Below are 67,195 nucleotides of genomic sequence, written 5' to 3'. Positions count from 1 at the left end.
TTGTGCTGCGACGCTTAGATTCTGTGCAATAATGGCTTTACCAAAAACCTGTTGGACAGCTTGCTCAAACTTCTTGTCGTAATTGATGAGTGACATAAGTGGTCTCGCATCTTGCGCGTTGGGGAAGTTTGCTGTTTTAGGCTTGAGTCGGTTCAACGGCATGAAGGTAAGTCGCCCAGCGCGCTCCCTGCTCAGGATCTCCATGACCTTGCTCGCTGTGTCGTCGTTGTCCACCACATAGTGGAATAGGGAACCTCCTGCAGTGACTTCAACGGCTGTGTGATGTTGAGGGACATCAATCAGCTCTGCAAGCGGACCATAGCAACCTTCCAGGCGGTACTGCTCCTTTATGCGCCTAACAGCATCTAAACCCCGGCTGGTGTTGCCATCCATCATGTGTGACAGGTTGCGTTCAGCTTTTCTCAGGTCATCCAAAGCCCCTGCGTATTCCGAGTCAAGCTGCGCCTCCTTGCGCCACAACGCTCTCCGCTCATCTATCAGCGCGTCCTTCTTCTCTTTGGCCGCTTGAATGTCTTGGTCAATGGAATGGTCCGGTGCACTCAGTCGCTGCTGAAGGCTTTCGATCTCCTTCTCGAGACTGGCAATTTGCTTTTCATCGTCTGCGATGCCCTCGGCGGTTTGCATGCGAGTCGCTTTGAAGCGGGAGAGAGACTGGAATGTTTCGTCAATCTGTGTTTGTAGCCAGCTATCCCGATCTGCCTTTGACTTGAATCGAGCAGTTCTCCCTTGCTTCGCATAGAGCCGCTGTTGCGTGGCGGTTGCTTCCTCTAACCGAGTTTTGACGGCCTGTTCCTTTGCCTTCTCCGCCTGGAATTGCGGGATAATGGTGCTCAGTTCTTGTTCGATCTCCTGGATTTGCGCGCGAACTTGTTTCAGCTCTTTGTCACGCTCCTGCTTGGTGCGTTGAGCTGCCGCTTGTCCGTGGACCAGATTCCTCTCTTCCAACTCGACTTGGGCTCGCGCCCTCGCTTTTTCTCGCTTTTCCTCTTCGTACTGTCTTTTTTCAAGCCGCGCGGCCTGGATTTGATGGTTGAGCTGTTGAATTTGTTGGGAGATCCGGGCTAGTTCGTCCTCGTTTTGTGCGTAGCGTTCCTGATCCCCGTCGACCCCGTCAATCCCGTCCGCCCTTCGATCTTCCAATTCTGCCAAAGCTCTGTTGATTTCATCTTGCTCTCGATGGAAGAGGGTGTATTCAAGTGCGCGTTTTTCGCGGTCCTTCTCCTGGAAATCTCGGAGTTCTGCTTGTTCCTCCTCGAGTTCTTTGAGACGGTCTTCGATCTGCTCGAACGTCTGATCAATGGCGGCCAGTTTATTGCTAGTGTCACTCATGATCTTCTGCGACTCCTCCTTCTTGGCGACAAACTGCTGTGTACCTGCGACGCTTTTCAGGACGTCCAGTCGCTCGGAGTCCTTCATATTGGTCAACCTGGTGATGCGACCTTGGGGAACGATGTAGTATGGGTTCGCGCGCGAGAATCCTGCGTTTTCAAGGAGCTGCATGACATCTTGTTTTGTCGCATTCTTGCGATCGAGTGAGTATTCATCTTTCTTGAGGCCGATCGTACGGCGCAGTATGAGCTCATCGTTTCCGGTTGGGAACCGCCCATCTGTGTTATCGAACACTATCTCCACATACGCGGACATGACAGCGGAGCCGGACCCTTCGTGAATGAGGGCCTGTCGCTCTTCGCGTCCCATCTGTGAATACGCATCACTGAGAACGAATCGAATCGCGGCGAAAAAGTTGCTCTTGCCCGAGCCATTGCGACCGACAACGACGTTGAGTTTCGGGGAGAAGGGATTGACAACGGTCTGGTTCTTGTAGCTGCAAGAATTGATTAGAACCGGGTTCTGCATCAACACCTGGTTAGTCTTTACCTCTTGAAGCCTTGGATGGTGATCTGCTTAATGTGCATGATGCGCAGATGAGATTCTCGGAGGCGTTGGTGTCTTTTTAGAGGCGTGCGCACAACAGCGCCGTGGAGCTGAGAGTCGTGAAGGATTGTTGGATCATCAAAGCGACGCGAGGCTCCAGGTGGAACAAGCACGCGCTTCGCGAACTCCTCAATGGTGTAGTAGGGCTAATCCTAAAGAGGCTAGTCTGTCGCAGACTGTTAAACTGGCACTACACAAGCACGTGATCGGCTCACCTGCCTCACTACTTTGTACGAGATCTCTCATCCATATCCTGGTTCAGGTCGTATTTCTCCTCCGTGCACCTCGTACCCTTGTACGTTCTGCCGTCCAAACAAGTAGGAGAACAACTTCCCCCCCCTTGGGTTTTCTACCGTATGCGGTGCGACAGGGAGCACATCACTCAACACAGCTGCTCCGCCCAATCTGTGACGCTTCACGCTAACCTTGAGTGAATTGTTACCTCCGACGCCATTCTTGGATAGGATTGTTGGTGACTCAGACCGAAAAAGCTCGGAGACTCATTGACCCGGCGGATTGGCTCGGACTCGGGCATCCACCCGCGACGACGTCGAAGGGTGCCAGCAACCGATAAATCCCCAAATTGTTCGTCAGGCCTCCAATTCAGGCCCAAAGCTGCTGCGCTACACGACTCGATCATGTAGTATCCAACGAGTAGCTTATGCATAGAGGGGATCAATCTCAGACCTGGGACTGTGAGGTAGCCCAAGGCCAGTATAAATGGAACGAGACAGACTCGTCAGAAGGTGAGGTGATCTTTTTTGCTCAAGTCAATCTCCATTTCACCTTTCAATCCCCAGATGATGGCCTCTACGACGAAGTTTAAGATCCATGCGGAATTTGAAGCCCAGCTGCGCTATGTCGACCATATTGATCAGCGCTCTGACGAAGAAATCCTGGCTTCGTTAGAGGAATACAAGGCTGTCACGTCTGAAAAGAATATCTGGGCCTTCTGGGACAAGGGCCTTCGGGCGATGCCTGGATGGTGCCAGCGTAATGTTGTCGATTGGGTTCGGATCTGTTCGCCCTCGTGGACCGTCCGGATCCTCGATTCCATACCTGGCTCTCCCAATAACGCCCTCAAATACATTTCAGCTGATCTCCTTCCGCAAGCATTCGTCACTAGCACCATGACTGGGGCGTATGCTGGGCCTCATAGCTCTGACTTCTTGCGAGGGGCATGCTTGTATTCTCATGGAGGAGTCTACATGGACACTGGGAACATCTTGATACGTGATCTTGACAGGATATGCTGGAATCAGTTGGCCGATCCCATCTCACCTTTTGAAGTCTGTGTCCCAATCATGTATGGAACAACCATTGCCAACCATTTCGTCGCGAGTCGGAAGGGCGACCCTTTCATCAAATGCTGGTATGTGACATGCAAGACTTGCCGGGCGCGAGCTAACAACAACGCTTGTAGGCACGACCTCTTCATTTATTTGTGGAAGGACCGCCAAAATCACGAAGGCTTGATTCAACATCCTCTCGTCGCTTTCGCATTGACTCACACTTTTGAGGCGGCGGAACAGGCGAATTTCGGATGGGACTTCGCGGTGGAGCCTCAGACGGTAATGGAATACATCAGCCAGGTTCTGTCCTGGCAAAGACTCTGCATGCTGGAGAATGCGCGAGATGGCTTCAACGCGACCGACTACTGGCTGAATAAGGTCCTCATCTTCGACGTTCTGCAAGAAGACTGGGGCGCTGAAGCCACGATCGGCTTTGGCGGACCGATCCTGTTTAACGCCCTAGCCACCCCACTCGACGCGCCAACGGACTCTGAGCAATACAAGACGGCGTACAAGCTGGTCTGGCGGCTACTGACAGAGTCAAGCTTGCAAAAAATCACCCATGGAAAGAACCTAACCCAGACGCCGGCAGCTGGTGTCCTTTGGGAGGAGCCAGGCAACGAGGACAAGGATCACCAGGCAGGTACTTTTGCCGAGCTGCTCCGGTACGGCACTGTCCACTTCCAGCAGGCAAGGGAGAGCATCCGCTATCTGAAGGCTGCGAAGCCGCCAGTGACGTCTCACAAGGGACTTTTCGAGCCATAGTCTCGGCAGCCTTGGGAAATGCCAATTTGCGGAGCACATCCCCTGGACCGATCTCCATAGGACTTGGCCAAGGATATACAAGTACTCGTACATATACCCTTGTCGACAGCCGAGAAACACTATATTCAAGCGAGTTTCAGCCGACATCGGCGTCTCTTCCCCACCTCCACGGAAACACCGCGCATTCCGAGGAGCCAAAGCTGGGATGAATCTCGTTTGTTTTTCAATCTGATTTTTATCTGATAAGATCATCAATGCCTCGCCCGTCCCCTTACCCTCTCCGCCTCGTCCTCTGTCTCAAGATCTTTCTCTTCCTCCAAGATGTTTGCCAAAGCCTTTCTCTATATCAAACTGCTTGGCTTCGGTCTGTCTGCCTCTTTTGAGAGATTATGTATCTATATATCCACATATATCCACCGATTGAGGTACAAATCCGTACCTGACCCGCGCAACATCGTGATCATAGGCGGCTCCTTCGCTGGGTATTTTCTCGCCAAGCGACTCGCCGAGTCCGTTCCCACGGGGTACAGAGTGGTCTTGATCGATAAACATTCCCATTTCCACTTTACGTGGAATTTCCCTCGCGCCACGGTCCTCGCGGGCCAGGAGCACAATGCCATCATCCCGTATCCGGACCAGGGCCCACGCAGCGTTCCAGTCGGAGCCTACGTGTTCAAGCAGGGCTCTGTCGTCGCGATCGAGCCCGGCAAGGTCATTCTGCAGGATGGAACAGAGATTGCGTACGAGTATCTCGCCGTAGCGACCGGATCGCGATCGCGGTATCCAGCGAGGCTCGACAAGGACGGCGACGGCGACGACAAGGCGAACTGTGTGAGATTCTTCCAGGAGGAGCAGCAGCGCATCGTGGCCGCCAAGGACATTGTCATCGTGGGCGGTGGTGCCGCGGGCGTCGAAGTCGCCTCGGACATCAAGAGCAAGTATCCGCAGAAAAGCGTCACGCTGGTGCATTCCCGCGAAAATCTGCTCAACAACTTCGGCGCCGAACTCCACGACATTGCGAAGAAGGCGCTCGAAGAGCTCGGCATCAAGCTGTACCTGGGCGACCGGGTGATCGCGGGCTTGGAGGGGGATGATTCCAAGCAGATCAAGCTTCGCAGCGGCAATACCATCCAGTGTGATCTAGTGGTAAGTATTCTCTCGCAAGGAGGAGGTGCTCTCTCGTCGTCCTGGCCATCAAGCTGCATTCGACAGATCCCTTGCTGACCGAAATCCACCAGATCCAATGCACGGGGCAAGCGCCCAACTCGGCGCTCCTGAAGAGCTTCTCTCCAAAGTCTGTGTCCCCGTCCGGCTCGATCCTGGTAGAGAAGACGCTGCAGATCCGAGACGCGCCCCGCAACATGTTCGCCCTGGGCGACGTGATCGACCTGCCCGGTCCGAAGATGGGCCGCCCAGCCTCGATGCAAGGGTTCCTGGTCGCGGAGAACATTGTGCGGACAATTCGAGCGGATCAGAAGAACAGGAAGAGGAGGAATGCGACAGATGCAGACACCAATAAGACGACGAACGGAGACGCTTCGTCGCCGGCGGTCAAGTTGAAGGAGTATACGCCGACAATGGTCGATTCATCCATCGAATTGACATTGGGTCTGGTGAGTTTTATAGTCATGTCACCTTCCCTCCATCCCTTTTGCTTACTACTTCCTTCTCCCTTTTCCTTTCCCCTTACACGTACCATATGCATACACCCTACATGAGATACATGATCCACCACGCACCAAGACCCAGCACGACTAACGTCGCCGTCCACCTCCCTCCCCCCTTTCGTTGGGAAGGGGGTTCGGGCCCGGACCTGGCAATAATACAGGGCAAGAGCGTCATGTTCATCAGCGACGGCCACAAGAACACGTCGATCTCGCGCAAGATGCCCGACGACGCTCTGCACGCGGCCCAGATGTGGAAGATCATGGATGCCACGCCGTACGACGACCCGAGCGACAAAAACGTGAATCAGAAGGGTGCGGCGACAAGTACAACTACACCGACAACTGCTACTGCTGCTGCTCCTGCCGCATCGTCGTCGCTGTCGTTGTCGTCACAAACAGCCGAACTTTCCCCCGCTGCTGCTGCCACTGCCGCCGCCGCCGCTGCGGCCGGTGTCGCTGGTGTTGGCGTCCCTGTTGCCGCAAAGATGTAGCCACATGCATGCACGGCTTTGATGGGTCCAAGGGCGCAAGGATTAAGGATTGTCATTGATTTTAATCATGGAGGAGTTCCTAAGTCCCAGTCAGGGGTAGCTAGCTGGCTGGTGGCTGGCTGGCTGGCTGGCTGGCTGGCTGACAGGCTGACAGGCTATCGGATCGGATTGGGCAAAAAACGAAAATGAAATGTGTACCTAACAACTAATATTGAGAGCCGTGCTTTTGGCTGGCCGTTGGGAATTATCTTCATGTGTTCTGTAAGAAATGGGATCTCATCCAACTCTCTTCGGTCAGGCCAAGAAAAGACCGCCTCGTCCGGTCATCGCTCCCTTGGTCTCCCATCAGTCTATATACACGGCCTGGATAAATTCTGCGCAAAGCATACGGTCTGTCTAGCTCTCCTTCACGTCGCAGCCTCGGGCGTCGAAAGCACCGCAGGCCTCAGCGATACTCTATACTTGACCAGCTCCGGGTCCTCGTACTGCGCCATCCACATGGGATCCATGGTGATCTCCCACTGCTTCATCCGACTGACCAGCTGCGCCTGTGGATCCTCGAGAGCCTTGTACATCCTCGCGTCGGCTTCCTTTTTCTCCGGCGTAGCCATGGCTAACCACTGCTCCATCTTGTGCTCCTTGGCCACGTCGTCAATCTCCCATATCCCCAGTGGATCGTCGCTGTATCCCCCCAATTGGCACATGCGTTTGTTCTCGATGGAAAATTCGTTGGTGAAGTTCAGCCATTTATCCCGGCGCGCTTTGGCCCACGTATCGAGGAGCGACTCGGGCGCTTTGCCGTTGATGACAGCGCCGAGCGCACGGCCTAGAGGCCCAGCATCCAGAAGACCTGTAGTCAAGCCTAGACCACCAATGGGGTTATTGCTCTGGAATGTACGTCAGTGGACTTTGAGTTACTGGACAGTTGAACTCGAATCACATACATGCGCAGCATCACCGGCCAGCAATATCCGACCCAGTCTGAAAGTCTGTGCACATCTCTGATGCGGCTTGTACTTGTTCAACTGTACCAGCTCATACTCGACGGGCCACACTGGGAAGATGTGCTTATAGTGCTCGTCAAGCTCGGCGCGTATCTCCTCGTTGGTCAAGCCCGCTCTGACCCCAAATGCCACGCGCCATAGTCCTGTGTCGTCGAGGATTGTGACCACAGCCCAATGTACCGGATCCAGGATCAGGTTCGCCGTATCAAATCCATGTTTAAAGAAGTCAAATCGCACATTCGTAGCCACGAAATCTTCTTTCGGCCAGGAGAACCCTTCAAAGGGGATATGCGACAGTTTGCGCACGCTCGACCCCGCCCCATCCGCCCCTATCAGCCAGTCGCAGGTATAAAGAGTTTCTTGGTTGGTGGTTGGGTCCATGGCGGTCAAAGAGACCAGACTTTGTTTCTCGTCTTGAGAGACCTCGATGACTTTCTGATTAAAGCGCACTTCCGAGTTATATTTGGTGGTGAGATGGCGCAGGAGTATGGCGGCCAGTCTCGGCTGAGGACAATTAATGCCAGAAGGGAAGAGGCTGCCTCCTTCTCGCTTCTCCACATGCGCTACCTTTTTCCCTTTGATCCAGAATGATACCACATCATTGATGACAGACTCCTTTCTGACGTCGTCTAGGGTTCCTGTCTCGAGCAGCTCGGCCTGCGCACATGGTTGATACGATGCCGCCCGGGGAGATTGATCGACCTGGTGATTCCTCTCGAGGACCAAGACAGGGACCCCAAGCCTTGCTAAATTGGTTGCGGTCGTGAGCCCGACCGGGCCAGCACCAACGATAATGACCCGATGATGCTCGGCCTTGGAGGGCCCAATTGAACCCATTTTGGGATCACAAAGTATTCGAACCGAGGGCAAAGAAACTCCAAATAGAGCTGGGATGATTGTCTGGACAATGTGTTGTATGGTCCTTACCCGTGAACCCACCTTGCTTCTTATGTCTCCAAGAACCCCACAAACATCTTCCCCACAGTCGCTCCCATTCCCTGACCCATCTTGACCCATCTTTGACCTACGATTGACGAGGGCGTGCAAGGTTTTTTTGCCGATCAGATGGGAAACGGCAAATGTACCTACTCCACTTAGTTTAGCAGCAGTCCTGGCAACATGTGGGGGACATCTGGTGTGGCCAGATGATAATGTCTTCTCCCCAGCACTTGTTGTCTTCTGATTGTAGCTAGTAGTAGACAGACGTCGTAGCCATACACCTTCAGTCACCATGGGCGAACCAAGTGAACCTATGGTCGAAAGATTTCTTGGAGACCAACATGATTGCCAACCTGCGACCGACCCGAGACAGAATCGTGAACTGGCAGCTGCATTCAAAGACAAGCATGTTGTGATTGCCGGTGCTGGCCGCGGCATCGGAAGAGCCACTGCTGAGTTCTTTGCTCATACTGCAGCCAAGTCGCTAAGCTTGATGGCACTGGAGCTGCGCGAGGTCGATGAGACTGCCAGCATATGTAAAAAGATCAACCCACAGCTTTTAACCAAGACCGCAGCTTTCGACGTCAAAGACTATGCCAAAGTGCAGCAATTCATCAACGATATCGACCGCGAATTTGGGCACATTGACGTGGTGTTCGCGAATGCAGGCCGTCCACCACAATGGCTGGCGACCTGGGAGTCAGATCCCACCGTCTGGTGGGATACCCTGGCAGTGTCCCTGCAAGGAGGCTTCAACTTTGCTCGAGCAGCACTTCCGATCATGCGGCGAGAGAAGAGGGGACGAATCATCTTCACATCAAGCGCTGGCGCTCATGTGAGCAACGGTATGGGCAGCTACGCCCTCGGTAAACTGGGCCTGGTACGTTTGGCGGAAATTCTCCATCACGAGAACAAAGACCACGGCATCAGGACGTTCGCCATCCACCCGGGTGCCATTCCGACTCGATTCTTTACCGACTTCAAGGAGGCATCTGAGGGAAACATCAAGGAGGGCAGCTATGTGTCCAAAAGCCTACCTGGAGAGGACAAGTCAGCCAATATCGCAGTCAATTTCTTCAAGGATGTTACCTGGGACACGCCGCAGATGCCAGCGGGCTATGTGGTCCTGCTGTCAAGTGGACAACTGGATTTCATGTCTGGCAGGTATATTGACTGCTCCAGAAAGGTCGAGGCGTACCTGGCAGACAAAGACAAAATCATGGCCAAGGATCTACACCGGGTCAAGCTGGTGGTTGACTCGGACTGGTACATTCCTCCGGCCAAAGAAGAGCAGGAATTTGGTGGTGCCTAAAGAGCCTCTTTTTCCCAGGCTTAAGCATGTCGCAGGCAAAGAATATAGTGTCCAAGTAACACAGATGGAGTGGCAGTGGACAATGAATGAGTAAAGACTCAAAAGGGAAATGATGTTGCCGCAGTTGCAGTAATGATCCGCCGTATTGAGATCAATCACTACGGTCAAGTATTCTTGGCATCAAAATGCAGTTCAAATGACGCATTTCAAGTGCCACTTTCATTTTCTGTGTGGCAACAAGTGACTTGCATATTTTACTCTTTTCCTGACAAACACTGTGTCTTGTCTCCCGCCACTGTCTGATGAATACCCTGGCGCAATGTCAACCGAAACTTCCAAAGGAATTGCGGATGGAATCGCTCCTTCGCACACATACGTACCAAATCATGGCTATGTAAATGCTGATACTGCACCTCCCCGGAGAAGAATAGCCCTAGGCCAATTTATTCAGGAAGATGACGACGACGAAGTGGAAGATTTAGACGGCGAGGAGGATGAGGATGAGCTGGAGGACCTCTACGACGAAGAAGTGGACCGCGACCAGGTCCTCGACCCTGAGGACCTCGCAACGTCTAATCCGGCCGACCTGACAAAGTCATATAACAGACGACGGCGCCTCGATGAAGCCACTTCAGACCCCAGGATCCCCGCTTGGCAGTATCCCAAAGCAAACCCCCAGCAAAAGGTGTCTCAAGGATCGGTCAGCAATCTATACCGCGACATGAAGGATCTCGTGTTTTCTGACGTGGCCCCGGACGAGGATGGCCGTCGCAACAAGGACAAGGACAAAAGCGAGCGTGCAACGGCCGAACAAGTCCTCGATCCCAAAACGCGGATGATTCTCTTCTCTATGATCCAAAAGGGCATCGTCTCCGTGATCCACGGCACCATTTCCACCGGAAAGGAAGCAAACGTCTACCACGCCGTGGCCGAGTCCGAAGACGGCTCGCAGGAAGACACCCACGTCGCCATCAAGGTGTACAAAACGGCCATTCTAGTTTTCAAAGACCGCGAAAAGTACGTCACTGGCGAGTTCCGTTTCCGCAAGGGCTACAGGACTCGGGACAACCGGGCCATGGTGAAGATGTGGGCGGAGAAGGAAATGCGAAATCTCAAGAGAATTCATGCGGCCGGCATCCCTTGCCCCGAACCGCTTTATCTTCGTCGGCACGTCTTGGGAATGAATTTCATCGGAAATGGGAAAAAGGGCAAAGCGGCCCCTCGACTGAAGGATGTGGAGTTTGAGGACGACGACGACGGCGCCAGGTGGCGTGCTATTTACATCGACGTGGTGGCATACATGCGCATCATGCTACAGATCTGCAAACTCGTCCACGCCGACTTGAGCGAGTACAACATCCTGTACTACGAGAACAAGCCGTACATCATCGACGTGAGCCAGAGCGTCGAGGGCGACCACCCACGCAGTCTCGACTTTTTGCGCATGGACATCAAGAACGTCACCGACTTCTTCCGTCGCAAGGGCGTCAACGTCCTAGCGGAGCGGAAGGCGTACGAGTACATCACAAAAGCCCCCGCTGCCAGCGGCCAGGGGCTCGAGATCGAGGAGGAACGGAAAGACCTTGACAGATTGATGGCGGAGCGGTCTGAAGACGACAAGGAAGAAGACGAGGTGGAAAACGAGGTCTTCCGTCAGCAGTACATACCGCAAACACTGGACGAGGTGTACGACGCGGAGAAGGATGCAGAGACGCTGCAGACGCAGGGACGAGATGCACTAGTGTACAAGAATCTGCTGGCGCCACTGCGAAGCGAAGACGCACCAGCGGTAAAGTCGACCTTGATCCCCTCCCAGAGCGTCGACAAGAACCACCTTTCTTCTTCGACCGAAGGTCAAGACCAAGATAATCTCGAGAGAAATGAGGGAAAACAACATGCACAAGAAGAAGATCTCGACGAAGAAGGCGGCGCCGCTCTCCGCTCTGACGCTTCGGACACCTCCGCCGCATCCAACAGCGAGGGCTCCGAAGACGCGTCAGATTCGGCCTCATCGAGATCCTCGCCAGGTCGCCCGCGCGGCAAGCGGTTCCAGGACAAGGAGGCCAAACGGCAACACAAACAAAAGGTCAAGGAGGAGAAGCGCGAGAAGCGGAGCCAGAAGATCCCCAAGGCCACCAAGAAGAAGCTGGTCAAGGACTCGGCGCGGCGGGGTAAGCATTGACAACGTTTTTGTTGTCCTCATGGTCGACATACATACTTCTTCGTATGTCCATAGTACTCAATCCAAGACACTTTGGTCCAGATGGCATAAACCTAAGCTTGCTCCTTTCCTCCTCTCCGATCATATAACCCCGTTAGCATTCCTGTTTTGATACACAGCCAAAGCTTCTCGAAGAAATTTAATCCAGGCCCCTTTCTTCTCCCTTAGATCAGGTCCAGGTAGGTAGAAACAAGTCTAACAGTGAACCATCCCACCATCAGGAGACCATGACGAGGCATGCTTCTCGCATTTGTGGGGACGGCTAGCGTCCTATACTTCTTGGCAATATCATTGTGCCGGCAAGGGCGAGATGAAGCAGGAAAGGAGGGAATGTGGAATGGCAGAGCAGGGCGAGTCCTGGTGTTATAATACTGCCCAGGTACAGAATGTCCTGAACGAGCATCTTGATAACATCAGATGAGCAAGGCACAATGTCTTCTCCAAAGAGGGAGCATCTGTGCTGACGTGCTTACAGCTCGGCCTGTTGGGGCGCACTCTTCTCGATGCCACACATGATAGCGGGTGCTTGCGAAAGGGTACGCCAGCTCCTGGAGAGCGTGATCGAGAATGTCGACCAAGTGGTGCCGATGCTACCTAGGTCTTTACACACAAATCAGCTCTCCAATTCCTTCGGTATTGAGGGTGATAGAAGACAGCGAATCAGACAAGCGTTCAGTGCTCTCTTTGAATATCATAATCCGGGCTGAGCGAGGAAGTGAGAGGTTGAGGAGGTGAACCAAGTGCAACCATCGTGCCACGCTCGTCCCAGTACTCGCGATTCATATCAAGTGTTGTGTTTTCCAGTGTCGTCATGTTGTATTGTGCTGTGGGATCTGGGGTTGAGGAGATACAAGTTCTTCCTTACCGTGGTGTCCAAAAAGCATAACGACGATCCAGACTGGCTGTCTGGTCATCGTGCGATCCCTCCACTTCTGCCAGACTTGAGCCTTCTCAAAGCCTCTTCCACCGTCCGTCTCGGAAGCTCAGGTACACTGCCAGCCTCTTCCTCGTCGATCCTTGAAATGGAATATCTAGGCGGCAGCGTGTTGACGCCACTCCAGATGTCACTCGGCAAATATTCGCCCAGGTCGTTCTTGAACTCGAGCCTCAACTGCTGATCCGAGTCGTACATTTGCTCCAATTGAGCATGCGCCTCCGCCACCACTCTCTCCATCTGTTTCTTGACGGTCCTACGCCGGGCGACCTCGACTATAAGACCGTCATAAGCGTGGAGGAAGTTGGCGTAGTACTCGCACAACTCCTCCATCCCGCCGATGCCGTCTTCAATCTTGGCCTTTTCTTCGTTCCATTTCAGAGCTTGCCGGGCTATCTCGGCCACATAGCCAGATAATCGTCCCGAGATCTTTTCGAGGAGCTTGAACGCTGTAGCCACATCTGCGTAGGCATTTTCCTGCCGTTCGCACCATTGATGGATCCTGTCGAGGTGGGCTTCCATCTCGGCACTGCGATCTTGGAGTTCCATGACTACCTCGTCAACCTCCTGAGCATCGTTCTCGAGCACCTGTAGCATCTCTAGGCGTTCTTCTTCGTTCATGGGTTGTGTTGGTGCACGAAGGTCGTCCATGCCTAGACCAACCGTGTCCGGAAGGTCAACTCCTTCGCCGGTATTCATGGTCTGGAATAACGCTTCGCCGCCTCCTTCGGTGTGTTTGATGGCCGTAACGCAGAGGTCAAAATGTTTGACCAGACTTTCTAGCTCCTCTGCCATTATTCGGGCGTGGTTCTCTAATATTGTGAGAGTGCCAGCAATTGTGGTAGGCTGCTGTAAGTCACTGTCTGTGCCAGAAAGGTCTCCTCTGCCATTGAGGACTTCGTTAATGGATTGGAGGTCATCCTCCAAAGTTTGGATAGACTGCCCCATCTCATTTTGGGCGTGTTGTACATTGTCTATGGCAATCTCCATGGCTTGTTTGATTGTTTCGACACCGTTGTCATCCACAAAATCGTGCAAGGTCTCCTTACCTGGGCCATCGTCCAGCTCACCCTCGGTCGAGGGTTTAAAGGCATTTTCAATTCTGGTCTGTTTCAAGAGATCTATGGATTGTAGCAGCCTTGCACCAGTCTCGTCCAACTCTTTGATTACAGCCTGAAATTCATGCTGAATGCCTTGGGCAGCGGTCTCTAGTTCCAGCTGGACACCACGGAGAATCTTTAATTGAGATGCCAAGGAACGACGAAGGTATGTGGCTTTCGCGAGGAGGGCAGTGGTAGCTTCGATCGAGGCGCGTGCTTCAGTGAGGATGGTGGTGGCTCGATGGACGAGATGGATACTGCCGAGGGACCGCTTAGCGGCCACTAGGTATGACACGAGAGTCTCAACAGATGCCGGCGGAGGACTGGAGGCATGCGCAGACTGAGAAGGAGAGGATCGAACTGAGGCTGTACGGTGAGGCGATTGCGCCATAACAGGGTCAAGTGAGGACATTGCTTATTTCATCTTCTGGCTTCACAAAAACATGAGCAGTTTGGTCGCCCTCTCTGTCCGTCTGTTCGCCAGTCTGTGTGTGAGGAGCGGTGAGGACAAGGTCGACAATTACAACTGGTCAGAGTTGTTGGATACATTAAACGACGAAACTGTTGTGCTGCGCCATCTGTGCCGTATACCCTGGAAAAGAGACTAACTTACACCCCAGGCAAAATGAACCCCTGGTTACTGTGGGGTAATGAATACGGAACCTGGAGTCCGTGCTTGTCTGTATCTTGTAAGCCATGCACGGCCATGCCTTGGCCTCGAGTATTACTCGGAGTGGCTTCTTCTTCTGCCCCGGATGAAGGCTTGCCGTTGTGCACAAGGAGAGTTCCGAGATGTGAGACGGACCAGCTTGGAAATTGAAACTCTCAGCTGAACCCGATGGGCGCTGCAGGAACAAGGGCTCATGGATGAAATCGGTGACTCAAGCGATGATGATTTCGATGGTGGGAATGGCGTGCGATAACGCCATCGCAGGCAAATATTGTGAGTGCAGCCGGGACTGGGACTTGGCCTGCAAAAGAAAGCGCCCTCAGTGGCTCAATTGGCTCTAGGCGACCAAAGGGCGAGCCTGGGCTCCAACCCTCCGGTCACTACCGCCTCCCCCGGGACTTTAGGTCATTAGGCCCTTGCGCACGCCAATCTGGGCGCCCAAATGCCTCCGAATGAGCACCAAACTCGACGCACTTGACCATCTCAGGCTCCGCTAACAGCCTTCCCGCCGCTCGTTTCGATCCATCACCACCACCGCCTGCGGCCGCTTGTCGGTTCTCGAAAAAACCCGGGTGTCGGTGATGATATTCGCCTGTCTCCAGATTCTCTCGTCCTCTTCAGGTTCGGAAGCTTTGCGAAGCCCAAGCACCGCATTTCGCCATCTTGCACCATTCTGACCCTTCTGACGAGCAGTCCTTCTGCTTACGACTCCTCTCGCTGTGCGCCTCCCCCCTACCTTGTCATTTCTCCCATGAGCGCAGCCTACTTTACTCGCTGGCATCCCCCACACCGGTCGGATCTCGGAGTAGTCACCTGCAAATTCCTTTCCTCGTGTCGCACGAGCAGAGAGATCCAAGACTCTCTGCTAGACGAAATGTGAAATTCCTTTGGCTACTTCTCTGAAGAAACCTCGTCATGCCGTTTGATCTACTCGACCAGCATCGGAGGCAGGGTCTGGCGGACTCAGAATGGGAGGAACCAGTCCGCAAGAGACTTCGAATGAACCCCTCTGAAGACGACGAAAGACATGCCGCCACAAAAGACAAGAGCATCACGATTGCCTCGACCGCCAAACATGCTGACCAGAATGTCGCCCAATTTCTGGCAAAGCACATCCCTTCGCAATATGCGCCCTTGGGCAAGGTTGGCAGACCTGCGACTCAGCACTACGACCCTATGAAAGACCCCAATTCCAAGTTTTGCTATCGACACCGACCTGACATGTTGTGCCGGCGGCAAGCGGACGAGCCATCGATGGACAAACTGCAGAAAGAATTGGACACACTGTCACAGGAAGATCGACAGGGTATCGTGCAGATGTGGTCCTTGTTCTCTGCGGCGCCCTCCAAACATCGAAACCTCATGCTCCAGGGTATTCTTGCCCAGTGCTGCTTCCCACAGCTCTCTTTCCTCTCAGCCAATGTGCGAGAACTCATTCGGATCGACTTTCTCTCCGCTCTACCATCCGAGGTCGCCTTCCGCATTCTCTCTTTCCTCGACACGACATCTCTTTGCAAGGCTGCACAGGTATCGAGGAAGTGGAGACAACTGGCGGATGACGACGTAGTCTGGCACCGTATGTGTGAGCAACACATTGATCGAAAGTGTACCAAGTGTGGATGGGGTTTACCCTTGTTGGAGAGGAAGATGTTGCGTGCCACCAAGAGGCAGATTGAGTTGCGTGCCGCAAGTAACCTTGCCTTTGACGCCAACGTACCTACTTCATCGCAGAGTGTCGAGATATCAGACACCGACAGCCACCACGACTCCTCGTCAGACGGACGACTCTCACCTGTGGCTGCCCGCCGTCCGCCACTTGGGACGAGTGATAGCGAATACTTTCGGAAAACAAGACCTTGGAAAGATGTGTACAAGGACAGATTCAAGGTGGGCACCAATTGGAAGTACGGCCGATGCAGTATCAAGATTCTCAAGGGCCACACGAATGGGGTGATGGCCCTCCAATTTTACGACAACATCCTCGCAACGGGGTCATATGATGCTACGATCAAAATCTGGGATCTGGACACCGGCAAAGAGCTCAGGACGCTGACTGGTCATACCATGGGCATCCGTTGTTTGCAGTTCGATGACAACAAGCTCATCAGTGGCAGCCTGGACAAGACGCTGAAGGTCTGGAACTGGCGGACAGGCGAATGTATCTCGACATACAATGGCCACACCGAAGGAGTGATTGCGCTTCACTTTGACTCAAACATCTTGGTTTCGGGCTCTGTCGACCACACGGCCCGGGTGTGGAATTTCCAGGACCGGTCGGTCTTTACCCTTCGGGGCCACACAGATTGGGTCAACTCGGTGCAAATCGATTCGGCATCTCGCACCATTTTCACCGCATCCGATGACTGCACGGTCAAGCTATGGGACCTGGACACGAAGAAATGTATCCACACGTTTGAGGGGCACGTGGGTCAGGTTCAGCAGGTTCTCCCCCTTCCGGCCGAATTTGAACCTGGTACCGACGTGCAAGAGGACGACGAAGAGCAGGTGTCGGATCCTGGGTCGCCCGACAGTTCGACGACAGTCATGGACGAGAACGGCGGGTTTCCCATTGTCTCATTCAAAGACATTGGTATTAACAACCTCTTCGCCTCTCAGCCTGATCGTCCCCACCCACCCCATTACATGCTGACTTCGGCGTTGGATTCCACCATCCGTCTATGGGATGTCCACTCGGGTCGCTGTATCCGCAAATTCTTCGGACACGTCGAGGGTGTCTGGGCTGTGGCGGCAGATACCCTGAGGATTGTGTCCGGGGCGGAAGACAGGATGGTGAAGGTGTGGGATCCTCGAACGGGGAAGTGTGAGCGGACGTTCACAGGACACGCAGGACCAGTGACATGCATTGGCCTGAGTGATTCGAGAATGTGTAGTGGTGGCGAGGACGGAGAGGTGAGGGTGTACAATTTCACATGATGATTGAGTTTTTTGTTGGAAGGGATCTGGAATTGCCATATGACAGGGATCATCGGAAACCTGTTACTATTTTCTTAATGGGACATGGGGTGTCACTGGATATTGCGACTGGAAACCTTTTGGAGTGCAACAGCAAAAGCATGGCGTCGGTGTCTTTGTCCATCAACAACGCCGGATTATATGGCATTGATCAGGTGCGGCGTACTGACGGGGACTCTGCTGGGCTGGACACGTATGCTTTCTGCTTGCTACGCATCAAAAAAGGGTCAAGAGATGTTATTCCGCGAAAAGGATATCAGGATTGGGGGGGATTATTTGGCCGGCATGATACCAATTTGCTTTCTTGCATGGCTGCGATGCCTGACGCACGGCGCTCACATAAGTAGATAAAAATCAACTACAACTACGCACAATCTACCAAGTAATATGATACTGCATGCCTCGTACGAATCACTCTCGCAATGCATCTGGTACCTCGTAGATATCTGGTAGTATGTGCGTGAATGCTGCCTGCCAAGACGAATATTCTTGGCATACGTATATTGACCAATGATAGATAGGTAGGTAGATAGCAGCTAACTAGCTCGCTAGGCAGCTAGGTGAGTAGGATGGATGGATATACCCCATGTCTCCCAAATACAAACACAAACACAAACACTGCGGCCAATGAGAGTTTTACTAGCGAGGAATATCTGAAAAGACAAGTGAGAAGGAGGAGGAGGAGGAGGAGGAGGAGGAAGGGCAAAGCAATTCACACGTTTGTAGTCATAAACATCTATTGTTGCCAAATTCGTCCTAACGTCCTTGCGTCCCTTCGTCCTTCGTTCCAATCCATCGAATAATCCCTGAGCAAGTAAGTACCAGGCCTCGCATCAGGGCTGCCCTTGACTCCTGACTTGCGTGATGTGTATATATCAAATCAGACACCTGTGATCCGCCGCACGGATCTCCGAGCTCCCTCGCCCGTCACTGTGATTTTCCCTTCGACTTCCACCGCTCTAATGACCTCGCTGAATTCGGTTCCTTCGACCTCAACGCTACTTCCCTCAGCGACCTTGCGATACAGGTCCGTGTACCTCATGGCGCCGCCACTGCGGATAGTGCTGTCCATGTCCAACACTTCCAGCACTGCCCGCTTGAGATCCTCTCTCCTCCGTCGTTCGCTGACACCGCCGCCCTCACTCAACAGCCCCATATCAATCAGGCCCGTCCTAGCGTCCGTGGCGCTGGCCTTGATCGCTGACTTGATCAATCTCACGGCCTCTTCCACGTCTGTCTCCTCCACTATAGGCGAGAGTCTCATCTTAGCATGCGCTTCAGACAGACGGATCATCGACTCCAGTTGACGAGTTGTGGCCGTGATGCGTTTCTCCGACGATTGGATGTTTGACCCGAGATTGCGCATGGCAACATAAGCGTTTGTCAATGCATTGGCAGCAGGGGGAGTAATGCTTGGGTGGACGTTGTTGCGGGCGTACGAGATGTACGAGGTAAGAAATTCGATGGGCTAAAATGGCTGTTAGCTTGTCTGCTCCAGACGGAACCCCTGTGCAGACGAGTTGGACTTACCAAGATTTCCTCCCTCGACGCATTATCAGGTGTGTCTTCTAGGTACATGCCGACCAAGTGCTTTGCAAGTCTCCGATCATTCACCTCATCAATCCGATCCAGCACCAGATACACGAGGTCAAACCTCGACAGCAGCGTCGGCGGAAGATCAATATTCTGAGGTACGGGTAGATTGGGGTTGTACTTGCTCCCAATGGGGTTGGCCGAGGCGAGGATGCTGGTCCTTGCATTCAAGGTGGTGATGATGCCCGCTTTCGCGATGGACACGGTCTGCTGTTCCATGACTTCATGCAACACCGAGCGAGTTGACTCGTTCATCTTATCGAATTCGTCAATGCAGCAGACACCGCCGTCGGAAAGAACCAAAGCTCCGGATTCGAGCACAAGCTGTTTGGACTCTGGGTCTCGGGTCACGTATGCTGTCAACCCGACTGCGGAGGAACCCTTACCGGAGGTATAGACTCCTCGCGGCGCAATCTTGTGGACATATTGCAGAAGCTGGGACTTGGCGGTGGACGGATCACCACACAGCAAGACGTTAATGTCGCCTCTGTATCTGGGGCTGCCACCTTTTGCAAATGTCTTGTTCGTGCCACCAAATAGTTGCAGCAAAATACCTTTCTTGACGTCGTCTAGCTCGTGGATACTTGGGGCTAGACTCCTCGACAGGAGCTCATAGATGTCTTCGCGAGCAGCGGTTTCTTTAATCTTGGCTTCCTCCTCGGCGGTGACTTTCCGAGTCTGCTCAACATCGCCAGAAACTTGCTCTGACAACTCTTGCTCGATCGTCGACACGTCAATCCCCAATTTACGTTTGTCGACCTTCTGCACGTGTAGGACATCCACATAAGTCTTGAAGAGTGCCTTGACTGTGCGCTGGCGGGGATTGACACGGACTGGGTTGCTCCGGAAAATGCCAGTAACCTCAATTCGGTCACCGGCCTTGCAAACATCAACCAGATCATCGTACACGCAAAGAGACACGCTGTGAGGCGTTTGTCCGTCTGGAACCGAGTCCGGCGTTTCTTGTAATTTGATCACTTGCTTGTCCGCAAATATACACCGATTGTGGATGATCTCCATACTGTCCTTGGATTTGCAAGCTGGCCGAGGGCATTCGGTAGGTTCTGCGATCTTTCCACGATCAATCGATACGTACAACGTATGCTGGCAGACAGTGCACTTGAAGAATGCCTCTTTCATGTCGGGAATGACCGGGGTTGTTCGGATGACGAGTCCTTTGACCGCAATCAGCTTGTCGATATCGGCTGGGTCAAGCTCCCGCATGTTGATCGTCTTGTCCAGGCCAAATGGCATAACCTTCCAAGGTTGCATCTCTGCTTCTTCAACCAGGTCGGGAATTTCGTCCGCGTTCAGTCCAGTGCCCGGTGTCCCCCGTCCCGGATCAGAAGACGGCATGGGAGGCATTGAGCTCCCATTCGCTGCCCGCAAAGCCGGACCATTGGTGTGAGCCCGGCGCAACTCTTGCATCTCCTTCTGGGCCAATTCCACCATGACATCTTTGACAGCTTGATCCATCAACGGAATGATTTCCTGCGGATAGGCCTGAAGCTGGTGCCACAATTTCAAGGTCGCAGGATACGCTTTGAGATTGCGGGCGTCTAGATTAAGCGGGTGGATACCCATTCTTCTCATATTCTGAAGCATTGTCAGGTATTCCTTTTCGTCAGCAGCCGCCCCGAGAGCACGTGTTTCCTCCTCCGTGGCGCCGTCGGCCCACATGCGATATTTCTTAGCATAGTTGTAGAGGAAATTCTTGAATGAGGCCATGGAATCTACGACAGATATGTTGGTGCCCCAGATAACTCTGGTCGAGTCACCCCCCATTGCATCGGCTTCGGACGTGTCAGGATTGAGGTTTGAAAACGTAGCCTCTGATGTCGGATCATTGCCGTCCTGGACAGGCATGCCATCCTCGCCTATATAGATTCGACGACGAGGGGCTGATGAGGGCGCGAATGCATCGGAGTGGATGTCACCTCTCCGGGAGGATATTCTCGGCTGATGGTCCTGACGCACAAAGAGCGCACTGCTGCTACTGCCAATGTCGGATCGAGGGTGCTGAGAACTTCGCCCTGGGCTTGAGCTGGGGTCGTATCTGACTGGGGACGAATCTATAGGATATTAGCACTGCAAATGACTAGAGAGTGCAGGATTGACGAACCCCCTAACAACCGGTTTGATGCGCGTGGTGTTGTCTCGCGGTCACCCACCTCGGACGAGTGTCGGGGAGGAGAGCTGATGAGCATGCCATCACTTTCCAGTTGCGCCGGAGGCGGGGGAGTTGCTTGAGCAGGGGACGAATGGAACGAAAAGGGCGACGAGGACGCAACTGCGGATGCGCCATTGGGCGCTCGTCTCGAACTTCTAGGGGTGGATTGGGATTGTTGAGCTGGAATGGAGGATTGAGAATTGCGAGAGGAATGCCCCCGGCGGCGTGAAGATGGTGTCGACGACATGGCGACAATGGGCAATTATGGCGGTGTAAGTGTAAGTTGTTCACATCAAAGTGGTCAGAAAGGGGGGGGGGCTAGAGGCACCTCCAGCGGATTGTGAAATCCAGACGCGTCGCGCAGAAACACGCAGACGCGGGTCTTTCGCGTAAAGTGGTTCTTGGCAACTACGGAGGAGCAAAAGTGGCGTCTTGCCGCTTTCAACTGATCAACACCAGCTGCTGCCTTTGAGTAGAACATCGCTGGATGGCCTCTCTCAGATTCCTACAACGCCTGTGCTCTCATGCTCGAGCAATGACGACAAACTTGTTAATGCTTTCGGGACAGAGGTAATTAATTTCGTGACGAGAGTTTCTGGAGATACGATGATACCGTTATGGATTGTCCCATGATCCCACCAAGGACGAGGACGGTTGGCCATTCATGCTCGAGCATCCACATCATTGATGGAACTTTGGGGGACCCTCTTTTGATGTGAGGAGCAGACGTTGTCTCCGTCTCATCATCACTCAAGCGCGTGGAGCCAAACGACCCCGAGTCAGAGAGAGGCCTTCAATCTTTGGTTGCACAGGATAAAGCCTTTCATTGCGCTGAGTTTGAGTTACCTCCTTAACCCGGTGGCCGGTCGAAGGATTTCAAGATACACCCTCTCGGAAATGCAGCGTCAAAGGACGGACCGGCAGATGTGTCGAAGGCGAGACGGATGGTCAAAGAATATGTATGTGGAAGTTGAGCTAGGTATTGGGCATCTGTAATCTGTTTTGACCCTTTGTACCATTGGCTTCAAAGATCATCATCAATAAAGAAAATTACACCCGATTGGTACAGTAGATGTCCTGTGTGTCTCTGGAGTCCGGAAACACTGGAGAGGTGAGAGGGGAGGTGGTGGAGGGATTTGATGCTGTGGGCGTATAATGTGGCAGTGGGCATTTCTCCATGCTAGCACCTGTCTTGCTGTGTACCGCAGACACGTTGCTACCCTCTAGAATAGTCATACCCTGAGACAGTGAATAGATTCTAGGAGACCTACATTGCTGTAGGGACATGTGGCAACGAAGACGCTGTCTCCTACAATCGAGCACCTCTATGACCTCCAGCACCGGCCTGTTGCCATCCGTGCCCCTATGAATGTCCTTCCCGCTCAAACTCGTCGGCTTTCTAAGGTTGGAGACATGACACAAGGCATTTTTGTAACCACGGAATCATCTCTCATGAAACATGTCCCTATTTCTGTACCACAGGAGATGAGTTAAACCTGTATCATCTCATCCGACGCCGACATCTTCAACAGCTGCCATCCTCCTCATGTCTAGTATTGAGCTGTTGGCCGTGCGACTCTCCAAGTCTGGAACTTCCCCAACTGCAGGATTCGATGGTGGTTAGGCCAACAAATGCACCTCGGCTATTCGAGCGAAAAGATCTCGGAAATGATTTGCGGAGTTCAATGCAGAAGAACTATGGCGCACAAACAACAGGGTCCAATCTGTGGTCCCCAAACTCTTACCAGCTGACTCGGCCGGAGAGATTCCTGGTGAAGACGGGACCTGTTGTGTAGCCCGCCATCCCCCAAGTCGTTTGAAGCGATCTACCCGTGCTCGGACAGAAGCTGGAGGAAATATGCCCCCACATAACCACGAGGATCGGGACTGGGAGATGGACTAATCACGAGATTTCGAGGCAACCCGATCTCGATGCGATGCCTGGGGAAGCTGGGAAATTCCGGTCATCGTCCCGGATAAACGGCAGAGACATGGCGGTATACAACAGGAAGTGCTGGTGCAGAGAATAAAGAGGAAGGACCAACAACCCACCACGACCTATGTAGAGTCTTTACACAACGAGGAAAGAAAATCAAATCAAACCACTAGCGGAGACTCGGACGAGTAGCAAGCCAAACCGTGGTTATCGTCGGGTGATGAAGGACAAGTCAAAGGGTCGGTGAGGGAGGCGGGGATGTCAGAAACAGAAATGGAGCCGTGGAAATAGTGTGGAGGAGGCAGAGCAAATTTCCAACCAAAGTTCGTGAAGCTCGAAGCAGAAAGAACTGGCTATGACTGGTTGTTGGTCTGTAGTGGCCGTAAGGCAATCTGCGGTGCTTGGTCACGCGTGCGACAAGGGGGAATTGCAGACTGACGGAGTATCGGGCTAGGACGGAGCGCAATGCGAGATGTCCAAGAACCACGCACCCAACTTGTTCCCAAGTACCTCGTACCTTGTGTACCAACACAGAACCTCGCACACCTAGGTACTTCAGGGCTCACCAAATATGAGGTACATACTCGGTACCTCGTCACCAATGACACCGCCAAAGGATACATGGGTGCATGCAGAGACACGGCGAGGCTTTAGGCTCGGCAGTTGAAATGCAGGGCCTGTGGATCGACAGGTACAAGGCGGATCTGAAGTCTTTTGCTTGACTCTGGTTCCAGAACACAAACTTGGAGGCCCAAGAGCAGCTGACTGGTCTACAGATTGACTTATCCACTTCAGCCTACGAGTGCTTCCCAGTACTCCAATCAGCCCAGTCCACGATTCAAATACCCGTACACAAATCCATCAGCAGGCAGGGGGGTAAGAAGAGGAGAGTGAAGCAGAAGGGGAAGAGAAGAAGACATACGCACACAAACACACAGAAAGAGAAGGAAACACAAACACAAAAGAGAAGGGGAACACAGATCCATCACCCACCGTCGTTCTCGGCCTTGTCCCTCCTCCACTACTAGGGCTGCCAGCCACTCACCCCCTCTGTCTCTGCGAGAAATTCTGGTCACGCGCAATTCACGGCCGCGGAGCCTGTGGCTTTCCATCTTGGATGGGGTCCCATGCTGACCAGTAAAGCACACACAATTTAGCCTCACTGGTTAAAACATCTGCAAAATGATCCAGCCCATTTGCCAGCCCCAACCCCGGGCGTGGACATGGTCCTGCTGACATGAAAAAAGAAGCCGGTGCACGACGGGGAGGATGGAGAGAGAGGACTCTATCCGTTCGGCTGCAGCCAACTTACCTCGATATGGCACCAGCTGGCCAAGGGATCCATTCGATCTACCCTCTCTACTCGGTACATATCTTTCTTCCACTACGAGGAGCGCTGTTTGCCCCAGTTCTGACCTGCGCTCTTCTTCTCCTCATACTACTCTACCGAGTATATACCTCAGCCAGGCCCCCCCAAAGTTCTCTCGGAAAGATTGGCCTCTCCCTTTTCCCCTCCTTCTCTTTCGCCCTCCCTTCTACTTCTACTCGGTACGTACCTAGAGACTCTGGAGCCCTTCACCCACAACATGGAAGAGAGAGGACTTCTCTGTTATTTCTGTTGGCCCTCAGCCCACCGGTTGACTCACTGATTCGGACGAACTGGCTCAGCCTGGGGATCTGGCCCTCCCAGCTGCCCTGACAGCCACAAAAAGAAAGGGGCCGAGTCACGACACGCCAAATGGCAAAAGACGGCTGGATCTTTCTTTTCCAGTCTCGCCCTCCCTTCCAGGATTTGACCCAAAGTTAGCGAACGGTGCCAACAAAGGAGAGATCCGGACCGTCGCCGCCGGGTGAGCAGGCAATGCAGGTGCCACGTCGGGCACCCTTGGATGATCCGGTCGGTTCAGGCATAGTGGCTTGAAGCCTGGGCGATACCCCTGCCTATCACCCACTCTTTTGGGCTCTCATCGGGCCCTAGCAGCCTCAGCTCGCATTCCCCGACCACTCAAGACGATCGACGTGGGCAAAGGCCGCAGCTCCCTTTGGGACCTGACTTGTCTGTCCACCAGGGATTGGACCCTGAAGTCCCAAAACAAAGCCATCAAGGGAGGAGGGTCCAGCCCCAGGCACGGACACGAACAAGCAAGCCAAACAAATCCAACGCTATCGTGGATTCTGACATCCGACATTCTTCCATCCTCCAGCCCAGGGCCCAAGGTCTCATCACTTTCGGTACGGCAAGTCGAGGGAGGGTGTAGTGGACTACGAGTACTTTATATCATGGCCACCATGTGTTGTTGCCCTGTTTTACTCACCACCCCCTTGGGAAGGGTTGTATTTCTCCCTCCTCCCTCCCTCTCTCTGTGCCACTCTCATCCTCTTCCTCTCAAATATGCCCACATCATCGTGGTACACGGCAGGAGAGCCATGTCAAGTCAACCTTATCAAGTCCATTCTATTCAGGACAGTCTTAAGAAGAGAGTCTTGTCGGCTTTCTTCCTTTCACACATACCTTGATCTGCTCCAGTTTCGCCTATGTAACCGGCTGGGTAAAGCGCTACTGGTCGCGAGCCTATCATCACATGGCGCAGCACTGTGCTGAGACCCGGGCGCACATAAACAAGTTCGCTCGTTATTCGCGTTGGATGGCTTCCCTCTTTCGCAGTCCATAAGGCGAGGCTGACCTCCTGCTACCACTGCCACAGCCACCACCTACCGATGAGGCTGAGGCTGGACCCGCGCCGCTCCGTACCGCAGCCATGCTCAATTTGGTCTTTGAGCCACCGGCTACGATACCATGTATTGTCGGAAAAGAGTCTTTGATGCTTTTGGCCATCACGGCTTGGGACACCATCTCACAGTCGTGATGCATGTCGTCCTCAAGGTTTTCTGCAGCAGCAGCAATTGGCATGTCGTCGCCAATACCATTGTCACCGCTATCAGAGACTCTACTGCATGTCGCCCTATCTGGCGCAGTGCTTCCAGCAACGGACAGGTCAGCCAGTGTGGACATGAAAATCAAGCCTCTCAGCGAAGCAAAGCCGCAAACCAAATGCTCGTCAGATATGGACACAAGCGAGCAAGCTTTTTCCCTGTCGACGGCAACTACTGAAACCAACATGAAGCCTGTCGACGAGGTCAAGGCAATACAAGTTCCGTCGCGGCACCAGGCAAATCGACATGCAACCCCTGCTGATGCAATGGTCAAGTGACTCTTCACTCTCGCGGACTGCCCATCACCATTACCACAACCACGAGTGAAGCTACCATCCTCGCTATGGATATCTTTGCCCTGCCCGTTCTTAACACCCTCTCCACCGCATCCTCCCTTGCCTCATAGCCATGTCCTTTGACGGCATTACTCAGCTCGGTGCCGTGCCATGCCGTATCGCCTACAATGGCACGCGCATCGGAGCCGTGTACAAGCGACATGATGTCTGCCATCTGTTCATCGCCATCGCCATCTCCTGCCCGACGACCCACTTTCACGCTTGCAGTTCATGCATACAACTGTGGTACCAACCATACAAGAGGCACGTTGCTCTGGTGCATGACAAGCACCCTTGCTTGACACATGGTCCCACTACACATACGAGTGCTCAGTACAATGGTAGCATGATCTCATCTCATGGCACTGCATTGAGAGTCGAGTACATGTCCTTCATGCACGGATCTACATACACGCACACATCCTGGAACTGCACATACTCGCTCACAAAGTCGGAACCTCAACACCCTCCTCTCCCCCCATCCCCACCCACCCAAGTCCTATTATTCAGTCCCTCATCGGAATGTGAGAGTGAGTGGGAACAAGTCCCCTGGTGTTTACTCCTACCGCAGCAGAGTCAAGAGAAGGAGAGGCCAAAAAAGAAAGGATCGGGTCGTACACGGGGGAAAGAGTGAAATGCAAGCCCGTCCTCCTTCGACATACCGCAAAACGGCAAACGAGCTCCGAGCAGTCATGTCATCAAAACCTGCATTTGCTATCATATGGACCTCATGATAGCATGAACGACAGACGCAATCAAGAGAACTACTGATTTATTTGGTTCAAAAGAAAGGATGCGATGTCGCTCTCTACCTTGGTGCCTTCTCCCAAAAATGACAACCGCCCTTGGTCTTATCACGTCCAAATCATCATTTCCTCGAATCGTTCATCGGTGACGTCGAAATTGCCAGGCCGTAGCACAGGAAGGGCACTTCCAGTACAGGCCACAATGCAACTCGAGTAACCCAACGCACCAAGACGTGACCTTCATTCAGAGACACTTGCAAGCGACTTTCCACCTTTCACGTCCCGTTGACCTGGACCCAAAATCCCACAATTGTTCCGCCACACCAAAACACATCCCAAAAAAGTGTTTACAAGAAAGCAAGTTCAACGCCTTCAACCCCACCGAACTTTTTTTAACTGCCGGTGCCCAATGGCACCTCGGCAGATTGGCTTTTTCAGCCATTTCCTCACAGTCTCCAGTCTAAAGAACTCGATTGGCGGTTGTCGTCAATTTGCCGATCCAGTCTGGAGTTGAGGTGCGTCTATTAACAAAATAGTGGGGAGGTTTCCTCGCGAACGCCGCCGGAGAAACGAAGGTGCTGTAATGCGGGTGATGCTGAAAAAAAGGTGAAGACATTTGTCTGGGTCGCTAAAAGAACAGCAGACAGGAAGAAACGATTTTGATCCGCCCCGGACGAAAAAATGCTGTCGTGGTGTCTCGACCGGGATATCCCGTATCAACCATCTGCCGGAGTGGTATACTAGGATTTGTCGAGGTCGTCGGACATGGAAACTGTCCGACTGCGTCGATTAGTTCAGTGTCTATGTGCTGCCGAGGCCAACGTGGGACAACGTTGGCCAGGTTGATGCAAGCATTCTTTCATGCATGTGATGAAGAGGATGTTATCCTTGAATTGCGGTCGGGGTAGGCGACTCGGACATCAAGGTATGTTGGGCCGCTGAGTGGTATGGGTATCCAAACGAGGCTGGCGACCCAGAGCGAGAACCGAAGAACCCGCCTGTCGACAAGGGCGACGAAGAACGCGCCGCAAATTGCGCGAACGATTTTGACGATTGAGGTTGTTGAACGGGCGACATGCTTCGAGGTGGTGTCGGAGTAGTCGAGCCAGAAGAATCAGACGAACTGCCTCCGTTGCTCTCCGACGCGGACGCAGAGTCCGCTGAACCATCAACCTTGACCGTCCCAAACTGCAACAAAAAATTAGCACATCAATGTGTCTTGACTTCCTCGCTCTTTCCCCGGGTACCTACAAAGCAGTACTTGTCCACCTGCACAATCTTGTTAGCCTGGGCCCGAAGCGAACATCAATACAGCAGGGTGTCCTGGGGAAAGAGACTTACGAGCTCCTTGTAGCTCTGTGAGCTGAGAGAGGGTTTCTCAGAGAGCAAAGCAGCCGGCTTGGATGTCAAAGGAAGAGCAGCGGAAGCCGGTTTACCGGCTTCGACTTTGACACCGTTGATGCCAGTTTCATGCTTGGGAGCAGCGTCCGCAACACTCTGTTCAGGAGCTGTTGCAGGAACCTCGTGGGAAGACTGCTTTGTGTACGTCCTTGGACCCAAGCCAGACCACTCGCCCATGGCGGCATATGCATTGTTCTTTGCAGCCGTCAAGGATGTCTTGAAGTCATATCGGTTTCCGAATGCTTGAGGCCCAGCCTGCTTACGGCGCTGGGGAGCATCGGGAAGAAGCTCAGCTTTGGATTTGGGACTCCTCAACTTGAGCTTGGGTTCACCCATGAGCAGACTCGGAGACTGCAGGAAGCTCCCAAAACTGTCAAAACCAGTTGAGAAATCGTCGAATGAGGTAGGCATTGACACCGGTCTTGTAGAAGAGGTAGGTGGTGATGGTCGACTACGTGGCAAGGCATTGAGGGGCCTCTCACCAAGGCCAGGGCTGGACTTGCTTGGTGGCGACCTGGACTTCTTGCTGAAATCAACTTGGTAATTGGCACCACCATTATTGTCCCAGAATTCCTGACCGTTGACATTATAGCGGATGCAGAAGAACAATGTCTTGCTTTCCAGATTCGCTTGGTCTTCGAGCTTGATGCTGAAATTGAAGCGATCGAGGCCGTCGTGGTTACCCTTCCGCCGAACATCATTGTTGTAGTCAGCAACGATTTCCGAAGTGGTCTTCCAGTAGTCGAACGTGAAACGAGCAACAACTTGTTTGTGGAATGCCAGGTTCTGCACTGCGACAGTGCCGATAAGATTCTTGTTGTCAGAGGAGAGGAAAACCCTTTCCACGAGAACGGGCTGTGCCCTTCGAGCATCCAAGTCGACGGGGAAATTGTTCAAGCGGATCTCCCATTCATATGAGGGCGTGCGAGAACGAGTACTGGTCTCATCCGAACCGAAGGGGAAATCGGTCTCGCTTTCGTAGTTCTCTACGGGAGATGAGCCGGCACTCACAGCAAGCGGTCTGTCCACCTGCAGGAAATGTCTGACGTGTTCAAGGTGAGAGTCAAAGTGGACAGCTTTGGAGTAGGTAGGTGTGCCAGGCATGCTCGATGGCCGCCGCCGTGAAGACGGTCGCAGAGCAGGACGAACAAGTTCACCTGACTTTTTGCGCACCATGGCCGGTCGCTCAGCGGGAGCATTGTCGCTGTCGCTGTCATCAGTGTCTGGCCGAATGGCCACAGAGGGTGTTTGCTTTGAAGGAGACTCGAAGATTATGTTCGAGTCGGTCGACGACCTCGAATGAGAGATTTTCCGAGCTTCCTGCGATAAGGGCAGTCGCAAGACAGCAGGGCCCGCCGATTGTGTGCCATCGAGACGGGAAACAACGTCCGACCTTGTGATGGAAGAGCTGTGCTCCCCACGAGTTGGGGAACCTGTATCTTTTCGTTGCTCAATCGACCGGATGGCCTCCTGCAGCGCTTGGAGATCCTCGTCAAAATCCCTCGAACGCCCTCGCTGCTGAGGTTCATCCTCATCGCTCGAGTTTTGAGAGGAATCTGGAGGTGATATTGTCATCCCTGCAGGTATCAAAGCATTCGTCAAAGGGGGAGGTGACTGTCGAATGCTACCATGTGGGTCGAAGTCCCCGTTCACCTCGTACGCCTCGCCATTGTGAAGGACCTCAATCTTTGCTGCATCAGTCAACGAGGGACTCCGTCGGTGCTTGGTGAGATAGGAAGAAGAGCCACTAGAACGAGGGAGATTCGGTCGATCGGCAGCGTCCGGAGAAAGTGAAGGTCCTTTGATATACGAGTGGGAACGGCTTGGGGTGGGACTGGATTGTTTGGAGCTCGAGGGCGTATGATGGGTAGGTGGCGTGTAAGGCATTCGGTCGGCTTGTGAGGGGAATGAATGGGCCAAACCAAAAATTGCAGGTGTTCAACGTGCAACGAGGCTCATTAAAGTACAACCTGCAGCAGGTCGAAGGTGATTATTCGGAGGATTAAAGACGATCTGAAACGAGACGAGGCAGGTCAGTATATTGAATCAAAATCATTGTGAATAAGAATAAGGTCAATCGTAGGAGCATTGTATGTAATGGTAGGACAAGTGAAGGACAAGCGTAACAAGAGCCATGAGCGCAGCCACGGTCGAGTTGACCACGCGATGCCAACTTTCCTGACGACTATCGCCCAGCCACGCGCGCACACGAGTGCCGTGCGTCAATCCGGGGTAGGGAAGTGGGAAGGTACTTACGGAGCGTGTCGAATACCCGGGTTTTTAGAATCCAGGCAGGAACAAAGCAAGCAGAAAATCCGACAGGGAGTTACTGAGGGTGATGTTCGAGTGTGCAATTCGTCCGTTGAGGTGAAAAAGAGAAGAGGCTCCGTCACTTTCTACCAGTGCAGAACGGCGACCAAACACAGTTATCGCCACGGGACCAGAGATCAACCGTACAGCGACAAACTTGTAAGGACTGCTACTGTTTCTGCACTTCCCAGAGACAGTGACAAGCAGGACTTCCGAGAACACACAGGAACAAAGTCAAAATGGTGTGACAATGTTCTCTTGGTATCCTCCTCTTTTTCTTTGTTGGTGAGACTGTCCACACACGCAGATCCGGGCTGCTTGTTAATCGGTGACCGACAAAGGACAAAACAGGTCAGGTAGGTTGGACCGTGGTGATACCGCTGGCCGTGTTCGTGTGTCAAAGAGTCCCAATTCCTTCTAGGATAGATGTCAAGAGACAGGCTGGGTGAAGGCCTAGAGAATGGAGGGGGAATGGGGGAGGAGTTGGTGGTGGTGGTGGTGGAGGATGAAGAAGGGAGGAAGGAGGGAGTATTTTGGGTTGGTAGTTGATTAGCGGTGGTGTGCCAGAGGGCAAGGCAGGCCGACCAAGAAGCCAAAAGGTGTTGAGTCTCGAGCGGCCCAAAGCAGGAAGCTCGGATCTGCGCGAACAAGGTAGTGTGGGCGACTTGGGGGGTGGGTTTAGGGTGGGAGGATGGGCGGTAGATGAGGATCGGATGGGTAAGTAAGTTGAGGTGAGAACGGAGGGGCGGGCGCTGGGAACCTTGGAGCTGGGAGGACTAATGGCCCTAGTTTCTGCTCAGAGTGGTTTTAGAGAGTGGGTATGGTTGGCGCGACCATTTCTGAGCACAGAGGCGAGGACTGATAACCCTGGTCCGATGAGATGCAGTAGTGGGTACCCTAGGGCGCAGGCTAAAACTGTGCGGTGGACTGAGGGCCTTGGGGTGGCGTAACTCGTCTTGAGAACTGCACGATCCCAACGCTCGCCCAGCACGACACGACGGCTACCTGGGGTGTGTTGCTGCGGCTAAGAATTTTGGCCTGCGACGCTAATGGCGAGTGGACATGGTAAAGGGGGGGCGTCGAGGAGGAGATATTGGCGACTAGAGATGGCAACTGAAAATGCCAATCCAAACGTGGCTGGAAAATACAGAATACAGGGTAACGGCGTGAGAAGAAATTCCAAGACGATGACAAGAGTGAACGCACTGGCGTCGTTTCAGTGATAGGCGATAGATAGGCACACCAAAAGATAGAGGAAGCGGAGAGAAGAGAGATACGAGTATTAGAGGAAGATGAGAGGCTTGTGGTGTACGAGTACGAATACAAGTACACGGTACAGCCTCCGTATTTCGCTTGTGGTCTGATATTATTGTAAGAAAGGCACCAAAAGAGTCCCAAGAGCTGCTGCGGCTTATGTGTTGCATATCTAATATGAAAGATTCCCACCTCTTCTTCTTTTCCGACTTCCACCTCGTCTGCTATCGGAAATGGCCTCGACGAGCAGATACCAGCAAGTGTACATCGAGTATTGGTGGCGGGGGTGTTCGGAGGGAAAAGATGCCTGGAAAAAGCCGCACAAGACCGCATTGAGCACATATAACACATCATGAGATGATGTTCTCAGCGAAAAACCAAACAGACCACTCGGAGCTATGACCTGATTGCCCCAAAATTAATAATGATTGCTTGTATAAGAAGCCCGTGGGTATGGGTGGGAGCAATGATTGCACGCACACAGCGCCCAGTTCCCATCTGTTACTCTCCACCGGGAACGGAGGAGCCGTTCGCGGGAGGCGGCGGGTATTTCGAAGCTGAGGACAGAGGGGGGGACAGGATCATAGGATGGTCTGAGCTTGTCCTCATTTTTTTTTTCGTTGGGTGGTCGGGGATCAAGATCGAGTGAGTGGCAGGTTGCACAGGCCCGCGTCCAAGTTTTCCATAATCGAATTGGCAGAACTGGCTGGGAACAAATTATTGACTGAACTGAGTTTCTGCGCACAATGCCATTCAGTTCAGCTTTTCCCCGCCAAAAGCAATAAAAAGAAAACGGAAAAGCGCTAAAATAAAATTTCAAAAGACAAGCACAAACCAGTCATGGTGACAGACTTGGCACTTGGTGGCTGCGGGCAGATAATCCGGCAGAAAAACTCTTACCCATTGGCTAGCTACTCGGACGCTCCGGCTAGCAGTTCCGACCAATCACATTACAGGCCCACGTCGAGGTCAAGTTCCAGTCTTCTCTCGCTTTCTCGCTTTGGCGCTTTGGCGCGTTGCTCCGCCCTTCAAGCTTCTTCAGGCTCTTCCTCAGGCTCCCTCCCGGAAGCTCCTTTTGCAGAGCATGGGCCTTTTGAGAATAAGCCCATCAGCCTAGGAATTATTCTCCCCGTTCCCCCCTCCTCATTCTAGTCCGTTACGTGCCACCAAAAATGACAACAATACGCAGATAGCACAGTCAGCAGTGCCACTCACAGTCATGGATGCCTTGTTGGCTGTCAAAAGTTTCCTATCGGCTGTTCCAATTGTATGGCATACTCATTGCAAAGAGGTGGCATTTCCGTTCTGCTCATTGCTCCGGAGAAAGGTTTCCAACATTGTCAGGGATCGACATCGTAACCGACACCAGCGCCATGTTCGACGATGGAGTTCTTGTAGCAAAATGAAACACGAGACCCATTCATTATCTCGTACCCCCTCGCTCCGTTCTACTCGGACGAGGACTAACTCGCTGTGAAGGTTTGCGGCACAGGCTGACTGTCCCGCCCGTGCTTGCTGAGAAGTCGCGTCAGGCCCATAACCCAGTCTAAGCAGGGGATTAAGCACCAATCTCCCGTTGTCTGTCAATGCAGTCGGGCTCTTTGCGACGACCGCCTCCTACGCAACAACTCTTCGCTTCAGAGCAAACCGCTAAACCGGCCACATTTCCAAGGCATAACACCAATGAAGGACTCTCTTCCCCCCATCTTCAATGCAGTCACACCTTCCTTCCCGTGTCGAGCAGGGGATTATTTGTTCCAAAATATACCACCTTGTATGCGGAGGGTCGCCGACAATGGCGGCCTCGAGGATCTTTTTGGACGCTGTTTTTGTGTACCTGGCAATCCTTCGCGTGGCAGCGCAGATCTTGCACCGGTCCTGGGAGTGGTATTCGTTGCCAGCAAAATCAAGATTTTCCAAGTTCAAGATGTGGACACTGGCGAGATACCCCAGGTGGCTCATGCACAGTGAGCAGGCCTCAAATCACAGCGAATAGCTGCACCTGTTGGCGGGGGCCTAGGGCGTAACTTGTCGGGTCACTTGGGCCTGTAAAATGCCTTTTGGAAACCCATGCTATTTGCCCACTTTCCCCCCGGGAACCTTCAGAGAGCACCTGTGGCTAGAGACAATGCTGCAGTCCGTCGGCCTTGACGATCTTGTCGAAAAGTAGATCCAGCTCATGACCCAGCCCAAAGCCGCCCCAGGCGGGAGCAAAGGGCCGCCCATAGTAGATACATAGGTACCAAGGCCGACCAGGTCGACCCCGGCCTTGATCTCACAGGACTATAAGCAAAGGTTGATGCTGGCACTGGTCGTATCACTTCAGCTGCCACAACTTCCCCCTGTGGAAGAGCTGCATGGCGAAGTCCAAATGTCCATTGTGGATTTGAGGCAACGGATCATACATCCGAAAGCTCTGGAGCACAGTTGGCGCAGTTTGCGACAGGATGTGGGCTATAGTTTGGGCAATTCCAAGGTTTTGGGCAACACCGCCAAATCGACATCATGACTTGGGCTTTTAACGCATCTAGCGGCTCTGATTTCTACCTACGAGGACCTCTCCCCCATCACGAGACCAACATTGGCATGCGGGTACAAAGTGATGAGGCGTCAATAAGCCTTCACTGCCAAAAGGAAACAACTGCCAGCTGCAGCAATCACGGATGCCACCGTCATTGGTGACTTTGCGAACGCAAGATGGGCGAATACTTTTTCATCTTACCCCGCGAGGCCCTAAGCAGGCGACGGTGCTAGCGAGCCAGGCGACGGCACAGCCCAGAGACTTGACGCCGCAGACACACCTTTTGCCAGTTGACCTTGTTCCCAAAGCACTGAAGCGCCAAAGCGCCCTCCCTCGCTTTGATAACTCTAGCAGGGCGGTGAGTTACCTTTTAAGCATCTGACTGGATGACGCCAGGACGCGGTTCAAATTTCAATCTAGGCGGTGAGCACGAGCGTCTCCTCCAATCAAACCAGCGCCCCTTGACACAGGCGAACAGTTTACTTCAAGCTCTGACCTCCTGGCTCATGGGCTTTTCTGGCTGTTCGCGTCAGAGATTGTGGGTTTCGCGACACCTGGGGGAACCTTCCCCATCTGTGCGAACTTTCCATGGGTCTGCCTCTGCAATGGGTCCCGGATCTCGCGGCAGTGACGGACATTTACAAAAGATGCTGTGATTTCCAGGTACGTACCTATGTACGTGTACCTTGTTTTGTCATGGGGACTTGCCCACTTCCACAATTGCCGTCAGGATTCAGGGGAAGCCCATGCACTTTAAAAATGCTCACTGATGGCGAAGCCTCCAACAGCCTCATCATTTGATGACGCACAATAATGTTGTGCTTATTGCTCTCTTGCTCTACTATAGCACCCGGTTTCCCTTGCCACGGCGCACCGCCATGCCGCGGACCCGAGTGACGGAAAGATAGGGTGTCTGGTCATGGTCTTGGACAATGGCAGCACAACAAGAACCCATGCGTGCACTCCCAAAGCGGCTCCTCGGAGGTGGGCGTACACCAAGAATGTAACCCCCACGGCCCAAAAGGCGGTATAGCTCGCAGGGCCCAATCAATGCGACGCGTGGCGGGGTCAACCTTTATCTCTGGGAGAATTTGTCCGCCTTCATGCACGCACTAACTGTCACCTTGTGTCGCAACTCGGGTCAAAACTGAGGTGCCACCGTTCGAACAGGTCTGCTCCGTACCACGGAATCGTACGATGAAATCTTTCCATCCACACAGATCGAGTGTGAAGTCAACGTGGACCGAAGATATCGTAGAAGCCAGCGTTAGGCGTTATTTCCCCCAGATAATATATGTTGACCAAAGCAGTATTCAATTCCGACAGTGACAAACGCGACAAAAAGACCATCACATCATACGGTAATAATCAAAACCACATCGAACGATTTCGGTACCGTCTATGATTTGATACGAGATACAGCATTATGGGTAGTTATCTGGGAATCGGACATTCTCGGTGGCTCTCCAGAACACCCATCAGACGTTGCGATTAACATTTAACAAAGTGACAGCAGTGCTCTCGCCACACATCCGGATGACGGCTGTTCGTTCAGGGTCGGCGCAAAACATGGTCAGCTCCGAGAGAGGGAGTTGTCTTTTGCGATAAGCGCTACTATTTCAATCTTCCAAGCAAGACCAGGGGTCCTCTTCAATTTTAGGTAGCTGGTATGCTGAGGGCACTCTGACTGCGTCCGATATGTCGCAGGAAGAGCCTGTATCAAAAGCAGCCCTTTCCTTGAAGAAAACGATGATAACGGTGGAGAGGCGTTCCAACGGTCTCGGATGGTAGGCGGTTCATCCTCTAGATAGAGTTCTTGGGAGGGCTTCCTCAAACAAAGATATCGTCTTCAGGGTTGGGTAGGGCGCTTACATTGAATCTCTGCCAACCTGTTTCTATCACGTACGAGGTGGATATCGTCTCTGCTCGTGTGAACTCTCCTTCCCATCTTGAGCGCTTGCTATCGCCTTCTATTCTCGCAAAGGAACATGGTAGTGCTGCTCAGGTCAAAGCCCGTCAGTGGGTTTTCACTGTCCCCACCAGCCTTCCAAAACCCTCTTTAGGAGAAGTCATGAAGAGTCGTAGGTAGAGAAACAATGTGCTGTTCGACCGCTTGGAGCCTCCCCCGGCAACCTGCAATCTTGGGATGCAAAGCAATGGAGTTTTCTTGTGGCTGCATGTCGATTACAGTAGCTTTTGCCTGGTCTCGACCCCTCCTCTTCTCAAGTAAGGCAGAGGGGCTTCGGTAGGACCCCTCCTCATTCTCGTCAATCAGAAACCCTACTGATCGACTCTGTTGGTTGTAAATCCCCCTAAGCGCAGGGAAAATTTTGAGCCCAGAAGTCCCTGCGGCGGGTGAGGCCTTCGGATGCTGGATAATTAAATCCTTGCACGCTGGGGAAAAGGGGCCCCCTCCCACTTGACGAGCCGTGTCGCTGCACAACATTGGCTCTCGTCTCAAACAGCGAAAGACCCTGGAAGCGTGCCCTGCTTGACATGACCACCCCTCCATGTTTTAGCTGCCGGTAAAGCCAGAGCAGTATCCATCTTTTTTCTCATTCCTGGAGGGGCGGCTCCCACAGGGACTGGAGGAGGGGGGGTGGTCTCTAGACAAGGGAGGACGGGCAGCCTAGGCCGGCACGAAGGTCGCTTATTCGATGATAGGTAACGGTATACGTGGCAAAAATCTCATCGGAATCAAACATTATTAATACATTAATAAAAAAGACATGGGCGTAAATGGCGCTAGGGGCGGTGCAGAGTCAAGCCGCAGATGAGAAGCGTGAGGTGTTATCAGTAGTCAAGTCTTTGGATGTTTCCAGGTTACGAAGCATGTGCGTTTTTTGTTTGTTTTGGGCTTCTTTGTCCAAGATCACATGATCCGACAGTTTGGGGGTTAGTGGCTCGGCCGGAAAAACTCGTCGCTAGCAGCCGAAGCGGGGAAAGATCCCCCGATTCATCGATGGTAACAGCTACAAACCCTGCAAACGGTGCAAACACCAGCCACACACAAATCCACCGCGGAAATTCCTAGGGGCGGCAGTATTTTTGTTCCACCAAAAATTTCTGCCTGCGCGCCTTGTGCCAGAATAGGATGGCGATATGCAGTATACGCTCCCGCACTCCTTACCCGAGCATTCCTCCGGCCATTTCCAGCGCCCAGGTCCTCGTATCGTGCCCTCCTCAACCGTTGTGGTGGCAAATTGCAGGTGGAAGCCACAGTAACACGCGAACAAAAGGTCTGCTTCTACCTCCGAATACGAAGTACATGTATCCATGGGGTTCACGTCCCACATGATGGCGAGCTGGCAGGCGATATCCCCAACAATCTCAAGCAACATCAAGAGTCTCGTCCCCATTCCCTCTAACGTCCAATTCCCTCCATTTTCCAGAGTCAGTATCTTGTTGCAAGCGACTCCCTGGCAAATCTCCACCTGGGGGAAGGCCTCGACCTCTGCTGGATCCAGCGTCGGGTCCACTAATTATCTGTCTGTGACAAGTTGGCGGTGTGTGAATATTCGTATGTACTCCGCAAACATAACTTTGCGAGCGAACCGTCTGTGTCAGAATACCCCGACCGTCAAATGCAGGCGGTGGAGATGATCTCGTCTGCTTCTTCTCCAGGTTTGCATGCATGATACCAGCAAGACTCGGCATGTTGACCTCTCCACCGTCGGATTGCCAGATAGCTCACGGTTGAAGGAGTTACTGTCAATTATGATACCAAGACTTATGCAAGCCACATTGGCGCCATCACCCCCCCAAATGGATCATGGTGGGTATAGCTGACTTGCGGCTTGCCACTACTACTGATATCGGCCAGGAATTGCCGTTCGTTGGGCCAGAAATGGCATACCCTTTGGTACCCAACTCCGCCGCCACCGGAGCTCTCTGATCCATCGCCGTTTTCATGTTGCACATGCTTCGTTTCGAACGCATGGCGCACGATCTTCTAACGCTCGAGCCACCGAAACAATTATAAACAGAAACTGTCACACATAATATGCGTCTAGGCGCCCTCACCAAATTTGTTGGGACCAGATCCCTTGCTGATCTATGCAGTGATGGCGGGGTGCAGTCGCCCCAGGTCTCTCGCTCGCAGCCTTTTCTCTTACGTGATTTGTCGAGCCTGGAAATTTTTCATGCGAGTTGCTTTTTGGCATGTGAAAATTCCTCGTCCTGCCAGGTTCACACCTTGCACGTCCTGGAGCAACCCGTCGCCAACCTGCGAGTACGACTCTACGACGAAGACCCTCGAACCCTTTCTGATCGCACAAGTATGCGGACTCTGTCTCCAGAATATCTCTGCAGGTTGTGGGGATCCCCAGACCTTCGCTCATCTTTCCAAGGGTTCACGCATTCATGTACGAATTTGTCCTGTCGACCGACCCTAGCACTGCGACTTGAGGCTAGAACCCTTTAAACGGGACAGGTCGCCATGCATCGACCGCGTTCCCTTCTGAGGTTGAAGCACACGAGAGCAGCAACCTCTTTCAGCTTGTTGGGACCTTGATCGGCGTGCTCCGTCTGAGCAATATCAAGGTGGCTCGATAGTCAAACCCTCCCTTGATGTCCATGCGATCGAGCACATTTTGACAATCGAACCACCTAGCCGATCCTCGCTGCGTGTCGGCCACTCGTTTGGTCGATGATCCTCGTTTTAACTCAACCACAACTACTTACCGGTGAGAGCTTCCTCTTGGGCGTACATGTTTGAAGATCTGGAAACTTCCAGGATATTCAATGTCTCAAGCCCTCAACGTCTTTCCTCTAGAATGGTCTCATCGTCGATGTTGAGCACCATGCCCACCTTGCAACCGGCTTGCTCAATCTGCCTTTCTCGTGGCAAAACTCTTGTCATCGTTGTGGCCAAGGCCACTAATGCGTGTAGGAGCGAGCGGTATGCAGAGTACACGTTGATATCTTGCGTGATCGCATCTGCTTATCAGAGCATTCATCATTAACGTGGTTTGATTATGCTAATTAGCAACAGAATTTCAACTATCAAGCCAAACTTTGGGCTCATGATCCGTAACCGACTGCATTCTGTGCTACACGACATCCCCCTCCGTTGTTGCGAAGCAGCTGTCACTGTCAATCTCCCCGCCTTTGGGTTACACCGTTGGCCGTGTCTGTGTCACCTTTCGAGAAATCATTTCCCTTAGGTTCTATTCTGCATGAACTGCGCCGTGAACTTCCACGGCATGGGCTGGATCTTTCGAGCTCCATTCTGACAGCATAGCTCGGTGTGACAGTGTGTCCCAGAATGCAATGGTTGCACAAGCAAACCCTCTCATGATCCATCCTCCCTGCGTCATTGCCCCGAGAGCTGGAAAATCAGCACGCGATCCCCCCCTCCAGTCCGACCGAAGTGTTCGCTCTTCCCTTGAGACTCGTGTTGTCGACCCTGAAGGTCTGGCTCGCCATAACATGCAACCACGGAGAGAGTTTTCCTCACCCAAAAGGTTTCGACGGACTGCGCAATGCTCCGTTGTTCGGGTGGTTGTCTCGAGGTGCTGCTTTGTTGCCTTGTACTCGGTCAAGACTCAGGGATAGGAACCATGTTGACTTGAACCAGCTGATCAGGACGAGAGGGGACCTCGAGGTTGGCGGCGCCGATTCGATGCTAGCGTCTGCCTCCCATTGTGCTCACAGCACGACATACGTCCATACAGAGACATGCCGCCGCCGCAGTACGGACCTCTTGTGAGGGACTGTTGATTCATGCTCGAGTACTCGATTTTATAGGAATTCCCATTGAGGGAGTCACTCGATCGTACAATAAGCTTGTGATTGAGCAACCCCCTCTACTGACGAAGGACCTTTGGACACGCTGTGACAAGTGTCGGAGAGAAGATGTTGTTGTCGCAAGTCCAATGCAGCAGTGACCAGTCAGTCATTGATGTCCGGAGGATTTTGCCGTGCAGGTATACATAATTTCATTCTCGTTCTCCTCGTGTCCTCTCTCTCATCTTCTAGATTGCGTTCTTCGCTTCGATACCTACGCACCCAGTACCACACGTCACACACGCTAACTATGTACCTACCTACCTACATAAGAAACACCAAATCGCCTGCTCTTCAACCCCTGCTCCATCCTCGTCTCCATCTTCCCTGTGTCCTAGCCTCGTCAAATATTATCACCCCTTTCGCCGTGGCTGTCAGACAAAAGGCGGTCAGGCTGGGAAACAGAGACAGGGAAAAAAGGACGATCACATCAATGAGTGAGTGGGTGGATGAGTAAGTGGGTAAGTCCGAATGGGTTCGCGTCGCACGATATTAGAGAGTGTGAGTGAGCGTGAGCGCCGAAGGGGGCGAGATAGATTGAGAAGGGAGGGGGGTTACACATACATTCATGGCTCTTGGACGACAGCGACGAGGGAGACTTGATGGTGGACACACCATCTACTCGGTACTCACATATACATTTACATGCGCGGTATACATATACTTATACCCGTACATATCCTGCTGGAATACCAGTCTGTAGTGCGCGTCAAGGGATGCTACCTCCGCCCGACATTGCTGTTTCTATTTATCGCGGGGGCAGCTCCGGCGTGCGCTCGCTCGGGTACCTTTGTGGTCCTGCGCATTCAGATGCTGGTCGGCAGCCCTGGTGCTTTGCAAGAGGTAAAACAGGGCCGACGCTGGGAGAGACTTGTCCAAGTTCAAGGCCAAGGGCCAACCTGGATCGATTCCTCTCACACAGCAAACTCTCAAGTGTAACCTCTTTCATATCACCCTCTGTCATTTCATTCTGCACCAGGTCTTCTCCGGATCGTTCCGTCTCTTGACAACCCAGATTGCAAAGGCCACGACCTCAAACTCAAGATAGTGAGAGCCTCTCTCGCACAATCGAAGAGACGTCTTGAAGCGTGAGTCAATCCCCGCAGTCTGACCCGCGTTGGGCAGCAGATGATGGTGACAAATGACACTGATACCGGTAAAAGCTTCGTCAGTGGAGGATGCTCAGACGGAGGATGTCGGCCGCAGGCTGCAAGATGTCAATGTTTGATACGTCCCTGGAGGGTTTCCTTGCAACCTTGCAGGTAATTCGGTGTTGGATCCAAGTTGGCTGTTAGTCGAGCGAGGTGAAGCTTCTCTTTGGTCTTGGTTGTGAGTGTGTCGTTGATGTATTCTTTGCTGTGTTTCATGGTTCCGCCTCTGGGTTGCTCTGACGATGGCTTCTCATCACAGCAGCTCAAGAGTCCCTGACTGTCGTAGAGTCTTGTAGTTCTGGCCCACAAAGAGAACAAGACCGTCGTCCAGCTGATGTGCACGCTCTGAATGCTTCACCGTATATCCAGCCATGAGGCACAAGATGATCGACCGTTGTATACCGCCTCGCCGCCACTTGGTCCACCGTATCGATCCACTTTAAATTCAATATACAAGTTCCTCCTAGTCAGTCCTACTTCGATCACGTCCTTGGATTCAATTTGAACTTGTCCAAACACCCCGACCAGCCTCTGTGAACTTCACAGACACCATACTACCTGTTTGTCTCTGCTCGTTGTCTTCTTTGTTGATGGCCCCCTCTCCACAAAGCGGTGACTTGTTTGACACCTCGCCGTGGATCTGTGAATCCAACTTGCTCACAATGAATCCTGTGCTCGGAACGGACAATGAAGAAACCCGTGCCATCTCAGAAGACTCCGGCACGATCAGTGGTGGTGGCGCGACAGAACAACAGGACGAGAAACAAGAGTCGGCGCAGGAGGTGGACATGAGCGAGAAAGAAGAGAAATCTCAAATCGTCTCCGATGACTCCAACATTGACAACGCCGTCGCCGTCGCTGCGCTCCACAGCGGGAACGACGCTTCTACCACCAACGCTCCACCTTGCGCCGAGATTGATCAAGACACAAAAACCAAACTCATCATCAGTCAAATTCCCACCGACATCCACAAACGCAGCACCTTTGCCAACACCTACCACGAGTTTCCTTTCACCCTCGACGCACACAAGGCCTTCTTAAAAGACTTCCAAGACCGCTGGGGCATCGGCTGTTTGAGGTACGCTTGCAACAACTTGAGATTCATCTTCCAGAAGACCTTGTCGTGGCCTCCCTAACCTTGTTGATTCAAAACAGACACGACTACTTTTCCGCAACCAGCAAAATCATCATCAGAATGACCACCGTCCTCCACAGCGTCTTCGCCTGGAACGTCGGCGACCATGTCGCCAACGCGCTGCGCATTCGCAAGTACCACCCCGAAATCCTCATCGCCGACGTGGCCGCCCAGATCAAAAAGCGCACCGACTCGGCCGTCGAACTTGCCGCCAACGGCAGCTGGTGTTCTCCCGATGTGGGCTTCGCCCACGTCGATGCCTACTACCCCGGTGTGGTGTTTGATATCAGCTACGCCCAGCAGAAGATGGCGTTTGGGGAACTCGCCCAGGCGTACATCCAGGGCTCAAATGGGGAGATACAGGTTGTCGTGGCGTTTGAGATCGAGTACCCTGCGGCCAAGCAGGCCAAGTACTACGTCTGGAAGAAGAAGGTGGCCTCGGATGGCGAGATCCAGGCCGAGTTGGTCGATGAGGAGGTACGTTCTCGCCTATGCCACCGCACTCGAATCATTTTCTTCACTCTCTCCCTTCTCTTGTGACTAAAACCATGCATCGTCTGACTAACATTCACTTGTAAACCCACAGGAGTTCCAAAAGGCAGACGGAACAGTGAACAAGGACTGCCGGGGCATCCACCTCAGCCTGGCCGATTTCTGCCCCGCCCGCATGATCCCCGAGGAGGCGAAGCCACTGCTCAACCTCCCCACCTGTCTCGGCCACGACACTGGCATCCACATTCCAGCGTCGGAATTGTGCTTCTTACTCGACATCGCGGTCAGAAACCACCAGCTCATGCAGACCCACTTACAGATACAGGCATGAATAAGGCAGAAGTGAAATGGAGATGGAGATGATACAGGATCTGCATCAGCATCGACATTCGGAAGAATCAGGAAGAACAGAAACAAGAACAACATCTCGGCTGGCTCACAAAGCCATGGGTAGATTTTTTTTTCCACCCTCAATTGTATGACTAGATGATACCCGCCTCAGTTAAGGCACGCGGTGAGCTTTTCAATCCAAAGAACAAATTGAAACTGAATTGTGAACATGATTCTCCCTCTCTTCCTTTTCACATCTCACTCACTTCTCCCTCTCCCCTCACTGTGTCTCTCTCTATAAACTCACTTCACATTCCCAAGTCTCCTTTGACGCATTGTTCGTCCATACCTCGGTTTGCCAGGTATGGTGCGGTGAATTGGCTGTTAGGTGCCTCGTACAAGTACGAGGTAAACAAATCGACGTTCGTCTAGTTGAATCTCGCCAAGAGTCTATAGTGGTCAGATATGTACTAGTCTGCAGCCTTGGCACGCTAGGTTCCCACCTGCATGCAATAGTACTTGGCGAAGTGGGTATGTCACACATATATTACATGTCGTGCGAAAGGTGCTTCGCCGTAGCATACTAGGTAGCGAGTCAACTACTTGCTTGGGAATGTACACAAAAGACTCTCTAGAACCTTACCTTACCTTTACCATAGCTTGGGAGCGAAAGCTTGGCCATATCAACGTAGAGTTTCTCACTTTTTTTTATTTCAACTCCAAAAAGCGCGTCGATGGAGGAGGGGAAAGGGTCGACACCGGCCACCACGCTCCAATGCCAACGGTGCGTCTCTGTCGCCATCATTTCCTTCGGTCGATTGACTTGGGTGCAACGCCTTCTCAGATCGTGCAATACCAGGAGGGTGGGAGGGACAACAACACCACCTACGTCTTGCCCTTTGCGTTATACGAAAGTGCTGCTGCTCTGTGGGGGACCGTGAGATCCAGCACTTGCCGAGTCGCGATGTTGAAGGCGGGGCCTCGGCGGCCTTGTCGTTTCATTTTAATCGAGTTGACCAACGATATTGACGTGGCTGTGCCATACTGCCTCCTCGACAGACTGGTGATGGTGATGTTGGTTGTCCGCACGTCTTACGTCTCGCCATAGGTGTCGGAGGAGAGTTCATCACTCATTGCCGGGCTGTGAGCCGCCTCTTGAAACAGTTCTCTCAAATCATCAAGGAGTGGCCAGACACAGTAGTTCGTTGCCCCATCTCTCCCGCACCAGTACATCATCACCTATGTCGAAGATGAGGTCGAAGCAAGCACCCTGGTCCACCACCTCGATTTTCTTTGTCTGAAGAAGCCTGTGTTGTAAGTTGATTGGAAGATCTCGACGTTTTGCATCTGTGGCACAACACTCTGGTCCGCGTAACGACTCGGTCAAAATACAACACACATACATGCATGCCTGGGAGAGGATCGAAGAATAGAGGGGGGTGTTTGGCAACTGGAATCGGATCAAAAGGAGTCCTGGAGGCGCCATACATTGGCAGCCCACAATTTGCGTCTATTAGGATACACGGGTTGTTTTCTCGTCTTTTCTTCTGTTCCGGAAGTGGTTCTGGTAGAGGTATTCATTACTCGTACAATACATAGATGAGCTCGCTAGGCTCGGTTTTTCCTGGTGGGTACGTCCCTCTACGTGCTTATTCATTACTAGTACAAAGGTGATTTTGCCCGGTTCCTTCTTTAAAATCTCACAACTCCCAATTCCACGTTCTCGAGCCGGTGTTGAGTCTCTCGGCGTCATTGGAACGTGATGGCACCTGTTAGGCGCGTTGTGGGAAGTCCATGCCTCGAGTTCTGTTGGAGATTGACGTAGGACTCTCGTCAAAATCTCAGGATATCGGTTTAGAAGCCCCTTCTACATCATCTGGCAGCCCTGCAGTGGGTTTTGGAACGATCGGCACAGTGTTCTTGGCACGTTGTATTTCATCGCATTTCGCTCGAGCAGACTCTGCGAGCTCCAGGATTTCGACAAGTTCTTGCACCGAAAATTCGATCGCCATATTGTGCATTGAGGGTGGGATGCGGTCTGACGGCGCTATCTCGAGCATGGTTATTCGTAAAGAGTCGCCTGGAACAAGCTTGCCATCCTCGGTTCGTATGTCCTAGACACCAAAGGTAAGGAGTTTGTATAGTACCCAGGACGAAATACTAACTTGGACATGCGCTTTGAGCTCGCCTCCACTGCGTCTCCAGGTCAAGAGAGTGGCTTTTTTGGAGCGATCGGCGTCGAAGTCGATACAAACGAGCACTTGTGTTTGTCGGTCACTGTCGAAGAAGTAGAATTCAGCCAAGTCGTTTAGTCGAGCGCGCTTCTGTGTGCATGCAATTTCCAAACAACAACCATGATGGATTGAGAAAAAGTGGCTGTAGAAATTGTCTGGTTGATGGTAGCCCTTGTTAGTAGAATCTTTGGCTTTGGCATCAGAGGAGCCACTATCAACGATGTGGGCCACACATGCTTCTTCTTCTGGGGAAGAGGACAGGTGATCCAGCTTCTTGAAGAAATATCGGGAGAAATGGCATGCGTAGATATTGTGGGTGTACGAATGTGCTTCGTGAACAAAGATCCCAAGCTCGGAGAAATACCCAGACCTATATCCCAGAGTTAGTAACGGTCCGAAACCTGACACTCCATTTATCTCTCAACCATACCGGACTTTCTCGCTCACACCACACTCTTCGAGGCGCTGTCTTAGAAGGTCAACATGGCACGCGTCGAGTTGGTATTCGGTCCAGCAAGGAGACTCGACAGCACGAGGCTGGGCGGTGATTGCTTTGAGAATGGAGCTCATGGCGGGAGGGTCGTTAGATGCACCTGCAAGCTCGGTGTAAGGATCCCAAGGACTCTGCGAAGAGTCAGAAAAGCCTGCAATTTCCAAGCACGTATTATCTCTTTCTTCAGGGTCTTTTTCGCCGGCAGTGACATAGCTGTCAAGTGAAATTTGGTCGCTGGTGGGGCGAGAGGCCGCCTCAAGGGGGTCTTTTGTGTTTGGACTTAGATCGTCACGGCAATATGTAGAGGACGGCATGGTGTCGACTCAATGCCAGACTCTTGGATGAGCAGAATAGACACATAGGGAGAGAGACGAACGCGGATTGTCAATAGAGTAAACAAAGGCTGTACTTTCACTTACGATGCACACTGCACATACCACGTCTCTTGGTGCTGTGAATCCTCGATGCTGGAATGCGCGTTGGTATGTGAGTAAAAGTGCGTGCGGGGCAATCCTCGCTACGGTCGATCAAGATTCTGCTACGGTAGATTATTTATGCCATTGAAACGCAAAGACACCTCCGGTCAGAGATTCGTGTTTGACCCCGTCAGTTCGAAACAACTCAGGGACTGTGTGGCAGGGGTTTCAGACGTCTGAATTTTCAAGGACATCGGGAGAGTATGTCTACATGCACCGCGTCGGGTGTCCATCAGTCTAGGTCAAAGTGACAAAGCATCGAGTTACGAAGAGGATCGATAGGATAGAAATGTGGTGTGATTATCGAGCCATTTGTGTACAAGTACCAAGTACGATATATGCGTGGCACAAAAAAGAGATGAATGTCTGCGGGAAGTACATACGTAGGAAGTGAGGCGCAGCACGGCGTAGTTAAGTAGCTGGTCTGTCTTGTCGTCTGTACCATCCACTTCCGCGGACAGTACCCAATACTCGATTTATACAACCCAACTACCTACCAGGTACTCGGCACATAGCTCGATAGTTAACCGTCCAGTGGTTCTATTCGGTGCTCAGTCAAGTCTGTGTTATCTTCATTCTCCAATTCCCCAAGCCGCATCTCCAACGCACCTGTTTGCGCGCCAACACCAACAATCATGACCGCAGCCCAAAGTCCACTACTGAATTTCCGACCGCCGTCGACGGCTTCTACTACAAATCAGGACACCTTCGAGTCTCCTCACGTCTCCTTCCTACAGGGCACGTGGCATGTTACCCACTCGACGCTTCCCATGTGGAAGAATAACCGCAATGTAACCATCACCTACACGTCCTTACCCCAGAATGCCGAGCAGCTCGATGACCTGGTCGAATACCAGCCCCTGACCTCGGACAAGCACAAGAGAGTCGAAGGTGTCGATACCCCGGACGCCAACACAAAAGGTGCATACCACTGGCGCGGCAAGGGACTCTTGAAGGTCGCATCGAGCCACTGGGAGATACTGGGTTATGGCGAGGAAGAGGGCGGTTGGGTTGTCACTTACTTCCAGAAGACCCTGTTTACACCTGCGGGCATCGATATCTACGCTCGACGCAGGGGCGGCTTGTCTGAGGAATTGCTGGAGCAGATCAAGACCGGGATAAGAGCCATCGAGCACCACCACATCCAGAAACTGGCCGATCTCATCTTTCCCATCAAACATAACTGGTGACGGAATCTACACTTAATATAATGGGAATTGTTCATCAGAGGTGCCGACGGCTCATCCAACAATCCGACCCCTCCAAGCTCTGATACCAGCCACCGTCAAGCAGCTCCTGCTCCATGGTCGCCCATTTGTGGATCTTGCCTCCTTCGGCCGTCTTGAGATCTAGGTCCGCCAGCTTGACGTCTACAACATCAACCCCCCCATCGCCGGCGTTGGTACTCCGCCTGAGAGCTAGAAAGACGCTGCAGTCCCTCAACGCCATGGCCACGCCAAAGTCCTTGCCAGCTGGGTGGAGAAAATCGTCCAATGCCACGCACCCATACTCTTTCTGAAGAGTCTGAAGATGTCTCAAAGCAGGCTGGACCTTTTCTGCGAAGACCGTCACAAAGTCGTCAATTCCATTCTCGAGTGGCCAGATATTCGCCAGCGTCCGCTTCAACACTGCATGTTCATCCGCCAACAAGTCCAACGGGCAAAACCCCGAGTCACCTCTCCCTTGGTGAGCTCCAGCTTTTCTCCGCATTGCATTGAGTGCACACGTCCTGCAGTTTCTTGCGTCTACAGGCGCACTGGGACTTTGCACCAGCCATTTGGGCTTGAACTCGACAAGCCAGTCGATCCCTGGGCCCTGCAAGTTCTGCATCAGAATTCCATACTGCTCATTCTCGTACGAGGGCAAATAGATGTGTCGTCGGTGATGATGGCGGATCTTTTTGCGTTTGACGTCTTCTGCCGAAAGGGCAGATAAATCCACGCCGTCCATCTCTCGCAATTCCCCGTTTGCCCTACTCACCATTTCTGGCGTGAGCTTATACAGCGCCTGCTCCAGCAGCAATGATCCGTGCTCCTTGTTGAAAAGTGGTACGATGCGGTCCCGAAATTCCGACAGGACCTGCACCGCCGGTTTCGTGAAGGCCAGGTCTTTGCGGAGACGTATGACACAGCAGTTTGAGTGTTGTTGAAGAGACTGCGGTGACAGGACCGAGACGCTGTAGATGACGTTGGCAGCCCCTTCGGCCAGGTATTGCAGTTGGAGGGTGGCAGTAATCAGGCTCGAGGGACATGATGAGGAGGATCGATGAGGTGACAGGGACATTGTGGAGGCGGGTCAGTTCTTCTGGCCAGCTCCAAACATATCATACTCCACCGTGAAGTTCCAACGCGAATGCTGTAGACAGCCTTGTTGTTTCTGCCCAGAATACTGTGTATCGTATCGGTATCCAAGACTCGCAACAGGTGATGAAAAAGCCCACCCCGTTCCGCCGCCGCTTCTTGGGTCTTTGTGTAGTACTACGAGACCTTTTGCCGGTCTGATATCCAACAAAGAAATTCCTATTGTATGAGGAAGGGTGTTTTTTCTGGGTGCACAGGTGTCCGTTCCGTCCCCTCCCCTCCCTCCCAAGGAGATACAGCAAAGTGATCTATCTATTGAGAGCGCTTTAACCCCCCTCTCCTATCTGTTTTTCCCGTCCCCTCTCTTGCCGTACTTTTGCTCTCTTTTCTTTTCTCTTCTCCTGTCCGTCACTACACGGCTCAGCTCAGTAACCATCCACCCGTCCCAGCAGTCCAAGAGGGATGTGCTTCTCACGCGGGGTATGTCGATCACCCTCGGTGTACGAGAGACGGGAAGATGCGTCCAGAGTATAGGGTATAGAGTATATATCTGTTCTGGTACGAGTGTGCGTAAGTTGCAGATGACGGACAGTCTTGGACACGTACCGGGTATGTATCGAGTATGTGTCTGTGTCTGTTGTTGAATGAACAAGGGCACTGTACCGCAAAGGTTTGTGGCTTTTCTACGAATCCTTCGCTTCTCTCGGCGTTTAGATCGTCATTTCGGGGATAAGCAGCATCATGGTTGATTTGTCCCGCCATCATCACCCTCCCCATCCATCACCAGTACGCTCGGTAGGTAGACACAAAGATCCCCCCATTTCAACTGCAATTGTCATCAATCATCGCAGGTCCTTGCTCAGTGCCAGTGCCCGTGCCGCTTATACCGCGTCCTACTTGCAGCATTCTCTACATTTTTGTGATACCGACCGGTTCTCGCCAGATATCCTTTGCCGACGGATACGGTAGAGGACTCGGGCAGAGGAAGAAGAAGAAGAATAACTAGTGCGGCGAAGAACCAAGGGATTCGACGGTAGAAGACCGAGGAGGAAAGCACGAGACTCTGTCAAAAAGAGACACGGAAGAACTTGGACAGGGGACATTTGATAGGAGCCTACTAGACGGATCCTTTCCCCATAGGCATTGCTTTGAGGAAGAGTAGGTGGGAACCATGGCATTGACGACAGACCTCTCCTCGCATCTCGCCTTGGTGACCGGAGCAACAGGCGGAATAGGCAAGGCGACATGCCTCGCCCTGGCTCACCTCAACTGCTCCATCGCCGTGCATTACCATAGTGCCTCGGACACGGCAGAATCCCTCGTCGCGCAGCTCAAATCGATGAATGTGCGCGCCTCTGCCTTCCGCGCGGACCTGTCTTCCTACGACGAGACGCGCTCTCTCCACGCCAACGTCGTGCGAGAAATGGGTCATCCAACCATCCTCTTCAACAACGCCGGGCTGACCATGGGGGTATCCCGAGTCAAGGATATCAGCGAGGTGTCCGTGGAGGACTTTGAGAAAACGTGGAGAGCAAACTGTGGCACAGCATTCTTGCTCACCCAGTTGTGTATCCCCAAGATGGTTGATGCTGGTTGGGGCAGGATCATCTTCTGTTCTAGTGTCGCTGGCTTCACCGGTGGTGTGGTGGGACCCCATTATGCGTGAGTGCTCATCTGCGATGTAACGTGTTTTGTTATTGCAAATTGTCTGCTCACTCAACAGGTCCTCTAAATCGGCCCTGCACGGGTTGGTGCATTGGCTAGCTGGCGCTTATGCAAAGACCGGCATAACCATCAACGGTGTTGCACCAGCGTTAATCGAAGAGACCAAGATGCTGCCTGGAGGGACAGCAGAGTTGTCTGCTAGTAAGCCACTCTTCTCGCTGTTTCTGGTGCTTGAGGTTGCTGACCCAGACATTGCTCAGAAATTCCCATTGGGAGACTGGGAAAGCCTGAAGAAATCGCAGAGACAGTGCTGTGGATTGTCAAGACTGGTTATGTCCACAACAAAATCATCGCCGTCGATGGAGGCATGTTCATCCAGTAAGACGGGCGGGGCATAGCCAGAGGACTGTGTCAACAAAGTGGTTTGAACCAATGCCTCGACTCGCTTCAACCGCCAGCCTCTTTCTTCTTCCTCGCTTCCTCCTCTCTTTCCCGTTTCCGCTGCAGAAATCTCTCTCTAGCACTCATCTTATCGGCTTCGCTGACCTTGCTCTTGCTCTTGTCCTGTTGTTGTTTCTGCTCCTCCACTTCGACCTGCTTCTGTTTCTCCATCATCTCCTCGATCTGTCGCTCCATCATCCGTGACTGTCTCTCCCGCTGAGCATGGCGCGCGTCCACTGCCTTGGATGATCTCCAGTATTCGTCCTTTCGAGCAGATTCTGATCCCGCGGTGGCTTGTTGCTCTCTCCCGGGCTTCTTAGCCGCCACATTCAGGCCAGCGGACAGGAGTTGTCGCTTGTCGACCACCTCACCTTCATCGTTGACGACGATGCGTGCTCCTTGCTTGTTCAGTTTCTCAGCAATCTTCGTTTCAGATTCCTCTTCCTCGATCGGCGTCTCCTCCTCTAGGCCGTCTTCCTTTCTCTTTGCGGCCTCCTCCTCGGCCTTTTTGATCAACCGCATCCTCTCTTCGTCCTTCTCTAGCATCCGCTTGTGGAAAGCGGACATGCCTCCACCTTTCCTGCGTCGTTCTTCCTCCTCTGCTTCACGTTTTTTCTCCTCCTCCTCCATGCGCCTGATTTCCTCCTGCTGCTTCTTATATGCTCCAGTCACGAATTTCTCTTTGTCAGCGTATTCATCTCCCTCTGCTTCTCTTTCACGCTGCAGGAGCTTCTCTCGGGCTCGCAGCTGATCTCTCTTTCGCACCTCAGCGCTCTGTAGAAGTGATCCCATGTATTTGGGGCCCGACGATCCCCCTGCCTCGTTTGACTTTTTCTCTTTCTCTGCATGGAACGTTTCGTAGGCAGCGTCGTAGTCGTAGACAGATGCATCAATCTTCGAGGCTTCTTTGTCATGCAACTTGGCACTGCGCAGGGCCGACAGATTGACATACTTGTCCGTCTCCACTGCAGATCCTGAGGCCTTTAACTTCGGAAGCTGCAGACCGTACTGCGACAGCTTGGGCGACTTTCTCGGAGGTTCGTGGTCATGGTCGTCATCGTCAAGATCTCTTAAGGGTCGTAGGGGTTTCGAGGTCTTCTTCGCGCCATAAGCAGGTGGAGGCGTGGCTGCGGCCTCCTCGCTTCCATCATCGCCATCATCGAAGAACGCTTTGCGTTTCTGCGCGGGCTTCGAGACGCCTGAGGATGTTTTGGCGGAGTTGAGGCCGAAAGCGAGAGGGGGCATGCCGCAATAGTGATGATCGCAGTCAACACCGCCGACAACGTACCTGTGGATTGTGTCGAGAATGTAGATTCACAATGCGGATGGGAGTTTCATCTCTTGACGTGCCACCACGACATCAACATTTTCCCCGGAGTTGTGCCGAGCCTCGTCTCGATCACCACTTGCAGTGTTTAATCTCTCTCTTCTACCCATTTGAGTGTGCGATACGGAAATAACTCTGCCGGTAAAGGTCGATCTCACATCTCAAGGACTTCTCGAAGGAGCGGTGATTCGCGCCGCGTGAAAGGAACATGTCATACTACTTCGTTATCGTATCACCCACCGACTCGCCGCTCTTTGAATTGACCTTCGGCACATCCAAAGCTGGCGGTGACGGTGTCGCTCGGTTCCGCAATGGCGAGACCTCTCGGTATATGAATCAATTCATAGTCCACGCCGCTCTCGACGTCGTGGAAGAAGTGCAGTGGCTTACGCCAAACATGTGGCTCAAAGTCATTGACAACTACGCACCCACCAATTCGCACATCAGCTGCTTTATGACGGGGACGAATGTGCGATTTATGCTTCTCCACCAACCATCGGCAATGACAAACTCTTCTGCTGGAGTTCGAGCGTCGACGACCATTTCATCGACTTCGATTCCGCAGAATCCCACCAGTCCACAGACAGAAGAGGCCATTCGACAATTTATGAACGAGGTCTTCGAACTCTGGGTGAAGACCTTGATGAACCCATTCTACACGATTGGAAATCCCATCAAGAGTCCTGTTTTCAAGCAAAGAGTCACTGCTGCTGGCCGCAAATGGCTGTGATGACTGTGCTCCGAGTCATTGTGTGGGATGTGTCTATGTCCGGACATTTGTTTGCAGACGCAACACTCAAACGCCTTTGACACGAAAACAATGCCTTGAAACCGGCGAGGACTTTCGCCACCCGGGCATAGCTGGCAAGATTACTACCTTTATGTTGTCAACCTGCAGTACACCCGAACTCGTCGGCGCCATGCATTGCAGTCGATCATGACTTTAAACGCGGAGAATCGCTTGCACCTGCGCCACGTAAGGATTATTATTTGGAACGTCGTCCGATCTATCAGCTACAGCTTGCCGTGGTCGGGCTGGTCTTTTTGAGCCAGGTAAAGCTTTGATGCCAATAAATGACGAGCTAGAACTCTTCTCTGACGATTTTACTGCAGACGTTATTGCCTCGTGATAAGCCACAAATCCAAAGCCACCCCCGAAGCTGTCCTCTGCAATGGCACCTGTGCCTGGAATGGACTACAGTCTTCATGACCAAATCCTACGCCGATCAGCGGCGAATTACCTAGACTGGCCTCTGTGGGCTCAGATATTACTGGTGGTGCTGGTAGTTACGGTCTGGATTCCGGCATACTTTACCGTCCAACTATTCATGGAATGCTCTTGCTTCAAGCGCCGTAGGAGAGGAGAGACAGGTTGAAAAGGGCATACACATCTCTACATCGTCACGAACTGGGGTCGGGGTCCGGCACATTGTGAATCTATGGGGGCTGTATGTCTGCTCGTGCAATATGAGGCTGACACATATGAGATGCATGGATGGATCAGTTAGGAGGCTCGGAGTGCGCACTGTGCAAGATGATTGCTTCGGTCATTACACATTGGCCGTAGGCCCGTGTCTTGTACAATTAACGTGCTATTGCTTGAGGACGACGGCCACTAGTAATACACATTCTATCCCGTACCAAGCGAGAACGAGTAAGGCTGGCGGAGAGCCTGCAAGTAGTCAGGCTGGTGTCCCGGATTATCTCTTGATATCCCCGTGTTCTTCGGCCCTTCTTTTCTCCGGAGTTGTTCCGAACATACAAAAAGCGCATCGTCACCAACACTTAGTCCGCAGCTCCTCCTATGTACTAGACAGCGCCTTTCCAGATAACGGATCTGTATTGTTTGTACCTGATCTGCATCAGTCACCACTCGAGGTGTAATCTGACCCTCAGTCGCTTCTTGAAGGGCGCGCCCGCCAGTGACATAGACCACATTGATGCGGTTGTTGTCCCACAGCTAGGTACATACAACCATACCAAGACTGCCACAAAGTTACGACGATTGCTCCACGACACGAGCGCTCTCTATAACGGAAGTCGACGAGAATCGGATCTGAAAAACCGATCAAGAAGAGCCGGCTACTTCGACTCGAAGCGTTCCATGTGGATGACGTTTACTGGCTCCAGCGGGCTCGAAGTTTTTCTTAGCTGTCTAGAAATCTGTCTATATCTTGGACGGAGTTTGCAGTCCTCACAGAATATCAAGCGGTAAAGCAGATTTGCCCCAGAAGCGGAACACTTTTTGAGGAGCACCTGTCGTCGTTGTCGACCGTGCGCCATCTCGGGGGGTGGCGACGATCCTCCTGCTTACAATGTCCCACTCGAAGCGCAACACGTCTTTGGCCTTCTTCACCTCTCACGAACGCTCTCTCCTGCGCTCAAGCTGGGGGACTCAAACAACCCGACTTACACGCGACTCGTTTCTGCCCTTTGGATATTGCCGCCTGTGTCTGGGCTATGCCAAGGTTCCCGTGGCTTGCTGTGGGGGAAACAACAACAATCTAAAGGTCCATCTCTTTTGCAGGGAATGTGCGCTGAACGATCTCATGGCGCAGAGAAAGGAGATTAAACGGCTGGAGAAGGAAGCTGAAATGAGGGAGAGGGAGGAGCGCGAGGAGAGAGCGAGAGAGGAAGAAGAGAAGAGAAAAAGGGAGTTGGAAGTGTTTGAGAGGACCGCAATGGGTTTTGCGGACGATGGGATTGAGATGATAGGAAGGAAGAGGAAGAGGGAAGCCGAGGAGTTGCATGCCCGTCTGTCAGAAACACAGAGTAATGGCGAGCAAGGCAGCGAAAGGAACAAGAAGCCAAAATCCTCCGAAGCGAGTTTCTGGATCCCAGGCTCCGACAGCCTCTCCGGATCCACAGCTACAGCGTCAAAATCTAAACAGCCAAAGCTCCATCCACTGTGTCCCGCATCGACACCGGAGGACAAACACAACTACTCGCTGAAATCGCTCATCACGGTCAATTTTGCAGAGATCGAGCCAGAAAAGGGCGCGGGTGCGGATGAGCCAACGAGGCTCTGTCCAAGCTGCAAGAAGGCCCTGACTAACACCTCGAAACCGATGTTGGGAACGGCAGAAGGGTGCGGGCACGTCGTCTGCGGCGCCTGCGCTGACTTGTTTCTGGTGGGCACCGCATCCAAAGGTGTGTCGTCGAAGGCAGGTAAAGGAACCAATGCCAGGATTCTCTGCTATGTCTGCGAAACAGATCTGAGCGGCCCGGCACCCGAAGCCGCTGGAGACAACGACGACAAGGAGAACAAGGACAAGAAGCAGAAACAGAAGCCGGCCAAGGACAATAGTCGCAAGGTCGGCAGGTTGGTCGAAATTAGTTGCGAAGGTACAGGCTTCGCTGGCGGAGGGTCGAATGTGGCGAAGCGGGAAGGTGTAGCATTTCAGTGCTGAGGGCTGAAAATGGCCGGCCAAAGGATTCAGTCTCGGTCATGCATAGACATCCCTCAGCGCTTCCTGAGATGACCCCAGATAGTATATAGTAAGTCTTATTGAGCCTTGTGACCGGTTCAACCACCACAGCATGTATCGGTAGTGAGAAGGTATGTACGGCTGCTGGACGCGGATAAACCCAATCTTCCGCCCCGAGGAACGGCTAAGCATCAGCCTTATTCGCGATGCACATGTGCAACTGCGCTTCAGAAATCTGGACCCTACGGCATTCGACAACCACCACACTTGCCACCGCTCCCAATCCTCTCTGTCCCCCTGGCATTTCTGCCTCACAACATCGCCGTACAGCCGAGCAGATACTGAAATGGGTGCTCGTCTGGAAATTGGAGGACGAATTACAACATCACAAGAGCCCGACTGATCGAGGTCGGGCGGGCCGCGCGGGCGACTCCTAATCTCCCTCCTCCTTTCTCTAACCACGAAGACGTCACAGACAACGAACCGTCACCGCCGACAAAATGCAGGGTTTCAATATGGGCCGCTACGTCCCTCCGGACCTGGAGGGCGTGGTTTCGTTCAACACGGCGTCCGGCAAGGGCCACGCGCTGGGCTCGCGCGCCCGCAAGCTCAAGACCGAAGGCATCCTGACCGTCCGCTTCGAATGCCCGTTCGCCATCTGGTGCACGCACTGCCGGCCCGAGCAGCTGATCGGCCAGGGCGTGCGGTTCAACGCCGAGAAGAAGAAGGTGGGCAACTACTTCTCCACGCCCGTGTGGAGTTTCCGCTTCAAGCACGCCGCCTGCGGAGGCTGGCTGGAGGTGCGGACCGATCCCAAGAACGCCGAGTACGTGGTCGTCGAGGGCGGGCGGAGGAGAGACACGGGCGCCGACAAGGTCCTCGACGGCGAGATCCGCATCGCTGGTGGTGCTGTGAGCGAGGAGGACAAGGCTCGGCTGGAGCGCGACGGCGCGTTCGGCACGCTGGAGAAAAAGATCCAAGACAAGAGCCTGTTCGATTCGCAGAAGGAGAGGCTCGAGAGCCTCCTGAAGGCCAGCGACCGTGACTGGGCCGACCCGTACGAGCGGAGTCGGCGCCTCCGCGCCGAGTTTCGCGTGGGCCGGCGGAAAAGACAGGCCGACGAGAAATCCGGAGAGGCCTTGAAGGACAAGTTTGGACTGGAGCTGGATGTGGTGGGTGAAAGTGCCGAGGATGGCGAGAGGGCCAAGTTTGTCGACTTTGGCGAGCATCCCGACCTGGCTTCGTCGTTCTCGGCGACGACGACTAGCTCCAAGACCACGCCCATGTTTCACAGCCCTCGCGACAATGGAAACCTGACCTCTTCGGCAACTACATCCTCCAAATCCTCCTCTCGGTCCAAGTCGAGCACCACGGCGAAGCAGGACCAGAGGAAGGAGATCCTTCAGAGCACACTACGCAGTAATACGAGGATGACGTCCGATCCTTTTTTACGGGAGCAAGATGTCTGGCAGCCGAGAGTCAAACGCAAAAGGGCGGATGAAGGGGACGCAGAAAGGCATCATCGCCATCCAGAAATTAAAGAAACGAAGACGACGAAAGTGGAAACAAACAGCACGGCGTTGGTGGTGGGCTATGATTCTGATTCATCGTGATACCCCTGCCCCTCCATGCATGCAGTACTTCCTCTGGGGTTTCAATAGGTAATCTCCAGGGGGTTTACGTCTGGGGTGTTCATATTCATAATTCATACATTTCACAAGAGAAAAGAAGTCGTGTCTCGCATTTCCTTGGTACAGCGCTTAACTTTTACCCTTTGGGCACTTGCTGGGTCGTCTTCGTCTCCGTCTCCTTCAATGCTTGCAGGGGTCGTCTCTGTGCTGCAGCGAAGCCACCACGAGGAGGGGGCGGCGGAGGTGCTCGACCAGCCCAAGGGGCCTGCGTGACACCATTGACAAAGCCCGCTGGCGTGGCCGAGGGTTTCGAGGCCCAGGGCGCGGCTGTTGACCCCATCGGAGGACCACCCGGCCTCATTGCACTGGGCGCATTGGTATCTGTTGGGTTTCGGAGAGGTTGGCTCGCAGCGTGTGTCGAGGGTGGTGGTGGTTTAGCCTCGGGATCCTTCTCCCACTTGAACAGGGAACCGAACGGGAAATGCTGGACGACGGGGAACTTGGAAAGGACTTCTGCATTGTACATCTTGATCATGCCCTTGTTGATCTTGCCCCAGCCGTCCTTGATGCCGGATATGTCGAAAAGCATGGGGCTGTGCTCCCAGAAAGGGCCTCTTTTGACGTCGTAGATGAAGGCGATGGCCGAAAAGTACATGTTTGAGTCCTTCTCCTTCTCGACGAGGTTGAGTTTAGTCACTGCGGACGCATCGGGAGCACTGGGTAGCGAGCCTTCAGTAGGCGTGTCGTCGCTTTCGGCAATAGGAGGACACAGTTGGGCAGAACCAAAAATGTACGGGAGGAATGAATTGTCGTCTAGGCCCCAGACCCCGTGAGACCCGGCCGGCTCCAGAGTGTATGTCTTGATGAGTTTCCTGATGAGGACGAGGTACAACTCGAAGACACCGAGGACGATTCCTCGCTCTTCCACACCCGGTTCGCGCTCGGCGAAGAAACTCAGCTTCCATAGGCAAGCCAGGAAGGCAAGAAAGCTGAGCTCGTGGCCCGTTCCGTAGTCCAACCGCTGAGAACTTCCGAGGCTCCCTAAGAGGTATGACGAGAGCTCTTCATGCGCTGGGCCGAGTTCTTCTGGCAGATGCTGGGCCAATAAGTCGCCAACCTCTCCTTCGACGATCTTGTACCACTTGCGGAAGCTGACGTTGCCAAATCGCCTAGGACCGGTATCGGGAGGAACAGCATCGACTAGATCTATTAGGTGGTCTAACAGAGTGCGCAGTCGAGAGATAGCTTCTGAGAACACGACCTCCTCTGAGTTTAACCGCCAGACCGAGACTGTGTCCTTTCCTCCCGTCTGAACTTTGCGTGGTAAAACAGATCTGTTGAGCTGAAGCATGAATATCATGATGTCCCGATACGCGAGAGACATTAGGAAGAAGGATACATCAGGACCATCGAATATCTTTTTCACTGGCTTCTCGAATCGATGTTCTTTCACGTCCGCAATCTTCGCGAGCAGGGGAAAGTTCGCCATGACCGCTGTTTGGGGTTTCCTTGCGATCCGCCCAGTCTGGTTATATCTGAGAACGGATGGAGATGGCCGTGGCAAGTTGTATGTGAAGTCGAATTATCCTGCAAAACGAGGATAATGAATCCAGTTGTTGGTGGATGTGATGATACAATGTTGGTGATGTCTGTGCTTGGCTTGTCGACAAGGCTGAGGTTCGATTATATAATCTCAGCCTCGTGGCCACGTCGCCTGCGCAACCGATGGATCGCGGGGCGCAACACGTTGAACTTTAAACCTCCCAAGTTCAGCGCTGGCACCAACGCTTTGAACTCCATGACAGAAATACCTATGATACTTCCAAATTGTGTTCTCGCTCCTGGGTCGGCCGTCGATGCAGCGCTCTACGCGCAGATCTGCTGTTCGCGATGCGCTCGAGTGGGAGGCAGACGACGTGACGGCCATTCTCAACGAAGAGGCAGCCCACTCGATGCAAAGCTCTCCTAGGAAGCGGAAGAGCGAATCTCGTGGCGCGTCCGATGCGTTAACCCCCCCGAGAAAGCGCAGCCGGATCGAACAACCTGTCCCGTCTACCTCTGATGTGGTTGTGGCAACGACTACAAGCCCCTCCCGACGCAGATCCGGAAGACTACAGGCGCGGAAATCCCTCTCAGCACCTACCTTTCTCAATAGACGCGACCTGTTCGAGATCCCTGACGACGCGGAAACGAACTCTAGGAAAATGGCGCTGCTAGGACCGTCAAAGAAGCTCAGGGCGCTCAATCAACGACCGCAAGACACCGCATCGCCTTTCAAAGGCAAGGGCGTATTAGAAACCAGGACAAATGCGCTGGTAAACTTGGACGATTCGCCTAGAAAGCGGCCTGTAAGGAGGAGGATTGAGAGGATTGGTCGGTCTCTTCACAAACCCCAACGTGCTAGCAAGCTGAAGGAAGCGACTACAATTACTGATCGCGAGCCTTTTGACGGTGAGGATCTTTTCGAAGCCTCTCGAAGAGAAGGGCAAGACCAAGCTCCACCAGAACAAGAGCGAGAACTTTCAGAAGAAGCTCCAACAAATGAGGTGGTTCAAAATCGGCCTTCTAAAGGGTCATACCGGCCCAAAATACAACAGCCTGCACGTCAGCCTGCTGGATCTGGGACGGATGCAGGCCTCGAGATTGGACGGAATCCACCACCCGGTGGTGGATCATCTAACCCACTCGTTGAAATTGCAAAGCAAGCCCTGGCTGAGGCAATACTCGAGCCTCATATCCTTGTTGAGGCGGTCGAAGCAGACCATGGAGGCACAATAGGCAATGCTGACCAAGGACAAGAGTCTGCCGAACCTACCACGCAACAGAGTCGGCGCCCACGAACTCAGGCTGACCGCGATGCTGCAGAACAGACTGTGGCAGAGGCTGAAGCTAAACGAGAACGGTTGGTTAAGGCGGCATTGTCAGGGATCGAGATAGCAGTGCAAATCCATGGCTGCATGGACGCTTGGACGGAGTCCCTAGTCGCAGCCGCTGAAGTCATCGAGAGCCGCGCCTGCTCTGAACCAGAGTCGACCGAAGGCAAAGCATGCGCGCGTGAGTTCACAAAGCTTGCATCTATCTACAAGGCGGTCCGTCGTGGATGCCCCGGATCTCCTCGAGGACTGGAACGTGAAAAACGGGAGACGCTGGGCCTGTTGAGGCGACGATGCAAACATATCTGTGACTACCACTATCAACCAGACATGCGTTTCGACCCCAAGCGGAAAAGAATGGTTCGTGACTTATATGAGCACTTGATACCTACGTCGTTGGACCTGGCCAAGCGGGCCCTCAGGGCTTTATTTCAGAACGATGAGCTCAGCGTTCCAGCGTTGAGAGAACTCTGCCAGCTCCTGAACATCACATCCAAACTGGTGAGAAGCGCCCAGGCTTGGAGTCCGAGACCTGTGCTAGAAAATGCGGTCAAAAGCAAGACACATTCCAACATCAAGGTCCACGTTTTAAACATCGTGGAGAACTATCGTCGCGCTGTTGACGAGGATGACCGCAAGAGATTTCTTGACGAGCTTGAACGTCAACAGAAGCAAAACCTGGAAAAACAGAAGGCTGAGTACCGGCGGAGCATAGAAGCGGCGTTGGCAAAACATCGACAATATCACTATTCCCATGATGGTGTGGCGCGTCCGAATGAGTCAGTTCCCAGCTCACAATGCCAGCTCATCGACATTGACGATATATCTGTTGGCGAGGAATATGTCCTGCCAGCGTCTAGCCGCAGACAAGACACTGGGTCTTTCAACGGCACGGCTGCGCGTGTCAGGCCGAGGATGAGACGAGAACCCACGGAAGAGATTCCCCCTCCAGATGATACGGGATGGAATGAATGTGAGTTGATCATGCTCGTCAACGCCTTGCAAGAGTACACCGGAGAGTCAAGATGGGAAAATATCATCGACGCTTACGGTGGGCCTGGAGGTAGGCTGGAGAAATACGACATGGATCAGCTGATGGCGAAAGCCCGATGGGTAAAGCAGACCATGGCGAGACAGTTGGAAGATGAGCTGGATGAGTCCTGGGACTGGTTGAGGAGTGTTCCTGGTTGATGTATAAAGGCGTGGGCTGTTTGTTTTGCTTCGTTCTGGATAGCTTTGGCTGCATGATACCCCTTTATTTGATGCGCATGTCAGAGATACTGAATGATGGCACCTAGGAACCGGCTCTCTGGTTCCCGAATGTCCTGGTCGAGCCAGCAGCCGTGTCACTTCCACCTCCTTTGAAAGTAGTCTTGATCGTATCGGTCATGGGTGAGACGGCGGCGCGCAGGTGTCTCAAAGCCGAGAACGAGGACGGGAGCAGGCTGAAACCACTAATCTCGGGGAATCAGTGAGGGAGGAGGAACTGGCGAGAGACTCGTCTGTGATAGAGAAGTTAGCCTCGTGATGCTGTCGCTGGTGGTGGGGGCGTGCATCTTCGCTTCTTCGCTTTTTGTTCGCTTCTTTCGAGTGGCTCGTCCTTAAGACTTTTCCCACGCAGCCAAAAAGAAACGCGTCGCGGTGACTTCGCCCAATCGGTCGCACGCCAGCAGGTCTGAGACTAGGCTGATTGATATTCTCTCCTTCCTCTCCCTTCCCGATCGATTCCTGCTTCTGGTCCCATCTGTCTTTCTCTTGCTCTGCGGTTGAATTTGTGAAAAGTCCTGCCCCAAACCTGCACTGCAGCCATGGACAAAAAGGATGAAACCGCGACGCTCAAGCCAAAGGCGACCAATCCTCCATCGCGGCCAGTGGCCAGGACTCCAGCTTCCCGATTGTCTACCACGGGCAGACCGGCCGCTACCTCTACCTCTACTTCCTCCGCTACCAGGCCTGCCGTTGGAAGTTCATTGAACAAGCCGCCGGCCAGACCGACCGCGACCAGTACGACCGCCCGAAAGACCCCTAGCACAGCCTCGACCTCGTCAATTGTAACACACAAGAAAAGAGAATCAGAGACGTCGGTGGACGAGAAGCCTTCTGGCGACGAGAAGAGCAAAGATGGCATATCTGCAAGACCAAAGAGGATGTCGTTGGCAGCCTCCACGACTTCTGATCGAGGCCCTACCTCCAGGTCACTTGCTCCCACCCCTGCTCGACGCACATCAACGCAGGCTGCAACTACATCGGCACAACAGTCCAGCAGCAGTCCAATTGCTGCTAGAAAGGTAGCTGCCACTCCGACCTCGACCCGCACCTCGTTGTCGACTCCGTCTACCGCACGCGCAAGACCTCTCACCTCCTCAAGAAGTGTCGGGACCGGTGCTCTTGCTGATAAGAAGCGCCTGAGCACGATTCCCGCCTCTCCCGCAGTCAAGGCTGGAATAGAAGAGGCGGAAGATAACAAGGAAAATGCTACATCGGCCCCAGACAACAACGCCACAATCGGTATCGCTCGTCCGCCATTGGGGTCGAGGAAATCTACGAGGTCGCTCTTGATAGAGCAGCGGATCAGAGAGTTTGAGCTCGTGAACAGCATGTTGAGGGCAGCTATGACGGCGGATGGCGCCGATGAACAAGAACAGCAGTCAATGGATGACGAGGCTGCAAGCAAAATCGCAAAATTGAAGTCGGACCTTGCCAAGGTTAGGGCGTTTGAACGTACTCACGGCCGAGTTCCAACGGCCGCAGAGTTGGAGGAGGTTCAATCGGTGATTGAAGAAACGCCCTCTGAGTCGGCGGTCGAAGTAGACAAACTTCAGCTGGAAGAGCCTGGCGCTCAACTACAGGACGAGAACAGCAGTCTGCAGGTCGCGGCTTTACAGGCCGAGCTAGCGGAACTGAAGGCCAAACTCGAAGACTTCAGCAAGACTGCGGAGGAAGAGAGCGTGCGTGTGCTAGGGGTCACCGACGCGATGCAAAAGGAACACGCCGCCAAGATTGAGCAACTTTCATCGCTGCACGAGACTCAAATCTCGGGAATGGAGCGTGCACATCAAGAAAAGCTGCAAGAGCTTTCTCAAGGGCACGATACCAAAACCGAACAGCTCACTCTGGAACTGGCTCTTGCTCAGAAGGAGATTGATCAGTCCAAGTCGGAGCTAGAGGAACTTCGAAGTGCGGCTGCTGAACACACGTCGACGAGGGATAGCAATGCACAACTAGAAAAGGAGATGGAGACCCGAATTGCCACCCTCGAAGCCGAGTACCAAGCGCGGCTTGCCGAAAGCCAGGACAAGCTTGAGGAGGCACGTACAGAGATCGCAAGCAAACAAAAAGACATCGCTGGTCAACAGGAGGAACTAGCTAAAGTCGCCGGAGAAATTTCCCGGCAAAACGATGTCATTCAATCTTTGGAAAGTCAAGTGCTCGAATTCCAACAAGCAAAAGACAACGAAAGCAACGCGCAAGCAGCGCTGGTGCGTGAGCTGGAGGACCAGATCAAAGCTCTACAGCAAGAAAAGGCCGATACGAATGCCGCGGCCGCATCATCCCTTGCTGCCGCCGAGAAAGCCCATGCAGCGGAAATGGACACCATCAAGCGACAATTGAGCGACGCCCAAGAAGAATTGAAGACAATACAGGGTGCGCAAGACAGCGAATTGCAAAAAGTGTTGAAGAAGGCTGAAGCTGACCTGGCCGCCATCAACGACGAGCTTGAGACAAGTAGGGCTTCGCATTCAAATAGAGTTCAGGATCTCGAATCTGAATTGCAAAAGGCCAGGGAAGATGCGGAGGCGAAGAGAGCAGACCATGAAGGGGCTCTCGCGGCGTTGCAACGTCAAGTAGACGCCGCGAAAACCGCCCTCGACGAGGTTACCGCGGATCATGAGAAGATCTTGAAGGACCGCGAGTCCCAAGGCGAGTCTGCGCGAGAGGAAATTGCTGCGGTGAAATCTGCTCACGAGAAGGAACTTGAACTCGCTGTGTCCGCATCGCAGACGAAACACGAGAAAGAAGTCGCGAAACTGAAATCCGCTCACGCTGAGCAGATTCAACAACTTGAGCAAAAGCTCCACGACTCGCAAAAGGAGGCATCAACCCTCAAGCAAACCCATTCATCCCAGATCAAGCAGCTGGAGGACCAGATGAACACGTCTCTCAAGGATTTGGAAACCATTGAAGCTGGTCATCTGCAGCAACTCGACCGTGTGAAGTCTGAGGCATCGGAGTCTCAGCAGAAAGCTGTCGAAGAGGCCGAGAAGATTCACATTGAAAGAGTAAGGAATCTCGAGCAACAACTCAATACTGTGGAGGCCGAATTGGCAGAGGCAAGATCGATCCATTCGGAGCAGATAGCAGAGATGGAGCAGCAGAGAGCTAATGAGCGGGAAGTGGCGCTGGACGCGTTGAAAGAGTCGCACGCCACTGCGGTCAAGGATCTAGAGGACCAGCTCAAGTCCATGCAAGAGTCCATGGAAACAGTCCGAGCCGAGCACGCCAAACAGCTCAGTGAGTTGGAAGAGCAGATCTCCGCCCGTCATGCTGAGACAATGGCCTCTCTCAAAGCGGAGCACGCACAGCAACTTCAGGATATGGAGATCAAAGCGAAATCTCATCACGAGGAGGCGCTGGATGATTTGCGATCGAGCCTCGCTGAAGAGAAGCGCCAGTTGGAGTCGCAGATCAGATCTCTCCAACAAGAACTCGAGGGTAACCGATTCCAAACACAGATGGTGAAATCCATTCTAGAAAATACCGAAAAAGAGGCCAAGGAAAAGGAGGAGGAACTCAATGAAGCTCTCGAGAAACTGCAAGCAGACATGTCGACCTCGGTCCTCAAACTTGCACGAATGAGTGAAATTCAAATGCAACACGATCAAGTCTTGGAAACGAAGAAGGCCTTGGAGGCCAAAATCGAGGAGGACATGGAGGCCCTACGCGCAGAACATGAAAAAGCCCTCGGCGAGCTAGAGAAGACGCTACGGGGACAACATGAGCAAGACATTGAGCGGATTCGCGCAGAGCACACCAAGTCTATTGAGTCGAGTCAAGCCGCGAATTTGTCTCAGTTGGCAGAAGTCCAAAAACGGATGAAGCAAGAACACGACGACCAATTAGACGAGATCATGAAAACCTTGGAGAGTCAGTGGAAGAGCCAGGTTGACCAACTTGAGGAGCAATGTGCGGCCGCTAGTGCCCGCCTTGCGGAAGCCGAGAAACAACACGAGGAAGCCTTGCGAAAGATCAAGTCGGAGCACGAAGCCGCACTGACGCAACTGCAAGCGGAGCTACAGGGGGCGCGCAGTGCCGCGGAGTCGAGCCAGTCTTCATCTGCGCAGCTGGACGAACTTCGAACTCAACTTGCAGAAGCACAAGAACAGGCCAGAGAAGTCGAGAAGAAGCACCACGAAGCCATGGTTCTAGCACTCGAAGAACGCGAAACGGCTCTAGCAGCCATGAAGCAAGAGCTTCTCAGTGCCCAGGAGGCAGCGGCGCAGCGACCTGATCCAGCCCAGCTTGAGGCACTGAACGAGAAGTACCTGGATGCTCAAAAGGAGCTTCAGGCGCTGCAAGAGAAGCACGACCTTGCGATCCGCGAGGCCAAGGCGGAATACGACACTCAACTCGAGAAAGTCCTTACTGAGCTGAATGACGCCAAACTGGCGGACAAGGGAAGTTCGGAATCCGAGGACGTCAACACTATCAAAGCGAGTCTCGATGAAGCAAAGAAGATGATCGCGTCCCTTGAGGCCGAGCTGGAAGGGGCAATGCTTGAGATCGACACCCAACGCAACCTTGCCGAAAGCGCCCAGAAGGAAGTGCAGCGATTCAAGACTGAGGCCACTGTGCTTCAGAGCCCAAAGTCCGCCGGGAAGTCTGTGAATCCCCTCTCACCTGCCTCTCCCAAACAAGGTCTGGAGTCTAGTCGATGGGCTAGCCCTGCAGACGCAGCTTCTACAGACGCGGCAGCGAGCGCCATGGCTAACGAGACCACACCTCTAGCAGGGCAAGAAGAAGTATCAGCACTACCATCAACATCAAACGAGAAAAGCCGTAATGTTGCAGGCCAACTGGCCGGCATTCAGGAGCAAATCAAGCAATTGGACGATCTGAGCGAGGACTTTCTCGAGGAGCATCAGAAGATGGCGGGGATTTTGAGCCGTGTCGATGACGAGACTCTGAGCGCGACGGCGACGACCGATGTTGAAAAGGACGACGACGAGGATTTAGATTAGTGGTCTTCACCGGGCGGAGTCCGGATGTGATGGAATAATTGAGGACATGTATGGGATGTCTTTTGAGGCGGTCAGCCTGTTGTCAGTCTCACGCGGGCCGGGAACGAGGTATTGGACTTTGAGGAGAAAGAAGAAGGGTGTTTTGATTCTGTTTGGGATGACGAGTTATCAGCGAGCCCGTTGTTCCTGTCCCTGTCATGTGGTGTGGTGTTTGTTGTCGATGGGATTTTCTTCCATGTTGTTGAGCGACTCTGCCAGCTCAGCCAGCGCCTCTCCCCCCTAATGTGTTGTGTTGTGATTGCTTGTATGTATCTTTTTTATTTTTGACTTGATTGTATTCATGATTTTCCATTCATTGACTCGTTCATTCATTCATTCCCGCTTTGTCTTTTTTTTTTTTTTTTTTTTTTTTTTTTTTTTTTTTTTTTTTTCAGGCAGGGGGACAAGCCGGACAAAAAAGACCAAATAGTCCCCAGGGAGGGGGTGTTTTATCCTGTAACCCGGGATAAGAACACAAAAATTACATACACAAAAAACAAACCCAAAAAAAAAAACAACCCCACACCCCATACACCATAACCACAACCCGACATAAGAACAAAAAACAGAAGAAAAAAACACAAAACAAACCAACCCGAGAGGCAGCGAGGAGGCAATAGAAAGCACAAC

General features: G+C 52.9%; 22 protein-coding genes across 22 annotated transcripts in view; 13 read left to right on the top strand and 9 right to left on the bottom strand.

The window, feature by feature from the left end:
- AYO21_10929 (hypothetical protein) overlaps positions 1-2,623 on the bottom strand; it is a gene marked incomplete at both ends in the record, with an annotated part of 4,417 nt that extends 1,794 nt beyond the window's left edge. Inside the window, 3 exons of the mRNA XM_022660834.1 lie at positions 1-1,846; positions 1,900-2,102; positions 2,399-2,623. The exon at positions 1-1,846 is cut by the window's left edge and continues 1,411 nt beyond it. Of these exons, the coding sequence (XP_022506877.1) occupies positions 1-1,846; positions 1,900-2,102; positions 2,399-2,623 (2,274 nt within the window). The remainder of the gene's footprint in view (positions 1,847-1,899; positions 2,103-2,398) is intronic.
- A 136-nt stretch (positions 2,624-2,759) lies between these two features.
- On the top strand, positions 2,760-4,013 carry AYO21_10928 (hypothetical protein; the record flags this gene model as incomplete). Its single annotated transcript, XM_022660833.1, has 2 exons — positions 2,760-3,328; positions 3,380-4,013. 2 exons carry the CDS (start codon positions 2,760-2,762, stop codon positions 4,011-4,013), a joined length of 1,203 nt encoding a protein of 400 aa, XP_022506876.1.
- Positions 4,014-4,334: 321 nt separating this feature from the next.
- On the top strand, positions 4,335-6,171 carry AYO21_10927 (hypothetical protein; the record flags this gene model as incomplete). The annotated part of the gene is made up of 3 exons (XM_022660832.1): positions 4,335-5,159; positions 5,252-5,626; positions 5,842-6,171. The coding sequence occupies 3 exons, from the start codon at positions 4,335-4,337 to the stop codon at positions 6,169-6,171; spliced, it is 1,530 nt and encodes a 509-aa protein (XP_022506875.1).
- A 407-nt stretch (positions 6,172-6,578) lies between these two features.
- Positions 6,579-8,012, bottom strand: AYO21_10926 (hypothetical protein; the record flags this gene model as incomplete). The annotated part of the gene is made up of 2 exons (XM_022660831.1): positions 6,579-7,058; positions 7,116-8,012. The coding sequence occupies 2 exons, from the start codon at positions 8,010-8,012 to the stop codon at positions 6,579-6,581; spliced, it is 1,377 nt and encodes a 458-aa protein (XP_022506874.1).
- Positions 8,013-8,406: 394 nt separating this feature from the next.
- Positions 8,407-9,426, top strand: AYO21_10925 (hypothetical protein; the record flags this gene model as incomplete). Its single annotated transcript, XM_022660830.1, has 1 exon — positions 8,407-9,426. The coding sequence occupies one exon, from the start codon at positions 8,407-8,409 to the stop codon at positions 9,424-9,426; it is 1,020 nt and encodes a 339-aa protein (XP_022506873.1).
- Positions 9,427-9,745: 319 nt separating this feature from the next.
- Positions 9,746-11,608, top strand: AYO21_10924 (hypothetical protein; the record flags this gene model as incomplete). The annotated part of the gene is made up of 1 exon (XM_022660829.1): positions 9,746-11,608. One exon carries the CDS (start codon positions 9,746-9,748, stop codon positions 11,606-11,608), a length of 1,863 nt encoding a protein of 620 aa, XP_022506872.1.
- Positions 11,609-12,557: 949 nt separating this feature from the next.
- On the bottom strand, positions 12,558-14,093 carry AYO21_10923 (hypothetical protein; the record flags this gene model as incomplete). The annotated part of the gene is made up of 1 exon (XM_022660828.1): positions 12,558-14,093. One exon carries the CDS (start codon positions 14,091-14,093, stop codon positions 12,558-12,560), a length of 1,536 nt encoding a protein of 511 aa, XP_022506871.1.
- A 1,173-nt stretch (positions 14,094-15,266) lies between these two features.
- AYO21_10922 (hypothetical protein) lies at positions 15,267-17,285 on the top strand (the record flags this gene model as incomplete). Its single annotated transcript, XM_022660827.1, has 1 exon — positions 15,267-17,285. One exon carries the CDS (start codon positions 15,267-15,269, stop codon positions 17,283-17,285), a length of 2,019 nt encoding a protein of 672 aa, XP_022506870.1.
- A 919-nt stretch (positions 17,286-18,204) lies between these two features.
- Positions 18,205-21,334, bottom strand: AYO21_10921 (hypothetical protein; the record flags this gene model as incomplete). The annotated part of the gene is made up of 3 exons (XM_022660826.1): positions 18,205-18,792; positions 18,855-20,989; positions 21,040-21,334. The coding sequence occupies 3 exons, from the start codon at positions 21,332-21,334 to the stop codon at positions 18,205-18,207; spliced, it is 3,018 nt and encodes a 1,005-aa protein (XP_022506869.1).
- A 6,586-nt stretch (positions 21,335-27,920) lies between these two features.
- On the bottom strand, positions 27,921-30,326 carry AYO21_10920 (hypothetical protein; the record flags this gene model as incomplete). The annotated part of the gene is made up of 3 exons (XM_022660825.1): positions 27,921-28,226; positions 28,290-28,325; positions 28,380-30,326. 3 exons carry the CDS (start codon positions 30,324-30,326, stop codon positions 27,921-27,923), a joined length of 2,289 nt encoding a protein of 762 aa, XP_022506868.1.
- An 11,798-nt stretch (positions 30,327-42,124) lies between these two features.
- Positions 42,125-43,420, top strand: AYO21_10919 (hypothetical protein; the record flags this gene model as incomplete). Its single annotated transcript, XM_022660824.1, has 3 exons — positions 42,125-42,540; positions 42,618-43,074; positions 43,184-43,420. 3 exons carry the CDS (start codon positions 42,125-42,127, stop codon positions 43,418-43,420), a joined length of 1,110 nt encoding a protein of 369 aa, XP_022506867.1.
- Positions 43,421-45,260: 1,840 nt separating this feature from the next.
- AYO21_10918 (hypothetical protein) lies at positions 45,261-46,460 on the bottom strand (the record flags this gene model as incomplete). Its single annotated transcript, XM_022660823.1, has 3 exons — positions 45,261-45,533; positions 45,585-46,023; positions 46,084-46,460. 3 exons carry the CDS (start codon positions 46,458-46,460, stop codon positions 45,261-45,263), a joined length of 1,089 nt encoding a protein of 362 aa, XP_022506866.1.
- Positions 46,461-47,257: 797 nt separating this feature from the next.
- On the top strand, positions 47,258-47,812 carry AYO21_10917 (hypothetical protein; the record flags this gene model as incomplete). The annotated part of the gene is made up of 1 exon (XM_022660822.1): positions 47,258-47,812. The coding sequence occupies one exon, from the start codon at positions 47,258-47,260 to the stop codon at positions 47,810-47,812; it is 555 nt and encodes a 184-aa protein (XP_022506865.1).
- A 34-nt stretch (positions 47,813-47,846) lies between these two features.
- Positions 47,847-48,905, bottom strand: AYO21_10916 (hypothetical protein; the record flags this gene model as incomplete). The annotated part of the gene is made up of 1 exon (XM_022660821.1): positions 47,847-48,905. The coding sequence occupies one exon, from the start codon at positions 48,903-48,905 to the stop codon at positions 47,847-47,849; it is 1,059 nt and encodes a 352-aa protein (XP_022506864.1).
- Positions 48,906-50,093: 1,188 nt separating this feature from the next.
- On the top strand, positions 50,094-50,969 carry AYO21_10915 (hypothetical protein; the record flags this gene model as incomplete). The annotated part of the gene is made up of 3 exons (XM_022660820.1): positions 50,094-50,584; positions 50,646-50,788; positions 50,848-50,969. 3 exons carry the CDS (start codon positions 50,094-50,096, stop codon positions 50,967-50,969), a joined length of 756 nt encoding a protein of 251 aa, XP_022506863.1.
- A 65-nt stretch (positions 50,970-51,034) lies between these two features.
- AYO21_10914 (hypothetical protein) lies at positions 51,035-52,273 on the bottom strand (the record flags this gene model as incomplete). The annotated part of the gene is made up of 1 exon (XM_022660819.1): positions 51,035-52,273. One exon carries the CDS (start codon positions 52,271-52,273, stop codon positions 51,035-51,037), a length of 1,239 nt encoding a protein of 412 aa, XP_022506862.1.
- A 290-nt stretch (positions 52,274-52,563) lies between these two features.
- AYO21_10913 (hypothetical protein) lies at positions 52,564-53,085 on the top strand (the record flags this gene model as incomplete). The annotated part of the gene is made up of 1 exon (XM_022660818.1): positions 52,564-53,085. The coding sequence occupies one exon, from the start codon at positions 52,564-52,566 to the stop codon at positions 53,083-53,085; it is 522 nt and encodes a 173-aa protein (XP_022506861.1).
- Positions 53,086-54,670: 1,585 nt separating this feature from the next.
- Positions 54,671-55,765, top strand: AYO21_10912 (hypothetical protein; the record flags this gene model as incomplete). Its single annotated transcript, XM_022660817.1, has 1 exon — positions 54,671-55,765. The coding sequence occupies one exon, from the start codon at positions 54,671-54,673 to the stop codon at positions 55,763-55,765; it is 1,095 nt and encodes a 364-aa protein (XP_022506860.1).
- A 533-nt stretch (positions 55,766-56,298) lies between these two features.
- AYO21_10911 (hypothetical protein) lies at positions 56,299-57,396 on the top strand (the record flags this gene model as incomplete). Its single annotated transcript, XM_022660816.1, has 1 exon — positions 56,299-57,396. One exon carries the CDS (start codon positions 56,299-56,301, stop codon positions 57,394-57,396), a length of 1,098 nt encoding a protein of 365 aa, XP_022506859.1.
- Positions 57,397-57,550: 154 nt separating this feature from the next.
- AYO21_10910 (hypothetical protein) lies at positions 57,551-58,903 on the bottom strand (the record flags this gene model as incomplete). The annotated part of the gene is made up of 1 exon (XM_022660815.1): positions 57,551-58,903. The coding sequence occupies one exon, from the start codon at positions 58,901-58,903 to the stop codon at positions 57,551-57,553; it is 1,353 nt and encodes a 450-aa protein (XP_022506858.1).
- Positions 58,904-59,270: 367 nt separating this feature from the next.
- On the top strand, positions 59,271-61,478 carry AYO21_10909 (hypothetical protein; the record flags this gene model as incomplete). The annotated part of the gene is made up of 1 exon (XM_022660814.1): positions 59,271-61,478. One exon carries the CDS (start codon positions 59,271-59,273, stop codon positions 61,476-61,478), a length of 2,208 nt encoding a protein of 735 aa, XP_022506857.1.
- Positions 61,479-62,095: 617 nt separating this feature from the next.
- Positions 62,096-66,526, top strand: AYO21_10908 (hypothetical protein; the record flags this gene model as incomplete). The annotated part of the gene is made up of 1 exon (XM_022660813.1): positions 62,096-66,526. The coding sequence occupies one exon, from the start codon at positions 62,096-62,098 to the stop codon at positions 66,524-66,526; it is 4,431 nt and encodes a 1,476-aa protein (XP_022506856.1).
- Positions 66,527-67,195: the final 669 nt, after the last annotated feature.

Source organism: Fonsecaea monophora, assembly GCF_001642475.1.
Source record: "Fonsecaea monophora strain CBS 269.37 chromosome Unknown Scaff136, whole genome shotgun sequence".
Lineage (NCBI taxonomy): Eukaryota > Fungi > Ascomycota > Eurotiomycetes > Chaetothyriales > Herpotrichiellaceae > Fonsecaea > Fonsecaea monophora.
The sequence above is the reverse complement of the archived record's forward strand: the minus strand, read 5'-3'. Positions and strand labels throughout refer to the sequence as shown.